Source organism: Globicephala melas, chromosome 5 (assembly GCF_963455315.2).
Source record: "Globicephala melas chromosome 5, mGloMel1.2, whole genome shotgun sequence".
NCBI lineage: Eukaryota > Metazoa > Chordata > Mammalia > Artiodactyla > Delphinidae > Globicephala > Globicephala melas.
In genome coordinates, this window is record NC_083318.1 from 93,354,744 (window position 1) to 93,426,832 (window position 72,089).

General features: G+C 40.6%; 2 protein-coding genes and 1 pseudogene across 4 annotated transcripts; all 3 read right to left on the reverse strand.

Annotated features, from left to right (window-relative positions):
- Window positions 1-355: 355 nt before the first annotated feature.
- Window positions 356-1,786, reverse strand: LOC115864420 (mitochondrial import inner membrane translocase subunit Tim17-B pseudogene; annotated as a pseudogene).
- A 3,076-nt stretch (window positions 1,787-4,862) lies between these two features.
- SDAD1 (SDA1 domain containing 1) lies at window positions 4,863-30,454 on the reverse strand. Of its 3 annotated transcripts, none has more exons than XM_030877904.3 (22): window positions 30,226-30,454; window positions 27,855-27,959; window positions 27,290-27,388; window positions 25,186-25,296; window positions 23,155-23,226; window positions 22,966-23,066; window positions 21,948-22,005; window positions 21,344-21,418; window positions 20,074-20,175; window positions 18,775-18,844; window positions 17,670-17,773; window positions 15,991-16,048; window positions 14,830-14,888; window positions 14,143-14,219; window positions 12,800-12,897; window positions 12,617-12,693; window positions 11,678-11,807; window positions 10,113-10,207; window positions 9,831-10,021; window positions 9,639-9,723; window positions 8,275-8,436; window positions 4,863-6,444 (listed from the first exon to the last, which is right to left on the reverse strand). In XM_030877904.3, the coding sequence occupies exons 1-22, from the start codon at window positions 30,313-30,315 to the stop codon at window positions 6,397-6,399; spliced, it is 2,067 nt and encodes a 688-aa protein (XP_030733764.1). In that variant the 5' UTR covers window positions 30,316-30,454; the 3' UTR covers window positions 4,863-6,396. The 3 variants fall into 3 exon arrangements, 2 of the variants coding, with proteins under 2 accessions (XP_030733764.1, XP_030733765.1); XR_009564037.1 differs by having other exon boundaries at window positions 6,429-6,444; window positions 8,275-8,374; XM_030877905.3 differs by lacking the exon at window positions 30,226-30,454 and having other exon boundaries at window positions 4,864-6,444; window positions 27,290-27,461.
- A 14,572-nt stretch (window positions 30,455-45,026) lies between these two features.
- CXCL9 (C-X-C motif chemokine ligand 9) lies at window positions 45,027-49,144 on the reverse strand. The gene is given in 5 exon segments (XM_030877907.2): window positions 45,027-45,131; window positions 46,367-46,451; window positions 47,720-47,846; window positions 48,954-49,035; window positions 49,037-49,144. Coding segments are annotated over 5 exon segments (507 nt in total).
- Window positions 49,145-72,089: the final 22,945 nt, after the last annotated feature.

Genomic DNA, 72,089 nt, shown 5'->3' on the forward strand with positions numbered 1-72,089 from the left:
AAAATCAGACTCTTGTGAGTCTGACTTGGATGGCATCCTAGATGCCCGTGTTTTTCCATAGCACACTTGTGTCATTAAGAACCTTGGTGTTGCAGCATTTCTTGAGTTCTCCACTCAAAAGGGGACTTCTGGGCTTCCCTGGTGGCACAGTGGTTGAGAGTCCGCCTGCCGATGGAGGGGACACGGGTTCGTGCCCCGGTCCGGGAAGATCCCAGATGCCGCGGAGCGGCTGGGCCCGTGAGCCATGGCCGCTGAGCCTGCGCGTCCGGAGCCTGTGCTCCACAACGGGAGAGGCCACAACAGTGAGAGGCCCGCATACCGCAAAAAAAAAAGAAAAAAAAGAGGACTTCTGAGGTGTTGGTAATATTGTTTCTTTATCTGGTTGCTGATAACCAGGGATGTATTATTCAACTTGTGAAAATTCATTGAGCTTAAGTACACTTAACGATACTTGCACTTTTCTTCATGTATATATTATACATCAATAAAGAACTGAAAATTTTAGAAAAATGTTCCACTGTTTTTTTTCTGGAATTTTCTTACCAGCTACTGACTCCCCTTCTGCAAGTTTTGATGCTGGTCCTTGCTTGATCTAAGCAAATGTCAACTTAAGATTTTCAGACCAAGTTCATGAATGTGCATGAATGTACAATTATGTCAAGACTGTCATTTGGCTGCAAAAAATTTTAAGACACATCCCAATTTCATGAATTAAAAATGTGAAAAATGTTTGTCTTAAAATCACGTTACACTGATACTTTGCTTTTGAAAATAATGGCATAGTATTTTTCACATTGCTGTAGTGTTCATACCTTATTATTTTTTTTTTGGCATTTCAAAACTGGCTTTATTTAATTTATTTATTTTTTAAACTGGCTTTAAATACTCATCAGGGTGCCATGCAAAGGGTCTGGGGTGAGAGCTTGTTACATATGAATGGGGGCTGGGGTGCCTGAGAGAGAAGGGACCCATCCATCAGGGCAGCTAGGTGCTCCACCCCAAACCTGGGATAAGGCAACAGAGTAGAGGCCCTCTCTGGAGGGTCCCAGGACCAACTGGGAGCCAGCCCTCCCTTTGAGGTAGATCATCAGGGAAGGAACGGAGGAGGAGCTCCCACGGTGGTGGTGACAGGAGGTCACTTCCTCAGTGGTATTGCTGATAGCTGGGGTAGCCTGGGGCCGGGGTACCCTCCTTAGGGGGCAGCTGGCTGGGGTCCTCCAGGAATGGGGGTGCAGTGCGGAACTGCTGCAAGTGAGGAGGATGCCAACATCCTCGATGAGGGCCAACAGAATGCCTCCCATTATTGCCGAGCCCACCATGGCCAATGGGCCACTGCAGGCAGCCAGCACAGCCCCGGTCAATGCTCCACTGGTGATGGAGTTCCAGGGATCTTCCTTGCCCCGCAGCCGCACCAGACCGCAGTCGATGGGGGAGAACAGGCTCCCCCGCACCGCGAAGCTACCTCCATTCTGAGGGGCTCGGATCCTCACAGCGTTGACACCGCCTCTCATTCAGTGCCGAATTCCGACAGGGGCATTGCGGAAGCCCTTAATGGCCTGGAAGACTCCACCGCCGATTACACCCATAGTGAAGGCTCCACCGCAGTCATCACAGCGTTGACACCGCCTCTCATTCAGTGCCGAATTCCGACAGGGGCATTGCGGAAGCCCTTAATGGCCTGGAAGACTCCACCGCCGATTACACCCATAGTGAAGGCTCCACCGCAGTCATCCACAGCTCACTATGGGCAAGGCTCCCAAGCGTACTCCTCCATGGCGCCCTATATCTTATTTTTAAAATAACTCTATCCAAGTGCTTAATGGCTGGATATTCCATCCGAAGTTGCTTAACTAGTCCCATATTTTGATATATTTTCTTGCACCCATTTTTGCCGCTATAAATCATGTTGCAATGGATATTTCCCCACACTTAGCTTGTGGTAGACATTGCTGGTTGCCTACCCCAAATCTACTGAATACCTCCCTCTCTTCATTGTGAACAGAAGCCCAGTTCTGTTGGGGTTGTTACAGTCCATTTAAGCTGAGGGGGTGAACAATCCTGTTTCCTGCTTTCACGGCTTCCACTGTTGGTAGCGTAGCCATATAACCCAATTCTGGCTAATGAGACTTAAGGGAAGGCTGTTGCAGGGATCCTGGAAAAGCTTTTTGCTTTCCTAGTAAAAGGGATACATGTGACAATGCCCCTTCTGGTTGCCTTAAACTTAGAAGAAATGTCTATGAAGGTAAGGTATTATCAGCTCCATTGTACAGACAAGGAGACCTGGGCACAGAAATGTTGAGTAACTTGCCTGTGGTCATACAGCTGTCAGTCGGCATTCAAATCTTAGTGTGTGGCTCCAACACACTAAGAATGACAAAGCAGAAAAGGAGCCCCAAGGTCTCGAAGGCATCACTGAGCAGCTGAACCCAGGCCAGCAACTGTTTACCTCCAGACTTATGTGAGACTCCAATGTGGTTAGACTATTTTTATTTATTGGCTGCATCAGGGCTTAGTTGCAGCACCTGGGATCTTCTTTGAGTCATGCGGGATCTTTCATTGCAGCGAGTGGGCTCTTTGTTGTGGCGCGCGGGCTTCTTTCTAGTTGTGGCCTGCAGGTTTTTCTCTCTCTCTAGTTGTGGCGTGCGGGTTCCAGGGCATGTGGACTCTGTAGTTTGCGGCACGAGGGCTCTCTAGTCGAGGTGCGCGAGCTCAGGAATTGTGGCGCAAGGGCTTAGCTGCCCTGCGGCACGTGGGAACCTAGTTCCCCGACCAGGGATCGAACCTCTGCATTGGAAGGCGGATTCTTTACCACTGGACCGCCAGGGAAGCCCCAGACTATTTTTAGATATACTCTGTTAACTTGCAGCAGAAACAGACCCAAACACATCTTTTGAGCTGCCATATTTTGGACCATTTTCTTTGATTAGACTCTCAAAAGTGGGTTTGAGTCAAATATTATGACTATTTTTAAAGGCTCTTGGTACACAGCACTAATTATTTTCCCTAAGAATTGTACTAACTCAGCACTCTCTTAGCACTGGGTATTGCTGACTAGAGTCAGAGGGTGTCAAACTAAGGATGACTAGCACCATCAATAAACCAGTGGAAGAAGGTGAGACTATAACTCCTCTGGAGTATTTTCAAATCAATCCTTGCCTTGCTTTTAAGGTGCATTCCTCTTGTGGTTTAAAAAAAAAAATTTCATGAGTCTTAAGGTACATTATTCCCCAGCCTCAAATAAGTTATTTTGTTTCTTACACAATAACACAAATCAAAACACAGGTACTGTAAAAGACTGAGAAAACAAACTAGAAAGAAAAAAACCCTCACATATGATCTCAATACCAAAGAAAATCACTTTACTATTTGGTGGCTTTCTTCTTGGGCTTTTATTATTCCCCATTTTCTTCCAAGTGTAATTGGGTTACACTGTAAGTATTTTTATATTTTGTTCTTTTATAATAAGCATTTCCTATTGTAAATATTTTAATGGTTGCATAATATTCCATCATATGGATAAATCATAGTTTATTCAACCATTTCTGGATTAACAAAACAACAAAAACAGAATCTGCAGAAGGAAGTAAAGTTACCACCTCAGGTATGTGCTATATACAAATATATGGTATTTAAATAGTACAGAATTAGCTATGCTCTCAGTTTTTTTTTTTTTTTTTTTTGGCGGTACGCGGGCCTCTCACTGTTGTGGCCTCTCCTGTTGCAGAGCACAGGCTCCGGACGCGCAGGCTCAGCGGCCATGGCTCACGGGCCCAGTCGCTCCCCGGCATATGGGATCCTCCCGGACCGGGGCATGAACCCGTGTCCCCTGCGTTGGCAGGCGGACTCTCAACCACTGTGCCACCAGGGAAGCCCTAGATATCTAATCTTTGATGAGAAATTTACTGAATGCTTTCTTTGTGGCAAATACCATGCTAAGTGCTTATAAATGTTAGCTGTCAAAATTCTCAAAACAATCAATGAGGTAGGTGCTATTTTATTTATTTATATTTTTGGCTGCGTTGGGTCTTCGTTGTGTCTTCGTTGCTGTGCGCAGGCTTTCTCTAGTTGTGGCGAGCAGGGGCTAGTCTTCGTTGTGGTGCACGGGCTTCTCATTGTGGTGGCTTCTCTTGTTGCAGAGCATGGGCTTTAGGTGCGGGCTTCAGTAGTTTCGGCACACGGGCTCAGTAGTTGTGGCTCGCGGGCTCCAGAGCTCAGGCTCAGTAGTTGTGGTGCACGGGCTTAGTTGCTCCGTGGCATGTGGGATCTTCCCGGACCAGGGCTCGAACCTGTGTCTCCTGCATTGGCAGGCGGATTCTTAACCACTGCGCCACCAGGGAAGCCCTAGGTGGTATTTTATTTACAGAGAGAAGACAGACAGGAGTTATATCAGGTATTCAAATATTTGTTGAGCACCTACATACTGGGCACTGAACTAGCATCAAACAGCATAGAAGTCTGCCTTCTGTGGAGCTTATTTTCTAGAAGAACTTGGTAAGATCACATATATATCAGTATTCTAGATTTACACATTACTTTATATGTATTATGAGTTTGGACAATGTGAATTCATCCCTGAAATGGACCCATTCTCAGTGTTGACAAAAATTTGAGACTAAAAAGCTGAAGTTCAAACCCTGGTGACTTCTTCAATGTATGTCACCCTGAAGGTTACTCTGCCTTTGCTGGCAGCATCCTTGTGAGGATCTGACCTCCAAATTTAGAGTAAACAGAAAATATTCTCAAGAGAAGACTTATAAAATAATAAAAGGAACCTACTACAGGATTAAGGAAGTAGAAGTTAAGGCTATAGCTTTTAAAGCCAGATACCTAGCTTCCATATAAACCTCAATTAAGAGTAGTAGAAGAACAGAAGTCAGAACACAGAACGGACTGGGCTCTTGGCAGCTAAGCGGGGTGGGAAAGTCTAGGGGAAGGATGGAAGTTCCGGGCATCATCACAATCTACACAGCAAAGCTACAGACCCTAGGTAGCTGGCCATTTTGAATTTTATTTACTTCTCTCTGGAGCTAGACACATAAGGAGACACCCAGTTCAAAAATGCAAAGAGAGAAGAGAGGAGTTTCAGGTCTGAAACGTTCAGACGTGCATCGGACACTTCCTGTGAATCGCTGAAGCTGCTGGGGGTTGACTGAGGGCTCCTCTCACTAGGCCAGTGCAATTTAATCAGTAAACCGCAAGGTCTTCATAACTAATCCCCAATGGTATGGGGCGTCTTAGGAAAAGTCACAAAGTTTCATTCAAATAAAACTGAAGTTAAACTGAGAAAGTGAACAGAAGACGCTGGAAAAGGAGTAAGAAAAGTGGTCTTAGAAGCTGCTGAGTGGGCAGAAAATTGCCTTTTCCTCTAGCTTGAAGCAATTTCCCCAACTACCACACTACCTAAGAAATCTGAGACAAAGGGCACCAAACTATTTCCAAACGCAACAACTTGCAAACAGCTGACCACGGCTCTCGTGCGGTGACCCCTGAAATCTACTCAAGCACACCTAGTGAAGGGAGACAACACACACCACTCAGCACAGAGTACCTATTTGACATTAGAAACCTTTTATTGAGTGAGACATGGCAAACGGTGGGATGAAAATATTACAGGGTGAAGGAAGGCTGAGGAAACCAATCTAATTTCTTTTTCCTCTATGGAAGAATGAGCAGCCCAAATGATGAACTGAGGCCACTCCAAGATTACTATTTATACGTAAGGCAATGTAAAAAGCAAGGTTTTAACCAAAAAGCCAGTATCTGGCATTAAAAAAAAAATTACATCTTTTGGATGGATGGACTAAAAAAGCTATATTGTCTACCCAAAACCTGTACAGCAGGGACCTGTTTTCAGCAGGTAAGCCTATTTACAAGTAAGATCCTCTTACTCTTGTAACATTGTCCTGTTTTAAGAGAATGTATAACTCCCATCCCCTGCAGAGTTAGTCCATAAGGCCTCTGTGACCCCATAGAAGCATGAACCTATCTCTACTAGAGAACTATTTATACAACACTGTAAATACACAGATACATACTTGCCCCTTGCCCCATCCTACAAACAGGCTATAAATACCTTGAGTGAGGAGTTGTGGCTCATTCAATTTTATATCTTCAGTGACAATTAATAGGCACTCTCTCTCTATATATATATATGTATTTTTTTTTTTGCATGAACACTAAATGAAAATGATTTTACAACACCATTACTGTTTACATTTCAAACATTCCCACCCCTACCCATCTCTAAAATAAGAACACCAGAAGCTACCAAGTTTACTGTGGTTTTCACAATATAGTGCTTTTGGACTTTTTAATGTAAACATTCTAAATGTACTAGTTTTCAGAGTAATGACACGAATTTAGCATTCTCCCTGGAATGGAAAACTTGCTTGGAAGTTACTTCATTCTTTTTCTCTTTTTCAAGAGAGCATCTCGTAACGCCAGCTGGAAGATTAAAAAAAAAAATGTAAATGTGATCTACCGAGAAAGACCACAGGACCAATGTTCACAGCAAACCTATGAACGTCCTTATAAAGTCTTACAGTTCCCAAAAGAAAACAACAGAATATTAAATAAAAGATTATTAAGAATAAACCCAAATTATAAAAAGAAGATAACCAAGGTCAATGTATACATCTTAAGTGTGTGATGGATCTGATTCCATTAATCCCCAAGCAACCACCACTCTCTGAGTCCTAGAAACTTTAAAGCATTTTTTGGGGTGGAAGCTGCCTGGCTCTAATCAAGCTTTTTGAATTTTATGACTTTAAGTTACTGACTCCTTGCCTTTAGCTCAGATCTGGGTCTTGGTATGTCTTTGTAGATATGCAGAGTAACTGGGACGCTTATGGTAGAAAAAAAAAATCAACCAGTGCATTTTAACCTAATTTGCGTGGCTAAGAAGGTATTTCTCAGATTCAGCTATCTATGTCTTATTTTCTCATTTGTAAAGTCGGTTTAATCACAGTACCTGTTCATATTGTTCACGTGAACTACAGCACATATCCAGTGAACTAACTTCCTCTTACAAAATTCTTCAATCTTTGAGAGAAGTATTTTATACTGAAAGAGGTACTGACAGGAACGAAGCAAGGCTTCTCTATCATGCCAAAAAAAAAGCATGCTAAAAATTAGAGGAAGTAGGGGCTGGGGGAACACCCCTAGATAACATGTAGCAAGGTCACAAAAACCTCAAAACGAAGCAAGGCCTGCCAACTGGATGGTCATTATTTCCTCGACCCAAAAATCTTATAAAGGGCAGGGGAAGGATAAACTAATGAATTTAATCAATTCAACCACGCATTTAAATTGAATTGGCAAAATTCAGACTATTTAATGGCACCTTTCCTTTCACCTAAACTTTCAACAAATTCTAATCAAAATTACTGCCACTTTATTACTTACATGACATTGTTGAAGAGCTTAGAACTAGAATGATTAAATAAACAGAGTTAGTCATACTGACTTGGTTCCCACACCTATGGAGCCCTGCCCTGGAGAGCTGGCTGTCACATTCAGGCCTGGCAGGCTCATCCTTGGCTTGCAATTTAGGAACGCTGGTTCAGAATGTGGCACTACTTTTCCCTTGACCTGACTTCCTAGAGATTCTTCCTAGTACATTTAGATATACGCTCTGGTACACTGGCAGTAGAGGAGGATATAAAAACATAAATTTGTTTTACTACAATGAATTATGAAATAAGCAAGCCAACAGAGCAACACAGGACTACCCATCAAAGACTGAAAATGGATAAAACACAATTCCAAAGGTCTGTAAATATAATGGCTTTGCAGAAGGGTACACAGAGAAAGGATCATGCCAACAACAGAACTGTTAGTTTGTACTGCTTTCCTGAAACTGTTACTGAGATATTACCACATATAATTATTGCTTTTTGGAAAAAAGTACCATATAATAAACACTCAAAAATTATTATTCAGTTAATTTCGATATATTTCACAGATGCAATGTCAAGAGAATTTTAGCATAGGAATGGACCTCAGAGCTCATCTAGTTTAAACTCCTTTATTTACAGAGAAGGAAAATCGCCTCCCTTTGGTCCCTTTGGTCACACAGCTGAATCTCAACAAAGTCAGGTCTAGGATTTACAAGCCCTGACCGCTTTCCACCTCTCCATGCTCTCCAATAATGCACCCCATTAATCCTAAGACACACATAATACAAGGTTTTAGAAGGCACAACTCCACTCAAATGTAGAGAAGTCTTAGAACAACAATATCACTCTACCCAGTCAAGCTTCAAGTTGAGCTCACCTGCTTTTCTCGGAAGGAACGCTTATTTTTTGACCGGACGTTATGACTATACCGCATCATCATGAAGTTCTTCTGCTTTTTCTTCTCCTTATTCGTGGAACTGGAAAATGGATTCATTTTGGTTTTTCTCCTCACAAATTCTTTTCGGTCTGTTTTTCCAGCCTATCAGCACACACACACAAAAATACCACTGCAGGAGTTATCTCATCAACACACACGTCTCCTCTGTGCCAGCTCCGCTGGATGCCAAGGACACTAAGGTGGAGGGAACACACAGTCACTGCTCCCCAGAGACTCAGTTCAGTCCAGGGGAAGAAATGACCATGATGTGTTGTAATTGGGCAAGGGGAGCTCAGTGGAAGAAAAGGTTTCTTAGAGGCCAGAGGAGCCTAGGAGAGAGGGAGACCCTGTGAGCTGTTTTTTGCAGGATGAAGGCCTTCCTGGTGAGGAAAGGAGGGAAGGAGGGAAGAGTAGAGCATTTCAGGTAGGAATAGTATATGCAAAGTTGCAGTGGAGAAAGAACATGGGTTTTCAAACTTATCTAAACAAGTGTCAGTACAAATGGAATAGAGGGTAATGTGGAGCCCATTTGGAATGGCGTCTGAAACAAGTCAAGGTAGAGAAAATGAAGCTGGAAAGGTAGGCAGGCTGCAGTCGCAAACAGCCACAGGACTTGCCTGAGGCAGCTCTAACTGTCTCTGGCTTTTCTTTAATGACTAAACATTCCCCTGCTTTTCTCGTAGCTCTGGTAAATGTACTGAGCCTCCCTGAGACCGTGAACATACAACTGTGCCTTTCTGTGCTCTACAGCTTGTCTTAGACGGTGGTTACACATGTGGCTATCAAGTTGTTAAAACTCATCTAACTGAACACCTCTTATCTGTGACTTTTATTCTATGTTAATTATACTTTTATTTAAAACATTAAAATAAAATACTGCAGGGACTTCCCTGGTGGCGCAGTGGTTAAGAATCCGCCTGCCAACGCAGGGGACACGGGTTCAATCCCTGGTCCGGGAAGATCCCACATGCTGCGGAGCAACTAAGGTGCTGCGCCACACAACTTCTGAACCTGTGCTCTAGAGCCCGCGAGCTACAACTACTGAGCCCACGCACCGCAACTGCTAAAGCCCGCGCACCTAGAGCCCGTGCTCCACAACAAGAGAAGCCACCGCAATGGGAAGCCCACGCATCTCAACGCAGAGTAGGCCCCGCTCGCCGCAACTAGAGAAAGTCTGCGCGCAGCAACGAAGACCCAATGCAGCCAAAAAACCCCTGCAGTTCTGTGCCTATACAAGTTCTGAGTCATATTTCACTTTATCTGCTTTCTGTTTAGACAACTAGGCAATGACATGCCCCACTCACCATTGCAGTTGCTAGTCTTGTCTCCTTGTCAGACTTTGGCTTTTTATGAAGGCGTTCAATGTCCCGAAGAGAAAGTAACTCACCCCTGGGGTGAAGGAAAAAATGTAATATGTAACAAGGATGGAATTCCTTTTCCTAATACTTTCATAATCACGTGAGCTGACTGAAGACCTGGCGTACACACTGTCTTACCTGGGCTCCTCATCACTGTCTATTTCGATGTATTTCCTCTTTTGGGCTTTCCCAGGGGCAGCGTCGAGTTCTTTCCTCATTTGGGCCATTCGGATTTTCTGGAAGTCTTCCTGACTTAACACTCGGCTAGTGCTGACGGCCACGGCTTTGGCTTTCCGCTCCTCCAAGGGCATGCTGTTCAGCTTCTCAGACTTGAAAGGACACAACACAGGCTTAAACGGCTATTAGCTCCAGTGAGGGCGTAGCCCCTCAACACTGAGAAAAGGACATTTTAGGACTCACGATTTCTTTCTGTTCTTCATCGGAAGAATGGTGCACGTCAACCCATTCGCCATCAGAAACTGCCTCGTCACTGAGACTCGTGTTTTCCCACTCATCTGTGTGAAAAAGAGCACCCCATTAGCACCCACTTTATGTTGAGTGTTCATGGTACACTGAGATAAATCAAGCAAAAGAAAACTTAGGTAATGAACCTCAAATAGATGCTCATCAAGAATTGAGCAGTATTACTGTTAAATAAACCACATCAATTTAATTAAGTCAAGGAACGGAGAATAACCACTGATCAATTATCCACCATGAGCCGAAACTTTACAATCTTTCTCTAACCCTCGTGACTCAACAGAAGAGGAATAGAGTCCAGAGTTAAGTAACCTGCCCCAGGCCACATTGCTAGAAATGCAGCCTACACTGAAATTAGGAAAATCATATATGACTCTAGAGCCTACATTCTTTCCACCGAACTAGCCATGTCCATCAGAACTGTACTTGTACATTTACAGTGGCCACATACAAGTTATTTAACTTGTCTAAGCACATTTATACGTTTGAGAAATTAGTTAGAAACAAGTCATTCAGAGAACCAAGGTAGAAACTTTTGGTTGTATAAGAAGCTTGTAGACACCTCAGTAAAGAGGTATCAGAGATCCTAACGGAGCTACCACAGTAAGCTTTCAAAATGAAGGATACCTGCAGTCTCTCAGCAGATGCCCATGTTCTGTAAGACAGTGTCCCAGCTCTTAGGCATGGCCTACACAGCCACTCACGTGAGGCCCCACCTCTATCTCTAGTCTCATCGCCTTGTATCCTACATTCTAATAGTTTCCTAAACCCTTCAGTACTTTGCTCACAGTTTGCCTGGAAAGTCTCCACTATACTACCATTGCTCACTAATCATTCCCAATACGGCTCATGGGTCACGATTTCCTTGAAGCCTTTGTTGAACCTCTGAGGTGGACCTGACCTCTCTCCAGCCCTTATACCCCACTCCAATCATAAATCCTGTTAATGATTTATTAGCTGTTTATGAAAGACCCTCAAGGACAAGAACCGTATCATTCATCTTTGCTTTGACAGTGGCTGGCTCATAGCTAATGCTTACGAAAGTTTTGTTGAAATAATGAAGGGATGAACAGGAAGAAGAAAGGACCCTAGCAACCAATGCAGTAAGTGCTAACCCCGGAAATGAGAATGGAGTTCCTCAAGCATTCTTTGACCAGTTCAACAAGCATTCTCCTTCAACAGGAGGATCGCTATAGACTAATCTTCATTATTTTTTCTAGGCAACAAAAGAAACCCATTATCTTTCCCAAGTGTCAAACAGCATGCCCTTGATAAGGGGCAGCCAATCTGAAGGACATGAAAAGGCATTTCCTACACCAGAATGTAAATTCTCTCAGAGCAGGACCATGCCCATTTGACCTTCAGTGCCCGTAACAGAGCGTGGCACATAGTCATTACCAGGAAGCATCTGCTGGATGAATGTCCAAACAATATAAAGATTTCAAGATCAATACAGATATAGTAGGAGTGATTTTGTCCTGAATAATGGTGAAACAAAAATGAACCTTCATCATCTTCAGCATTTTTTTCTTCTTTTTCAACTTCCAGAACTTCTGCTCCTGGAATGTAATCTTTAGCATCTAGTTCTCCATATTCTTGCACTCTTGCTTCTATGGAGGCCTCTGTAGGCTTACCCTAAAGGAAAGGAAGTAGTTTTTAATGAGGTGCTTAAACTGCAAAACATTATTCATGAAAAGGATTCTCCAGGATTATGAATTGAGAGGGAGAATCACAAAAAATGGAAGCAATCGAATGACAAAAACAGTCCACCAACGTCTTGGGTCAAAGTAAATCCCCCAGACAGAACTTTGCCCACTGTTTTCTTGCTTTCTTCTTCTATTTTTATTTTTTTTTTTTTTTTTTTTGCGATATGCGGGCCTCTCACTGTTGTGGCCTCTCCCATTGCGGAGCACAGGGTCCGGACACGCAGACTCAGGGGCCATGGCTCATGGGCCCAGCTGCTCCGTGGCATGTGGGATCTTCCCGGACCGGGGCACGGATCCGTGTCCCCTGCATCGGCAGGCGGACTCTCAACCACTGCGCCACCAGGGAAGCCCCTTCTTGCTTTCTTCTGATCCACCTCAGGAAACTTCAATTAAGTCTTGAGATCTCTCCTTCTGTTACATACATGCATCTTTCTCTGTCCCAACTTGAAAGAGGTAGTATCTGGTTAGGGAACAGCCTGTTCAATGCTGGCATCAGTTACTGACTTCAAACAGTCTAACAGGTCTATAAGAGTCATTCAACCTCAAACAGCATATACCAACTATAAAACAGTTAAGCAAAAGTATTCAATCAATTTTATTCTGAGCTTAAAGAATAAAACTACATGTATCACCAATACTCCTAATGGAAGCATCAGAAATACTCAAACTCAAATTGTAGGAAATTATCCTCACTTTCTGAGACCAAATCCTTGATCAACATATGTATGCTTCACCTACCCGGAATTTCTTCTGTAACATCTGAGGATTCAGTGTTCGGAAGAGCTGAATCAAAGTTCTAGCAGACATCATCACATCTGGAAAATAATACCTTTAATTAGAAACTTCAGAGCAAAGAGTCTATTGAGGTAAAAACGAACTACTCTGTACTCTTTGATCTACTGAGAATAACACACCACTTACTCTTATCTTTGTGTGTTTTATACTGAGCCAGGTCTTGGAGAAGTTCTTCAGTCATGGCTAGAGGACATCGAGCTGTTATCTCTTTTATAGCATTGATTCTAAAAAAGGGAAAAAAATAAATTAAAACAAACAAAACACCCCCCAGCAGTTTCATGTGGTTCAACCTAAGAATATTTTCTAAAAAGACTAAATCAAAAGGAATGTAAGTTGGGTTTTATAGGTCTTAGGTCTTTAAAACTGCAGCATGGTAGAGTGTGAGGGTGGGGAGCCTCAGAGGGCTTTGATTCCAGACAGTTTACTGCCATTTCCTCTACTAGAAGAATAAGAAACAGTGTCATCTCTGTAAAATACAGGCATACCTCAGAGATATTGCAGGTTTGGTTCCAGACCACTGCAATAAAGTGAGTCACACGTATCTTTTGGTTTCCTAGTACATACAAAAGTTATGTTTAACTATACTGTAGTCTATTAAGTGTACAATAGCATTATGTCTTAAAAAGTACGTAACTTAATTAAAAACTACTTTATTGCTAAAAATGTAACCTTCATCTGAGCCTTCAATGAGGCATAATCTTTTTGCTGGTGGAGAGTTTGAAATATTGTGAGAATTACCAAAATGTTACACAGAGGCATGAAGTGAGCCAATGCTGCTGCAAAAATGTCACCAATAGACTTGCTCCACACAAAGTTGCCACAAACCTTCAATTTGTAAAAAAAAAACGCAGTATCTGTGAAGAGCAATATAGCAAAGGGCAATAAAAGGAAGTGTGCCTGTATATGATAGCAGCATCTATTCGCCAACTCTAGGGGAGATAGTACTAGGTCAAATAAGGAAAAGTTAAAGGTCTTTAGGGCTGTTATCCCAGCAGTATTTTCCAAGGGAGATACAAAGCAGCTGTTCAGCATACTGCTTAGTTCTCAGGACAGATGAGTCGTCCTTAAATTAGTGTCACACTCATTAAGTGCTTTTGAATTAATCAAAAGGGCCACTGAACCGCCCTGGGATTAAAAAATGATTCCATAATGAATCATCTGTTCCAGGGAAGATAGGAATTCAGGGTAGAAGACAGAAGAAAAACATTTAGATTGCCACACAAGCATTCATTTGAAAGAGGGAAAGCTAGTTAAAAAACAAAATGTTGATTAGAAGGGCAAATATCTTTTCTCTGGCTCAAAATTCTGACCAATAAATTAAAAATAGCAAGCCTGCTGAGAAGACTGAAGTGTACTTTAAACTGTTTTTGCAGAGAGCACATAATAGATGAAATTTTACATCCTGGTAATGGAAAGCAAACCCAGTGCGTTACGACCATACCCACTGCCCACAGCCACATTCTACATACCCTACTGTCATGACCTCTCCAGAGTTCTTGTCGGTTACAAAATTGTTGGCCACAGTCATGAGCAATGACTGCATGATCTGAACGGGAGGGAGAGAAAGGATATGAGTGCTGGTAAAACGTCTACACCTACTCAAACGCTTGACGATGAAGGGACCATAAACTATTACAGTGGAAAACAGCCCTCCACCTTCGGTTTGGGAGTTGGAAGGATCAAGACTGAGGAAGACTGAGAAAAACATTCCACTCTGGGTTTCAGCCTTCTTCTTAGCTATCCTCAGATTAAATTTGGCTTGCCTTTAATATTAGTTTTCAACATGGATTAAAAATTGCTTTGACCCACGATCCTCCAACACTATTTGAATCAAAGAAAGAAATGATCAGTTTTGAATCATAATCACTATAAATTCACTGATATTCTTGCCCTCCCCAGCATAAAATTTGGCAATTAAACAAAACCAGAATTCTCAACAACTTGTCCAAAATAAACTTTACTTTCTACAGTAAAATGTTTTTACTTCTATGAGTAAACTTCTATGGATATCTCCTTAAGAGCTAGTGTGTCTTCTACTCAGTTTCAAAAAGGCAGGGAGGACGGTAATCCCTGTGGGAAAAGCCACCATGATATACTTAGTGGCAGGGCTACGTATGCACTAGATCCTGACAGAAGTAAAGTTTAAGAGTTCTCACCTCTGGGGGTACTAAGTGATGAGATGCCTGTGCAGCAAACAGAAGGATCTTCGTTACTTCTAAAAAGGTCAGAGATGGGAAAGGCCACAGTTTATTGCCCTGCCCTCAGGACCACGGCAAACATGGCCAGCACACGCTGGCCGTAATGCTACTGCTGCTTCCTCTGCCCCAACACCCAACCCCGACATCTGCATAGCTCACTGCCTCGCTTCCTCCTGGCCCTGCTTAACTGCTGCCTTATCAAAGTGATTTCCTGACCACATAATCTAGACAGAACTCACCCCAGCACTCCCTACTGTCCTCACCTGCTTCCCTTTTCCTCAAAATACTTCCCGTCACCTGGACATACTACACACAGCACTCTGTGGATCTTCCTCTAGAATATAAGCTCTATGAAGGTGAGGATGTTACTTTGTGTTCACTGGTGTCTAATGCAATGCTCAGACTAGAAATCACTCAATCAATGAATAAGTACAAACACATATATACACACACTCTCCCTTTAAAGGGGCAGCATGGATAAAGAACAAGGCCTCTGGCAAAACAAAGAAGTGAGGTGAAGCCTAATCAGCCACTGTTTGCTGAGTGATCTTGGTCTTTTTTTTCTTTCTTTCTACACCTCTCAGGATTGAAGTGAGGATTAAATGAGATGACTGTATGTAAAGTACTTAGCACAGTGCTTGGCTCATGTTGAATGTTCAATAAATGTTCATTTCTTTCCTACCTTGGTTCAAGTTCAAAGGCAAAAACAACCATCTCTTCCTTCCTGCTTTCATGTTGCTTTTAATTAAGAATATAAATGAGGGCAATGAAAGCAGTAAGTTAAACCCTGGTATCTATAATGAAGTTACAATAAACAGTCAAAATTCTTTTTTAGAATCTTTCACATGAGTATTTATAGTATTACAAAAAGACTTGCTTTGAGAAACCAATTTTGTTTTGGTGTTTCCCCCCCCCCAAATAATTGTTTCTTAAAGTTGATAAGGAGAACAATTACCTCATGGCAGAATCTGGAAAGAAAACATACAGGTTTCTCTCCTTGTCTCTGAAGCAGAACACCCTTCACTCCTAACTCTTGTCTTTAGTATTAATTCCAGAACAAAAGACTCTGGATGGTTAACCCCAAGGCCACCAAAGGAACATGGCAAGTGGAAGCCTTACCTCTTTGGTGGGGCTGCAGAAACCTCTGCACAAAGGGGTAGAAGTTGAAGAGAAAAAGCTGTGGAAAGAAGAATGCACTGACTTTAATATGTATCTAGCTGAGCTGTGGAGTTTCATTTCTCCATGATGCAATTATATCACCAAGCTCAACTAACTGGGAATCATTTTTTTACTTTCTTTTTTTCTCAACAAGCATTCATGCTACAGGATGATTCAATGTGCTGTATTAACCAAAGAAAGGAAGGCCTTGTTGCTATCCTATTATGTCAAGGAAGAAGGAAGTGTACTCAGAATAAACCAGGGGGTGAAAAGGCAGTCAAAAAGCAACTTTCTTTCAAAAAAATTGCAGAACCAATTTTTTAGTCTTCAAAGATAATAGTAACTCAAATCTGAATAGTGCCTAGTGTAATCTGATCACCAAAAAACCCACAGTCTAGTTTTGTTATGGGATACCAGTCCAACCACACTGGAGGAATTACTCTGAGCTCCATATTTTAGACAGAAACCACTAACACTCTGGAGTCTACCTAGATAAAGGAGACAAGGATCCAGTTATTAAAGCAATTGTAATCTTTAACTTCAAGAAGAGAAACTCTGGAGATGGCCTAGTCTTTTTCAAAGTTCATCATGTGAGAATAAATTTTTTTTCTATTTTAGCCACAGAGCAAAACCAGGACCAGAGAAGTAAAAGGGAAGACTTGGGTTCAATACAGAGATGAGTGTTCAACTGTAGCCAGCTGTGAAACTCCAGTATCATTTCCATCAAACTATGCTTGAATTAAGAATCACTTCTGCTTTTCCACTGAGCTCAGATTCAGTTGTGACTTGAAATTGTTGCACAAATGTAACAAGAATTGACCTGGTAATCCTGCTTTAGAACTGCAGCCCATGTAGAAAAAGCAATTTATTCACCAAAATGTTAACTTTTTCTTAAAGAAATGGAATAAGTACATTTGTTCATTTTTAACTTGATATAGGTCTATACTGTTTGATTTTCAATGAAGGAGCCTGTTTTACTTCTTGTTTTTTTTTTTGAAGAAAGCAACACATTCAGTGATGACCAGAACAGCACTAGTTATAAGAGCAAAACTATAGACAACAACCTCAATGGTCATTTCTTCATGGGCTGAATTTCTGGGAATCCCTCCTTTTCTACAATGGCAGTTAGTCTGAGTATGTGTGAGGTTTCCATATGTATACACAATATATATACATTATACCACCAAGGAGCTCTTGCAGTCTAATTTAATATAAAGTGAATGACCAGAGAATTCAGCTTTGCAAACATGATCCTCCTGCTAGAGTGGGCTGGAAGTCAGGAAAGCTATGAAGGGGTAAACTGTGAAATGTAATAACAGTTCATAAAAATATGTGGGCTCTGTTGGCTCAGGAAAATGTATAAGTGAAACATAGATACAATAAAATAAAAAGTAGAAAAAAAGAAAATAGTCTGTCCATAAACTGAATACATGTACAATTCAACATCCAAACTAAGTGACAAGAAAACAAAGTGACAAAAACAGCTATTTTCAGAGTGAAAGATTTTATCCCTTTGTAAACTGTATGGGTTTAAATGGTTTGGGAGGGTAAAATTAAGCCACTGCTCTACCTTACCGTCCTTTTACCAAGAAAAATTCCACTTCTAATATCCATCAAGAGAAACATAATGTAATTCAAACCTCGTGAATTCCCACCAATCTGGAGATGAGGTTCATGAGCATCATCTTCACTTCAAACCTCTCCTTAGAGCTCTCTAGCTGCTTCAGTAGTTTTTCTGCAAAATCTGGAAAGGAGAATATCAGAGAAGTATACTGTGGGCCCATGGTCTATACAACATAATCTAGCAGGTGTAGAGAAAAGCAGTAGTTTGGTCACTGGCTCTGGTATGGCTGTGCCTGAAATCACTCTGCAGAACCAGGACGGTAAACACAGCGGCATGACCGAAGGTGAAGACTCACACACGGGCAAATATACCTTCAGTGGTGCCCAAAGTTAAGTCTTAAGGATTTCCAAGATTTTTAGCATCAACATCTTGAGTTACTGTTGACAGATGCTCCACTTATAGCTCTCTGGGGCCCTGCTTCTCAAAGTGTGGTCGGCAGACCACCAGCAGCTGTCCACCTAATAGCTTGTTAGAAATACTGAACTGCAGGCCCCAACCCCCAGACCTACTGAATCAGACAGAATCTGTACTTTAACAGGATCCCAAGGTGATCAGTATGTGCCTTAAAGTCCGAGAAACACTGACCTAGAGGAAGCGTCAGCAAACTAAAACTAAAATACAGAGAGCGTTTAAAAGCCCCACTGCCCAGCCATACCCCATATCACCTAATCGGTCTCTGGGAATAACAGGACCCAAGTACCAGTATAGTTTTATAAATTCCCCAAGTGATTCCAATGTGCACTCTAGTTTGAGAACTAGTGTTCTGAACAGGGTTTCCCAAACTTTTGGTTTCCACATACCAGTTGAAAAAAAAGGGACTAATAAAAGATTGTCAGTTTTTCATTTGGTCAAGCACAATGTCTTATAGTACAAGTACTATGTTATTAAAGACATGAATTGCGAAGAGAGCTGTTCCTCTATATTTTTCTTGTTTTGCTGTGGATTGGGAATCACTGCTTTGGAATAGAATTCTCTAGGCTACAACCAATAGGTAACAACTAAGCATTTACTGATTGTCTATTAAGTGCCAAGGATTTTATATTCCCTGGTAACCTTGAAGGTAGGAATCTAAATAGGCAGATAAAGCCAACAAGGAACTTGGGAGGTCATAATTATAGTACCTTGGGGATCATGAATCAAGTGAATAGCTGAAAAGTTAAACACCTCCGGTTTTTTTTTCTTCTTTTGTTTCTGAAAGAAAGGGAGAGGAAAACATTTACATTCTGAATTACAGTGAAGAGGCCCTTGGGATTAAATGTGCTAATGTGCTAAAGGCTGTTATCAAGTCCATTACACTATTTATATTTATTTATTTTCCTTATTTTTTTTTTGGCTGCATCGGGTCTTAGTTGCAGTACACTGGATCTTTTGTTTAGGCATGCGGGATCTTTTCCTTACAGCATGCAGTCTTCTCGGGTTTCTCTCTAGTTGTGGCACGTGGGTTTTCTCTCTCTAGTTGTGGTGCATGGGCTCCAGAGCATGTGGGCTCTGTAGTTTGCAGCACACGGGCTCTCTCATTGAGGCATGCGAGCTCAATAGTTGCGGCATGCAGACTTAGTTGCCTCGTGGCATGTGGGATCTTAGTTCCCCAACCAGCAACTGAACCCATGTCTCCTGCATTGGAAGGTGGATTCTTTACCACTGGACCACCAGGGAAGTCCCCATCACACTAATTAAAAAGAAAAAACAAAAAATCTTTGTTCCAAAAACCTTTCTTGCAACTAGAAGAACTAAAGGTGGTTTTTAAGATTAAACCTTGGGGACTTCCCTGGTGGCGCAGTGGTTAAGAATCTGCCTGCCAATGCAGGGGACACGGGTTCGATCCCTGGTCTGGGAAGATCCCACATGCCTCAGAGCAACTAAGCCCGTGTGCCACAACTACTGAGCCCGCACACCACAACTACTGAAGCCTGTGTGCCCAGAGCCCGTGCTCCACAACAAGAGAAGCCACTGCAATGAGAAGCCTGAGCACTGCAACGAAGAGTAGCGCCCGCTCGCCGCAACTAGAGAAAGCCTGTGCACAGCAATTAAGACCCAATGCAGCCAAAAAGTTCTAGCTATTAGCACCTGTGAGACTTAAAGAGATTTGGAAATATGAACATTAAAAAACACACAAGGACCAAATTAATGACTTTCAAATAATTATTACAAAACAAAATGTACTTCATTTGCATACTCTTCTGAGAAGACATCGTGATCAAAACAAATGAATTTAATCAAATTAATTTATTCAAGCCACAGATCTTGCTAGAGCTGAAAACGTTTATTCATCTAAAAAATTAGTGCTTAAAAAGTCATCACACATTTCTAAGTTCTTCAAAATGCTATTTTCTCTATTCCAAATGCTTAAAAGCTTTTCTAAAGAACACATATTCTGCATTCTAACGATTCCTATCTCATTTCCCAGCTACAAGTCTCACCTTGAGGACTTTCATAGCCTTTTCCAACTTTTTCTTGTTTTTGGAGCTTTTCTTCCCTGTGGCATACTGCACTAGCAGGTCTCTTGCTGTTGGTCCTTCATCCTGAAGAATAAACTACTTTGTAAAACTATAAACAAGGAAAATCTGCATAGAAGCAAGGAATAACCCTTTCAATCACTTCTTTGTACTTATATTCTTTGCATGCAGCTATTAAAAATAAACACAACTTTAAAAATTCAATGAAAAACAAATTGGCCCATCTGCAGGAACAGGTACATACAAAGATTTTCACTGCAACACTGACTTCTGTTTTCATTTTGCTTTTAGTTTTTATTGAAGTATTAATATACAGAGAGAATGCAACTTTGTTTTTATTTGAAAAAGGAAACTGGAAACAAATATTTATCAATAGGGAAATGCTTAAACTATAGTACATCCATTTTCTGAAATATTATGTGGAGGTTAAAAGAATGAGATAGATCTATATGTACTAGTAGAAGAATATCTAAATGCACTGGTATATCTATATATGTCATCACAAAGGAAGCAGGTTGCAAAATAATACATATATTATTTATATGTTTTAAAAACAGACCACACACATAAGACAATATGTATACACATCCACACAGAAATGCATGGGAAACGAAATGGTTATCTATGAAGAAGGAACTGGGAAGTGGAAATAAGAAAGGATCAAGATAACTTTTATCTATAGTATCTGAAATTTTGTACAGTAAGAATAATGTATTGTTCATACATTATTTACTAAAGTAATAACAAAAGGTGTTATCCCATATTCTAGTACTCTTGTTACCAAAATGCTAAAATGGGAAGGGAGTTTCTTTTTAATATTAATAAAAAATATTTTTTAATAAAGAAAATTTCATGACATCATAAATCCTGTTTCTTCCTTTTAAAGATGCTGTACTACCCTTCTCCCTTTCTCCACTCTAAACTTCGATGATGTCAACACTCAACCTCAAAAATATATTGGCAGTAATTTTTATTCTAAGTTCATATAGTGAGATATAGGTATAGCTTTAGCACCAAGAACAAGGTTGAATGAATCTAAGTTTTATTAGTTACTTAACCAATCTTTCTGAATGTAAGTGACAAGTTCTAAATAGAATAAAATCTCAGCATGGCAGCACTCAATAAAGGATAAAGGTAGCATCTAAGTCTCTTCCCAACTTTTACAATCTATACTGAAAACAATAATAAAATCTGCTAAACTGTAAAGTTCAGAAGTATCTATGGTTAAACTAACCTCAGATTCTGAGTCACTGTCCTGTTTCTCCTCTTCATCTTTTCCAAGGAAGAACGTCAAAGCAGCAACTAATATCTAAAGACCAATTCAAAGGCAATTACTCATCCCAGCTTACAACAAAGAATAAATACTTTTGTCTATATTTTACACATGCATATGAACTAGGATCTGAAGAAAAAAAAAACAAAGAATGGTAGGATTTGGGCTCATCTGTCTTAGCCCGGCTCTACACAGTTGTTATCCTTCAAGTAGAAAGTCAGGAACTTCTACATGCCCCCACAAGAAAAGTGATATAGCCCCTCTAACAGAAAGTCAAACATGTCCTTAAGTTTCTTTCAGCTGTGCCTGAGTCCAATAAAAGAGCAGTCAAGAATTACAGAGGAAAACAAAATAAACGCTAAGGCTATCGTTTAATACCAAGCATTTTAAAAACTCATAATTTTGCGTGACTCCTCTAAAGCGCAGATAAACCAGGGAAGCAGCCTAAGCACGAGCAGCATGTCCGCACACCACCTCTTCCTTGCATACCCATCTCCTTCACCTTCTAGCTGGAGAAGCGGGCTACTCACAGACAGTGCCTTCACACAGCCATACACGTGCTCACCTTGGTGACCTTAGAGAAACATGCTGTGGTGATCACATTGACAGTTTTGGCATCATTCCTGGGGGAAGACAGTTGAGTGCTTTAAAGTGAATTTTCATTCGACTGTATTTGACAGCACAGACAATGGCACAAAATAAATAAATATTTCTAACATGTTAAAATTCATAGTTTGTAATATTTCAAAAAGTCACGGGTTGCTAAATAGTCAACTACAGGCAAACATTTAATTCAATTTTAGCCCAGTCTTGTGTCAGAAAATTATGCAGCCATTCAGATGTATTTTTTGAAGAATTTTTAACGACATAAAACCTACTCAAGATAACTGGGGGCGGAATAAAAAACCAATAAACAACTACAATACAGCAAAATTCCAACCATGCTTTAAAATTCACATTAAAGAAAAGACAGAAGGAAATAGCATAAAATATGAACTGATTATCTCTAGGGGGTGGGACTATCAATAATTAAAAAAAAAAAACTTTCTAGCTTCTCCAAATCTGCTGCTGCAACGAATATTACTTTTATATTTAAAAAAAAATTAGTGAATAAGAAAAGCAAAAGACATGAGTTGGGACACTGTACCAACAAGCCAAAGTTTATGAAACATGATAATTTAAGTATATAAGGTAAATTGATTTGAAAATCTTCAGAGTAGAAAGAGCCCGAATTTCAGTCAGACAGATCGGGTTTGAATTTCAATTCTGCCTTTTACTAGCTACTAAACTTAACTTATGAACCTATGGGTTTCATTACCTATAAGGTGGGAATAATCCCAAATAAGCTACATTACACTGTTCTGAAGGTTGAATGAGGTAAGGCATAGTGCAAGCGCTCAAGAAATGGTAGTCAATATTGTTATTAGTCATTTGGATTGCCTCCATATTTTAACTTCCAACTTAATCTATGGCAGAGATATATTAAAGGGCTCAAAATCAAGAAAAATATTTGTGTATGTGTTCTGTGGCAATTACAAATGAATAAAAGACTATTTCGAAAGAGACAGGTACATAGATATTACCAGATGTTTCTTCTGTAGAGTTCAATCATCACATCCAAAGATATCTTGGCTGCAGTTGCATTGCTATCTCTTAACATGGTATACATGAAATTCTGCAATACCTGAAGAAAAAGAGGAGAAAGAAGACTTAATAAACTGCACGATACTGTAGTACAATGCTGCAAACATGGAAAACAAAAGAGTACTTACTACATTCACTTTATTGTTCTTGTGTTTTGCATTTATATTCTTGATATCAGTCACAATATGAGTATATAAAGTCTGAGGAAAAGAAACAAAAACATACACACATTAACCAACATTTCTAACCTTGCCTAATTTGGAGAGAAATATAAATGTACTGGAGGATTTAATTTTGCCCACTTTTCATTCTATCACAAAAGAGACCAAAAACAAATAAAACAAACAAAAAGAAGCAGGTAAAGCAAAATGAAAGTTACCCTCAAAAGGTTAAATATGAAGTTATATGATCCAACATTTCCACTCCTAGTTATATATCCAAAAGAAATGAAAATAAATTTCCAACTAATGTTCAAATATTCATAGCTGCATTATTCATAACAGCCAGAAAGTGAAAACAACCCAAATGTCCATTAATTGATGAGTGGATAAACAAAATGTGGTATAAACAGACAATGAAATATTATTTGGCAACAAAAAGTAATGAATACTTACATATGCTACAACATGAATGAACTTTGAAAACATTAAGTGTTTTCACTTAATTTTCACTTTCACTAAGTGAAAGAAGCCAGTCACAAAACAATTACATATTATATGATTCCATTTACACGAACTATCCCAAGTAGGCAAATCTATAGAGACCAGAAGTACATCGGTGGTTGCCTAGGGCTGGGACAGATGGGAAAATGGAAAGTAACTGCTAAAGGGAATGGTGTTTCTTTTGGGGGTGCTATAAGTGTTCTAAAACTGACTGTGGTGATGGTTGCAAAACTCTGTGACTACACTAAAAACCCCTGAATTGTACATTTAAATGGATGCATTGTATGTGAATTACATCTCAATACATTTGCTTTTTTTGTTTTGTTTTGTTTTGTTTTTACAAAGGAAAGTCGGGGCTTCCCTGGTGGCGCAGTGGTTAAGAATCTGCCTGCCAATGCAGGGGACACGGGTTCGAGCCCTGGTCTGGGAAAATCACACATGCCACGGAGCAACTAAGCCCGTGTGCCACAACTACTAAGCCTGCGTTCTAGAGCCCGCGAGCCACAACTACTGAGCCTGTGTGCCACAACTACTGAAGCCCGTGTGCCCTAGAGCCCATGCTCCCCAACAAGAGAAGCCACTGCAATGAGAAGCCCAAGCACCACAACAAAGAGTAGCCCCCGCTCGCCGCAACTAGAGAAAGCCCTGCACAGCAACGAAGACCCAATGCAACCAAAAATAAATAAACTTTAAAAAAATAAATTAAAAAAATAAAAAGGAAAGTCCAAGCCCCTAACTGCATGCAAGACAATATTGGGATTTTTACAAATATCAATGGTACCCAAAATATGTTCCCCTGGATCACTTTTATTCACAAGTTAGTCCAAGAAGTACAATTGCTAAAATCAAATGGTTGCAGTCTCTTAATATTTTGGAAAAAAAAAAAATTTTTTTTAAGTTAATGTATGTAAACTTTAGTTTCTCTTTCTTAAAATTCTTTCATAAATCTTCAACTTCTGGTCTTACTTATACAAGCAAACACGAAGTCACAGGGAAATATTAATAACAAAAAAAGTCAGTTTTGGGGGGAAGAGGTTGGGAGTGGTTACAGCCACGAGTGTCCAGTCCATGCTCTGATTTAGCTGGTCAGTACAGCATAGCGGAAAAGGGCTTGGGTTCTGGAGCCAGGTTCCCTGGGTTTATGTTCCTGCCTCACCACTCAGAAGCTGTGTGACCCTGGGAACATCACTCTCTCTCTCTGTGCCTCAGCCTTTTCATCTATAAAATAACAACAATAACCCCTATCTCATGGCACTTTGTGAGTAAACGAATACGTAAAATGCTCTGAAAATGGTAACCTAGCAAAAAGTAAACAATAAATGTTAGCTATCACCATTATATTGCATGCACACAACCGTCAATTTTTTTCCTATCAAAATTATTCTTAGCTGTATCCAATAGTATGAAGCATCAAGAGACTCCAAATGCTATACGTTTCATGTCACTGCAAGGAAGAATGAGATATGGAGCGGAGCGGGGAGTGATTTTGCTCTTTACCTTTCGAAGGAGCTTATCGTGGCAACGTAGAAGTTCAAAGAAGAGTTCTAGCAAACTTGATGGATTGATGAGATTCTTATTTCTCAGCAAGATCAAAGCTTTGCAAAATGTCTCAGGAAGGAAAAAGAAACATACTATAAGATAATGATAAAGTTAGGATGAGAAAATGGAGCAAGTATATCCCCAAAGCACTTAATGTCTTCTACTAACTAGGCATAATTCTAGGCATGGGAACAGAACAGTCAGTCTCTGCCCTCATGGAGCTTACACTGGGGGTGGAGCAGAAGAGGGGACAGGCAAGCAAGTAAGCATATCAACAGGTATACCTCATATAGGAAGGAAATAAAACAGGGTAATATCATTGATACATAGTGACTGCAGGAGGGCTCCTTTACACAGGAGGTCAAGGAAGGGTCAACATAGAAAAACGCAGTGATCAGTAAATCCACAGAGATAAGAAAGGTGGGTTACAATAACATAACACACTGAATTGGGATAATCAAACTGAATTTGTGACCTTACAAGGCATTCTTTTGAAATACAGTTTGTAGTAAGAACGGCCCAATGGTAGCTGTAGCACCCTTGCTTACCACCAACTTTCACAAGTACACTCTAAAGAGGAATGCTAATTATACAGACTCAATCCCTTGCTTCCTAGCAACGTCCTAATTATTTTTAAAAACCCACTAGTCATCATAAAACACTATAAAGAAATATACACACATTTAATTATTTAATAATGCCTGCAGACCAATCTGGTTGGGTACTGTTAGCACACAAAACTTAAAGAAGACCTAATTACTTGGAAAGACACTAAGTCTCCACACTCAAAATCTCAAATCTGTACGGCCCACAAGGACTTGACCTAAGTCTTGACCTAAGTAAAAGTCTTCTGTAATGGTTCAAGTTTGAAGCCTATTAGGCTGTGCTGCCAGGTCCCATGTCCCAACTGAGAGTTAATCACAGACTCCAACCTTGGCTTGTCTGAGATGGTATTCTGTTTTTTTTTTTTTTTTGGCCTGATCAAATGAAGATAATCCTAGAGAAGTATAAAAATTGAAGAATTACAGAAAGCCTGGGAAAATGCAAGAATAAGAAACAAAGTTGAATCTACAGACTTAGCATTTTTATAAGTTTTGGTAAAGGATATTAGTAGGTTTTGAGATCATAATATTTGTGTAAGTTCTACCAGCTGTAAAGGTGTTTGAAAAGCTGATATATAAAATTTGAAAATGCCTCTGGTTGGGTTCCCTAGAAGCAGAACCCAATTTATTACAGAGGTCTGTCCAGGGTGTTCTCTCTTCTACAAGGGAAGTAAAAGAAGCAGGATAGGGCAGAGAAAAGATGGGCAAGGATGTGTCCTTGGCTGGAGACTAGCTTTAGTCTGATTACAGAGAAGCCTTGAAGCACAAACTGCAACACAAAGTTGGACCTTGGGAAGGGTTGGGCTTTTGAACCTCTGGGTTAGTCAGATACCACCTGTGGGCTGGGAGGGCCACTTCCCAGGTGCTAGGGCTCCCATTTAGCTGAAGACAGTGCTCCAGAGAAAGGGCAGCTGGGGGCCATTAGCAGCCAACATTCCCCGCGGGTGGGGGAAATGGGAGCACTGGCCTGGTAAAGGGGATCCCAGACAGGACCCAATGTCAATCACTAAGGTAACAATGTTTAAATGCTCAAACTGGCCAATTAATAGATAAATGTCTAAACTAAGCTTTATAAAAACTATAGGTTATAATTAGGGTTCTTCATGCATTTGAGATTTGAATGACTAGAAGGAATCACCTAATCAAAAAAGGGAAAAGAGCATCTTGGCAGCGTTAGCATACTGGTAGAACTGAGAGATCAGAGAGAGGAGTGCAGCAGAAAAAGAAATGAGGTCAAAAACACAGGAAGGAAGCAAATCACGTAGGGACTTACACGCTAAGTTAATAAGTTTGAGTTTTATTCTGTGTAAATGAGAAGCCACAGAAGGATTTTAAGGTACGGGTGACACACTGATTTACATTTTAGAAAGATGTTTAGATGACAGGCTGTTCTCCTTTAAACACATATTATACGCACACGGGAACACAGCACAATTTATCAATCCAACTACTGGTCCTACCATTCGGAGATCTGGATCCAAGACAGTGTGGTTGTAAGAGAGAAGATCTTTCAGCTCTTGAGGAAAGTTACTTAAATGTTCTGGATAACAGTGACCAATCTGTAACAAAGCAAAGGCTCTTCTGAAGTTTTTCTTTCTCTCCTATAATTCATATGCACATATTAAGGATGTTCTGCAAAAGGAGAATAAAAGGCTATGTTTCATAGAAGTAGATGGCTCCAAACCATCTATTTTTCTTCTACATGCTAATCTCTCTGACCCCTTTCATATTTCCTCTAGTTTTAGTAAAGTATGTGACATGATTCAGAATCTGCTTTTATGATGAATTTGAAGAAAACAAATAGTTTGAAAGCTTTTTTGCTCCGGTTGGTTCTGTGAAAAGCTCTAGTGAAATCCTCTAACTGAACATAAGGAGGAAATAAAATCTGCAAAAAGGGAAAATTAATTTTCTTTTTTAAATTAAGTTTCCGCTCCCGAATGGAATGAGGTTGGGTGTAAGTGAAAAATATTCTGCAAGCTGTGTGCAACAACTGGTCTTCGTTTTACTCAAAAATTATCTTCTTACCTGTGCCATAAACATCACCAGCTCTGCCAGTTCTTTGCTGGGTTTATTTGGTTGTAATTTGAAAATCTCCACATTGGATTTGTAGTGATTATACTGCTGTAGAAACTGTAGAAAAATAAAATTTAAATTGGTCACCTTCTATTATAAGACTTTCTCAGTAGAGAATTAAAAATTACTTAGAAATCTTTGATAATGGCATTGAGAAAAAGATGTGGCAAAGGTATGTAGAAACACTATGTTTTCCTTATCAGAATTCTTCAAAATGAGTTTTGAAAAATCTGCGCACATTTTGGGTAATCTAAAGACCCTTTCCCTTACCATTAGAAATTTAGGTAGTAAGGTATAAAGAACAGTAAAACAAGAGTCAAAAACTGAGATCTGGCTCTCTACTGCCATTTACTATCTAAATGACCCCCTACTATATTGTCCATGTATATAGAGCACTAATATCTGCAGAAATATGTGAGTCAGAAAATGTAAATTATAATTCAAGTACACAAAGCTCTCCAGTCAAAATTCCCCTTCTTTTAAATAATAATTATGATTTTATCCTGGAGTTCTAGATAAGATGTGTTAAAAGGCAAAAGCAACAGACACACAGAAATAATAATAGCTTCCATTTATTCAGCACTTGCTATGTGCCAAACTCATCATGTACATTATTTCATTTAATTATGTTTAATCCTAACAACAACCCAACAATCTAATGCTGGAACTCACAAGGCCTCAGTTCCACACCCTACAGCTACTCTCATGCCTAGGCCACGGCTTTAAACTATGTGTATATGTGTTAGATAGAGTGATAGGGAGAAAGGAGGAGAGGGGGAAGGGAAGGGGAGGGGGAGAGAGACACTCAGAAGGAGAATGAGTATTTCTTTCTTTCTTTTTTTTTTAATTTGGCTGCTCCAGGTCTTAGTTGCAGCACGTGGGAGCTTCGTTGTGGCCTGTGGGATCTAGTTCCCTGACCAGGGACTGAACCCAGGCCCCCAGCATTGGGAGCGTGGAGTCTTAACCACTGGACCACCACGGAAGTCCCAAGAATGAGTACTTCTTTATATTACCAGCCCTAACTGGTTCAGTGAGCTCCAAATTGAGGTACAATATGTGTGAATTTGCATAAATATTTGTTAAGTGAATGAAACAGTAATCCTCTGTAGGTATTATCTCCTTCTCACAAATTAAAATACACGTAGGCTCAAGTGGTTAACCCTCTCTAGTTACACAATTGGTCAACAGTTGGGCCGGGATACGGAGTTAAGTTTTGAAACCATTGCATTTAAATACAGCGCTGTACAGACTCTCAGCTATTACTTTGGCTAATGGTTTACAGTGCTTTACACATCTCAAAGCCTCACCTATATTACTTAACTTCTTGTATTTGTTCCTTAGTCTTTGTTTCCACTCTCTTGAATCTTTGGAAAGTCTCTCTCTACTGGTGACCTAAACCACTGAGACTGCTATTTGTTAAAATGTATTCACATAAATATTTGTATGTGAAAATTTGGGGGAGGAGGGAAATGAGAAGGGCAATCAAAAGATGAATAATTGTGTTAGCCATCTGCACATACAAGTAACTGAAGCAAATACCTGTTTAATGCCGATCAGAAAAATGGGTGTCTGAAGAAAGCACTTGCCAAAATAATGTAGCAAAATCATCACTTTCATTTTGTCATTTCTCAGCTCAAACACCTTTAATGTTCACAATTTGTATGAGGTCAGTATACAAAGCCCCTCACGGTCTGGACCTAATCTAATTTTCAACTTCATCTTTTCCTGAGGTAAATTCTCACACCCAGGTCATGCCAGCTTCCGATGAGACTGAATCCTGTTTTTTAACTAGATAATACTAAGCTCTTATGTCTGTCCCTTATACTTGAGAATACTCCCTCCTTCCCAACACAGTCCATGGAACAGAGCGCGGGCTCCCGGAAACAGACGTCGGAGGAAAACAATCTAAACAAAAGTTTCATCCACTGTTACAGACTAATTCCATTTAGAGGTTTCAGAAAAGAAAAGGCTTGAGAAACCTGTCTGGAAGTCAGAGGTTGGGGGTGGACCATTTGTCTCTCGACCTCAGTGAGATCGGGAGATAACCCCTAAAGCAAAAATGAGGTCTTTTAAATGGTGTTTCTGTGGCAGCAGGGTCTATGGAGCAGGCAGAAAACCCAGACGGGCAGCAGATTTCAAAAGGTGGGGAACGAACCCTGTGGCATGTCTCTCCCTTAACCCCTTTTCTCCTCTCGAGGAACCCCTGAACTTAAGAGCAGAACACGAGGCGAGCCAGGATCCCTGCTCCACTCCACGCCTCCCTCCAGCCACTGTCTCAACCAGCCGCGTCCCGGCTTCTAGCCTCACCGCGCCGCATTCCTACCTCCTCCACGTAAGCCGGCGGGTCTCGCTTGATCAGATTCTGTAACTGCGGCAGGTTGCTGGGCAGCTTGTTATTGTTTCTGCTAGACATGTTAGCTGCTGACTGGCTCCGCGACGAGCAGTTTTAAGAAAACCCACACCGCTGGCAATTGCCGAGAGTCCCAGCTACGGCTGGGAGTCGTACTTCCGAGTACGACCGGAAACAGCACATGGGTAGTTCGGCCGGCGGCGCCATCTTGGCGCTTAAAGCGAGCTGGACTACGGGAGCCTCAGAGTGTCAAACTTACTCTCACGGCGAAATGCTCTATAGTGGTTTTTACGAGGTTTTTGCTTTTTTCCTCGATCAACCGCTGCTACTGTCTAGCGTTCCTGAAATAGTCTGAAATGCAAAGACTTTTTTCACACACATTAGTTTATTTCATCATCCTGACACTCTTATGAAACACAGATGAGAATTAATAGTTTTTATTAAAAAACTCACAGCCTAGGGCTTCCCTGGTGGCGCAGTGGTTGAGAGTGCGCCTGCCGATGTAGGGGACGTGGGTTCGTGCCCCGGTCCAGGAGGATCCCACGTGCCGCGGAGCTGCTGGGCCTGTGAGCCGTGGCCGCTGGGCCTGCGCGTCCGGAGCCTGTGTTCCGCAACGGGAGAGGCCACAACAGTGAGAGGCCTGCGTACCGCAAAAAAAACAAAAAACAAAAAAACTCACAGCCTAAAGTTAGACGCTAAAAATATCCCTGGGGAGTTGATAGCACTATCCAATTTTGGAGAGGGGGAAAAAGGTCAATGAGGGGCATAAATTAGTTTTCTTGTATATTTTATTGTTTTTTTAGTACGTGGGCCTTTCACTGTTGTGGCCTCTCCCATTGCGGAGCACAAGCTCCGGACGTGGGCTCAGCGGCCACGGCTCACAAGCCTAGCTGCTGTGCGGCTTAGTGAGATCTTGCCAGACCGGGGAATGAACCCATGTCTTCTGCATCAGCAGGTGGACTCTCAACCACTGAGCCACCAGGGAAGCCCTTCTTGTATATTTTAAATAGCTGTTCTTGTGTTGTTTTTAATTGTTTCAACCCAATGTAACCAAGGGAAAAGGGTGTGAACTGAATAAAATGTAGTCATGTTGGTTGTTTTAAAATGCAAATGAATTTGTATTTAAAAGCCAACTATTGTTATAACCTTTGTAAGTGCTGTTCAGCCAGAGTTTTAAATTCAGATCCTGGTCATTTGAAGAGAATACATTTCCACAGTTTCATGGTGTGCAAAAATAAATATGTGGAGAATGAATTAATGAAATAGAGTGTTGTTAATATAAAGAGACGCTTGATCCCTCACTCTGTTTCAAGCCCTTCACTTGTATTTAATCCTGAGAAGAGCCCTCTAAAATAGGTACTATAATTATCCGCACTTTGCAGATGAGGAAACAGGTTCAGACAAGTTGACTGCTTAAGTTCATAGCAGGTGAGGAAGCTGGGATTTCAATCCAGGCAGTCTTGATTGTAAACACATGAGAAAGAAAAATGTAGCCTAACAGTTGTAAGCTGGTAAGCTGGTCTGGCATCTGTAGATGAACCATGGTATTCCCCTGCTTAACAGCAATTTAACACAACACCGACTTCAGTCCAGGTCATCTGTGGCCAGGTCAGAATGAGCCAAAAACAAGGCAACTCTGTAACCACATCTAGGCACAAGCAAATTCAAGCACACTGTGCAAACCACTATTAGTTTTTCTGCCACATTTGGAGAATGACTATTTTATTTATTAATCATTGAATCAGGTACTCATGAAATTATTAAGAAGTAAATGTAAACAATAAATCTTTTTTTTTAAACCCTTTCACAGATTTAAATTAAAAACATTGTTTTTGGTTGGTTGGATTAGTAAGAAAAAAAGCATCCTCAAAACAAAACATACTGAAATTATTTAATATAATTCCTGTCAAAATCGTAAGCTTATGTACTATGAATATTTAAGTCACTAAAATGTGACTTATGAGTAAAACACTCAGGCCATGTCACAAGCTTTTACAGTATTCACAATCTGTCAGGCACTAGGGTAAGCTGTTTTTTTTGTTTGTTTTTTTTTTAAGCGGTACGCGGGCCTCTCACTGTTGGGGCCTCTCCTGCTGCGGAGCACAGGCTCCGGATGCGCAGGCTCAGCGGCCATGGCTCACGGGCCCAGCCGCTCCGAGGCATGTGGGATACCCCCCAGACCGGGGCACAAACCCGTGTCCCTTGCATCGGCAGGCGGACTCCCAACCACTGCGCCACCAGGGAAGCCCCAGTGTTTTTCTGTTTGCGTGTTTTCGGGGTTTTTTTGGCCGTGCCATGCGGCTTGCGGGATCTTAGTTCCCAGACAAAGAATCAAACCCAGCTGGCAGTGAAAGCGCAGAGTCCTAACCACTGGACCAACTAAGTGTTTTGAGCCGTGGGCATTTGCCCTTAGGAAACTCACAGACTAATAAGAGAGAGACATAGAAAATACTCTTTTTTTTTTTTTAAATAATTTTTTTCTTATTTATTTTTGGCTGCATCGCATCTTCGTTGCTGCTCTCAGGCTTTCTCTAGTTGTGGCGAGCGGGGCCTACACTTCATTGCGGTGCACGGGCTTCTCACTGCAGTGGCTTCTCTTGTTGCAGAACACAGGCTCTAGGTGTGCGGGCTTCAGTGGTTGTGGCACGTGGGCTCAGTAGATGTGGCTTGCAGGCTCTAGAGCGCAGGCTCAGTAGTCATGGCACACGGGCTTATTTGCTCCATGGCTGTGGGATCTTCTCGGACTAGGGCTCAAACCTGTGTCCTCTGCATTGGCAGGAGGATTCTTAACCAGTGCGCCACCAGGGAAGCCCAGAAAATACTCTTAAAATGAATAAATGTGTTCTTACGATAGAGGAGTGGAAGCAATAGGACAACATAGCCAGAGGAATCAGAATGTTTCACAGTTATGGTACCATTTGATTGAAATTCTGGAAGATGAGTTTTTTTGGAGAAGGGAAAGAAAGGCTTTCTACATAAAGAAAGCAACCAGTGTAAAGGTGCAAAGACTTGAAAAAGTCTGGTGGAATTAAAGGATGACCAGAAGTCTTGGTGTGACTAATGGTTGGGAGGGGTGTGTGCAGCAAGGAAGGAGCTGAGGAAAATGAGTCGAGTGAGGTTATGCAGTCCTGATCTAAGGAGGGCATATGGGTCTGCTCATTTTACCCCCCAAACACCCTGAAGCAGGGTTTTTTTTTTTTGATAGATGAGAAAACTGAGGCTGAGAGTGGCTAACTAAATATGTATTTTTTAGATGTTAAATAATGGCCATATTATATGCAATGCAATGTACATATGTTTAATGTATGTTAGATCAACACCAAGAAAACTCCATATTCATTTCTGTATTTAGTCTTGAATTGGCAAAGGAACTTTCCATCTTTTTCTGACCCCCAAATGATTTTTAACGTAAAGTGAATTATTCTAGAAAAGAAACTATCCTTTATAACTTTGCAAAAGAGAACCTATTATTATAGAATGGATCATAATATCTGGATTCAGATGAGTTAAAAATTTCATATTTGAAGGAGCCTAGTCTAGAGGACTATTTTAAATTGTTTGCATAAGAAGCACACTCTTTTGACTTATATCTCTACTTGGGGTGCCTTTTTGGTAATAGTCTAGACAGCAGCTTGAGCACCAGTCTTGAGCCATTAAATCTTATTCCAAGTACATTAGTAGGAAGGAGGAAGGTGGGGAAGGGCAAAATGGTACACCTCCCAGCTGAACTAGCCCTACAAAATTTCCAAACAATATAGTACTTCTTTTTTTTTTTTTTTTTTGGCTGAGTCACTCACACACCTTGCAGGATCTCAGTTCCCCAACCAGGGACTGAAACCGGGCCACGGCAGTGAAAGACTGGAATCCTAACCACTAGGCCACCAGGGAACTCCCCCCAAACAATAATGTATAATACTTCTGCATCTATCTCCTTGATCAGAACTTAGTGAGATGGATAGTACTACAGGCAAGTCTTTGCTGGGTACAATAAGGCTCTGACTAAAGGAAGGAGAGGTCATGTGTGTTTTGAGGAATAAGGAAAGGCTTCCTGAGGATGGATGATGTATTTGAGATGTCTTGAAGGATGTGTACAGTTTTGATGAGAGGATACACAGGGAATAAATAAACAAGAACCCAATTGGGACAGGTAGTAATCTCCATAAGAGTTTATTAGTATTATTTATTTAAGAGAACTTTGTGGCATTCCTTAGGAAATCCTTCCTTCTTTATAAAATGAGAGTGTTGAACAAAGCCAATTCTCATGCCAACCTCATAACTTTATTATACTGCCACGTGGATGTACGATTCACATGATGATCAACCGAATCTTTCTTCAAATTGATGCTTAAGTATACACTATTCATTTAACCTTATCCAAAGCAATAATATCTGGGAATGATGGGTTTGATGTGCTGGTTATATTTTCTAAATACACATCAAAATAGGATGGAAAATTCCTGAACCTAGCTAAGACCAGGACCTCTGCTTCCACATGAGGTCCCACCCTTTATTTTTTATGCTAATGTATTTATTTATTTTATAGCTTTATTAAGGTATTAATTTATAAGAAACTGGCCACAAAGTGTACAATTTGATGAGTTTTGATACATGTATGCAACCATGAAATCATCATCACAATCAGGGTAATGAATATATCCATTATCCCCAAGTTTCCTTGTGCTGCACCATCCGTAGACAAACACACATCTGCTTTCTGTCACCACAGATAAGTTTGCACTTGCAGAAATTTTATACAAATGGAATCATACAGTATCTATTCTTTTGTGTCAGACTTCTTTCACTTATAATTATTTAAAAATTCATCCATGTTGTGAGTATCAATAGTTTGCCCCTTTTATTTTTGAGTAGTATTCCATCATATGGATATATTGCAATTTGTTTACCTGTTCACCTGTCGTTGAATATTTGGGTTGTGTCCAGTTTGGGGCTATCAATACTTGCGTTCAAGTCTTTCTATGGATATATGTTTCCTTTTCTCTTGGTAAATGCCTAGGGGTGGAATGGCTAGATCACATGATAGGTTTATATTTAACTTTTTAAGAAATGCCCGTTAGTCTTTTGCTTCCATCATTCCACTGAAACTGTTTTTATCAAGATCACCAATCACCTTGATGTTGCTAAGTCCAGTGGTCAGTTTTCATTCTTTAACTTACCTGCAGCATTGGATACAGTTGGTCTCTCCCTCCTTCTAGAAACAGATTTGGTAATTGGCCTTTAAGTGGTCTCTCTGCTCCTTCCCTTGCCCCTGTTGTGTATTTTCTTGTAGTGGTGGCCAGAGGGACCCTTGAATAGATCCAGTTACTCCTCCAGCTTCCCTTCTCTCTCAGATTTAAAGCTAAAGTCCTTCAGGAGCACAGAAGACCATTTATAAACGGACCCCACGTTACCTCTCTGGGCTCCCCTCCCTTTGTCCACTCTGCCCAGGAAAACGGCCTCTTAGCTTCCCTCAACATGTCAAGCCTCAGGGCCTTCACACCTTCTGTCTCCTCTGTCCTAAGCACCACACATCTTGCTCACTCACTTTCCTGCTCTCTGCTCAAGTGACATCTTATTAGGGAGGCTTTGCCTGACCTCCCATCCTGCCTCCCACCCCACACTTCCTGCTTTATTTCTTCCATTACCCTTGTAAGCCTCTGGCATAATATGTATTCACTAGCTTAATTGTTTGTTGTCTGTCTTTCTGCGCTAGAATATGAGTTTAATAAGTCCCTTTTCTTGTTCACTGCTCTATACTCAACACTTGGAGCAATGCATGGCACATAGTAGGTCATCAGTTAATATTTGTTGAAGGAATGAATTTCTAGTCTTCCAATTCTTCAATTGTGTGATTTATTAAAGAATTTAAAATATCTTAGCTATCCACAGACAAAATTTGTCTCAAAATCAGTGAGTGACTAACACGTGAATTCTAGTTATTGTCTCTCTCATTAGAAACCAATGATGGTGACTGTGTTCAGAAAAGAAAGGCATGTGTCTGTTCTTTGCTAATTAAAATTTTTTTTAATTGTTAGATTAGCCACTGGAGGGAGCTCATGCTTTTCTTTTTAACAAGAAAATTATACCATTTGACAAAATGATTACATACAAACTCAGCAGGAAACTGGTATTGGAAGAAATTTTAGTTTTCATATTTTCATTGGTTCTTTTAATTTTTTTATTGTTCTTTCTTTTCCCTCCTCTTTTTCCAGCTTTATTGTGAGTTTATCCATAATTCCATCTACCCTTTCCTCCTTGTGGACAGTGAGGACTACTGGGTCGGCCTTTGGACAAATCTATCAACCCCAGATTCAACAGGGACTAATTCCATCAACTTTCTTGGATTTTTTCTCTTAAACCACCGTAGCCAAGTTCTTAAAGTCAAAATGTTTCTCAAGAACCAGCTAATGGTTTATATCTTCTGTGTGGTTACACTTAAAACCTGAAAGCATGATTTCAGTTGGCTTTGTGCGAATGATTTTGTGAATAGAGAGGAGATAACCAGCTCCTTTGTAGGTAGACCACTGCACATTGTAGCACCATTTAATCTCATAATGGGTAACAGAAACAAAGACTTGCTTTTATCCTTTCGCCAGGTTTCTTGGGTGTGCCAGCTGAACCTGATGCTGTTCACTGCCTCATTCTGTAAAAATCTACTGTTACTGCTGGATTAATTTAGACTGTGTAAGACTATTAATGTGATTGACTTTGGGTGTTCCTGATTTTCACTGATTAAGAAATTTTCCCTCTTGGGGCCCCAAATCTCCTGATACTACTACATAATTTTTCTATTTCATGGGAAATAGGGTAGGCTGTGGATGGTATTTTTAAAGTTTTTAAGCAAGCTATAAGATTTTGGGGTCCTTTTTCAAAAGACAAGTTACAATAAGGGGAGAGAACACGTAATGTGTGTAAATTCCCTGTTTCTTTCTTTGCTTATAAATCATGCTTGCTTGCTTTTTAAAAAATTTCTATAAATTTTTAGGAAGAAATCTGTTCCTCTGTAACCCAAATGACGTGAAAGTTGTGGAGGGATGTCCTCGAGGATCTACAACCTCAAGGATCTCATTTATTTCAGGAAATAAATAAAAGTGGTAAGACCACCTCTCTCTCCTCCCCTGAAACGTTCTCCTGGTTATATCCTCAGAGACTCAGTTACAAAAGGAATAACATCCCTGCTTTTGGCTATCCCCAACCTGAGGGACCCGCAGGGGTAACTGGACAATTGGAAAATCCCAACTGCGGGCAGAAAGATAGAGCAATGTGAGAACTACCTGGACATTACTTGGCATTGCTCTTGATAGGGAATAAAGAAAGAACGAAACCTTTTTGGAGTCTTCTAATTTCCATCTCATGTTATCAAAATAATCTAAGACTGGAGAAGTGGGCTTCTCATATTTCGGCAGTCCTAAACTCGTTCCCCATGACAGTTTATCTTAAAATACAAGTATATTTAAAGGAGTACAGGGAACATCATTGTAAAAGGTGGTCAAGTTAAGGTATCCAATTAGCAAAAACTGTGGTGTACTGGGCAGAAAGCTGAAAAGGGATCATGTTTGGGGAGCCCTTAGAGAAACCTTAGAGATCATAGTCTCTCATGCTTCAGTTTGCAGATGAAGAAGAGGCCATGAGACTTAAGGCTACACAGCCCATTGGAAATTCCCTGGTGGTCCAGTGGTTAGGACTCCCCGATCCCACTGCATGGGGCATGGGTTCGATCCCTGGTTGGGGGAACTAAGATCCTGTATGCTACAAGGAGCCGCCAAAAAAAAGGAAAAAAAAATTTTTTTTAAAAAGGCTACATGGCTCATGAGTGGCAGGATCAGAAATATCTTCCAGTCTCTTGGTTTTGAAGCTCTTGGTTGTCCTTCCATCTGGAAGGTTTCTCCCAGTGTTAAAAGTCTGTGTTTGGGGTTATAGGAGATAACCATAAAGATAATAGCAGCTAATACTTATTGATTAAAATAATAAGTATATTATATGTAACCTGTGTCATTTGGGCTCTCTGGGAAGCAGGCACTGAGACAGAATCAGATGTGCAAGAGGTTTATTGGTGGGACCCTGTATAAAAATAAAAGTGGGAGGAAGCAGAATTGAGCAGAGACTGACTCAGACTTGGATACAGATCTGTCAAAGTTTTAGTCAATCCAGTGGGGAGCTCCTGATGAAAGACTGCCCATCTGGGCAGAAATGACCAGGCCCTAGTATTTCTTCTATACTCAGTCATTGGCTGGAGGCTGCCCAGTAAGAGCGTGGTCTCAAAATCTGGGGTGAGTCCAAGGTGCTGCTGTTGGGTGTGGTCAGCTAACCACCCTTATTGCAGCTGAGCAGCAAATTCTTTGTTGAAGGGTGATCCAAGCAGCACACCTCCATGGCTGCCACATAACCCAAGCAGCCCAAAGTTCTCTGTTTGTCTGGAGTTACCTTCAATATCCAAATAAAGTGACTTAATTCCCCCAATTATTAGAAATCTAAAATCTTTCCCAATATTTTCAGAGTCCCAGCCAGGCTGGCATTTAAAACTGAATGTGTAAGGCAGGGAGGGATAAACTGGGAGATTGGGATTGACATGTACACACTAGTATATATAAAATAGATAACCAGTAGAAACCTGCTATACAGCACAGGGAACTCTACTCAATACTGTGTAATGGCCTATACAGTATGGAAAAAGAATCTTAAAAAAAAAAAAAGAGTGGATATATGTATATATATATATAACTGATTCACTTTGCTGTACACCTGAAACTAATACAACATTGTAAATCAACTGTACTCTAATAAAATTTTTTAAAAAACAAACTGTGTTACACAGCAGTGTTTTAAAGCTGGTCATCCCTTAGATGTTCATCTTTTTGGTTAATTCTAAATAGTTTTACCAAAACGGAATAGCAATTTTTGTCCCCACTAACAGTGCATGAGAGTTCCTGTTGCTGTGCCCTGTCATAGACAAGCCATATTGTCTGTTTTATCAATTTTAGCCATTTTGGTAGGTATGTAGTCATATACTGTTCCAACTTCCATTTTTATTTAATTAACTATAAATAAAGTAATTATAGTAAGTAAATCAACTATACTCCAATAAAAATTATATATATAAAAAAAGAAAAGCCAGCAAGCTGGTCATCCCACCACAGGAAATTTCTCACTGGTTTCTATACCTTTACTCCAGCCTGCTGTCATTTTTATAGTGGCATTTTACTCCCATCTCCTTCTTCTGCCTCTCTTTTTGCTGTTTCAGAATTCCCAACACCGTCCCTAGCTGCCAGTGGTCATTTCTATTCCCTTACTATTCAGGGAGATTTAGCTTGCATTTGCTTTAACTTCCATTCCATAAAAACCCCCAGCCAGTCTGGCCCTAATCAAAGTCTCCAAACAAGAGACATCTGCCTTGAGGTATGTTCTGCTGCTTTTAATACTGTAGAAGTGATTGCTGGCATTACTCTTTCTAAGTAACAACACTTTTTCCCTCTCTGTTAATAATTTACTTTGTCTTTTCTCCTCTCACACTTATAGATTTTGATGTTAGTTCCTCCTTCTATTGGAAGCTCAGGTTGTCTACTCAGATGGTTAAGGAAAGCTGATGGTAGGTGACTGGGCCCACTTGGTCCTACACTCTACGCAGAAGGCAGAGGCCATGGCCTCATTCCCTGAAGATAGAGGTCCCAGCAACTTTTTTCTTTTCTTTAAGCAAAAAAATTCCTTATGAAAATAGTCAACTTGAAACAGTAAAGTGAAATAGTATATTTAAAGGATGAGATTTTAAAATTTGTATAGCAAACTTTTCTTTTTTCAATAAATTTATTTATTTATGGCTGTGCCAGGTCTTCATTGCTGCGCATGGGCTTTCTCTAGCTGCAGCGAGCGGGGGCTACTCTTCATTGTGGTGCGTGGGCTTCTCATTGCGGTGGCTTCTCTTGTTGCAGAGCGTGGGCTCTAGGTGCGCAGGCCACAGTAGTTGTGGCACGTGGGCTCAGTAGTTGTGGCTCACGGGCTCAGTAGTTGTGGCTCGCGGACTCTAGAGCGAAGGTTCAGTAGTGGTGGCGCACGGGCTTAGTTGCTCTGTGGCATGTGGGATCTTCCCAGACCAGGGCTCGAACCCATGTCCCCTGCATTGGCAGGTGGATTGTAAAGCACTGTGACACCAGGGAAGTCCATTATATAGCAAACTTTTAAAGAAAGCAAATAGTTATGTATTATAGAACTTGACACCTTTCCCTGTAATCTTTTACCAATTTGCCCCAGTCCACACTCTCATTCACACATTTAGGTTTGATTACTCATTTGTGATTTATTTACTTCCTTAAAATGTAGGATTGGGCTTCCCTGGTGGCGCAGTGGTTGAGAGTCCGCCTGCCGATGCAGGGGACATGGGTTCGTGCCCCGGTCCGGGAAGATCCCACATGCCGCCTAGTGGCTGGGCCCGTGAGCCATGGCCGCTGAGCCTGCGCGTCCGGAGCCTGTGCTCCGCAGCGGGAGAGGCTGCAACAGTGAGAGGCCCACGTACCACACACACACGCACACACACACACACACAAAATGTAGGATCAAAAACTCTCCTGGGAACTTTAAATTAACTTGCCTCAAAATGCCTCAGGTGACTGACTGCCTAGAAGCTAATTAACTCCTTATATGTAAGAAAGGTTGCTTGTTTTCCCTTCTCACCAAATTTCATCCTCTCTATACCAGCCAGAAAACAGAGTGACCGTATTCTAAATCACCTATGATTGCAGTTTCTCTCTTTATCTTCCTTTCTAATAAGAAAGCAACTTTGCATCTTCCTAGGAGGGATAAAGAAACCTCAAATAGCTTTCTCCTAATTAACTGACCAAGAGATCACTGGCATTTCAATTTAAACGTATAGCTTACAGATTTAATATTTTCACTGATTACCCATTGCTCTAATATATAAAATTTGTTCTGATACAAACTGCTTTCTGGTATAGCAAAATAATTTAAATTTTAAATCAGAGAACAATTCTTAAGAGTTAAGGTCACTTTACAACAGGGCAGTCACAGGGAGAGGAATTCAGTGTGACTGGGAGCATTCTGGGATGGAAAAGCAAGACTTGAATCATATATAGGCGGGAATCAGTTAGATGGGGGTGGGAGGTGAGTGGAGCAGGTGAATAAAAGAGCGTGAGCAAAGCTGAAGGCGGAAGTGAGCATGGTAAGTTTAGATGTCATGACAAGAGTAGTTCAGATTGATTTGGAAAAGACATGAAAGAAAATTTAGGGTAAAGCACATGTCAATCAACTGAAGAAATACCTATTAAGTGCTTCCAAAGTACCAGGCAGTGTTCTAGACACTATAGATGCAGTGGTGAAGAGAATAAACTTTTCTGTAGTCAAGAAAATTATGTTTGTGGTGGGGTAGGGGACAGGAAATAGCTATATAAATATTTTTAAAAGGTAATTTCAGATTGTGATGAAGTTAGATTGATTTTTTTTTTTTTTTTTGCGTACGCGGGCCTCTCACTGTTGTGGCCTCTCCCGTTGCGGAGCACAGGCTCCGGACGCACAGGCTCAGGGGCCATGGCTCACGGGCCCAGCCGCTCCGCGGCACGTGGGATCCTCCCAGACCGGGGCACGAACCCGTGTCCCCTGCATCGGCAGGTGGACTCTCAACCACTGTGCCACCAGGGAAGTCCAGTTAGATTGATTTATCGGATAAAGGAGAATGAAACAGACCATAGCTACCAGATTTTTAAAAATCGTGTGCCTTCTAGGTAAAATTGGAACAGGCATCCCCTGTATGGATGTTTTATTCTTTTGTTAGTTTGTTTGCATTATTATTATATTCCACATGAATTTCTTAGTAGGAATCTTTTTCTTTTTTAAAAATATTTATTTGGCTGCGTCAGGTCTTAGTTGCGGCATGCATGTGGGATCTAGTTCCCTGACCAGGGATTGACCCCGGGCCCCCAGCATTGGGAGCATGGAGTCTTAACCACTGGACCACCAGGGAAGTCCCCTTAGGAATCTTTTAAAGCCACTTGCCCATTTTGTCAAGATTGGCTTAGTTAGCAGTCTGTCTTATTATCCCATGATCCTGGTTCTAGTTTAGAGTTAGCCATAGAGGACTGTGCCCACATAAGTGGCAACCCATTGTTGCAAAGTGAAGAAAGTGACTGAATGAGGGCGCATGTCAATCCCTCCCAGGTAAGGAAGTCTCACTTTCTCCACAGGAAATCTGTATGTGACACAGGCTCACCTGACAAATGCATTGAGTGAAGCTGCCAGTATCAATTGCTGACTTCAGATTTATAGTAAATCTTCACTTCTTTCTTATTTTTCAGACAAAATATGTTATAAATACTCTAATTTTATCTACCCCATAGGGTGTACACATCCCACTTTGGAAAGCACTACAACAGACAGGGTCTGGGGAGAGGATGGTTATTTCACTAAGGGTGATAAGGGAAGGAGACTGTGAAGTGACATTGAAGCTGAAATTCAAATGAAGAGGCAGGAACAGCTGTGCAAAGAAGAGTGCTTCGGGCACAGGTGTATCAGTTAGGGAAGCAGAGTCGCTCTGAATATTAAGGGATTAGAGGATTTACTATAGGAATCAGATGTTACACAGATGAGGGAGGATCTTGGGAAATGAAAGTCTGGGAGGATAGTCAAGGGACTGGAGAAAGATTCACTGACCAAACCTTCAGAAGCACTGGTACAGTTATACACATAAGAGTTTGTGAGAAAAATCCAAGAAGCTAAGACTGGCTGGCTGCCAAACTGGGACTGCTAGGGACCTATGGGAAGCTATTGCTTCTATGTAACTGCTGCCTCTCTAGGTCCACTTCCAGGCATCTGGTGGAGGACCTGGGACCATTGTTGGTCACAGGGCCACCAGTCATGAAGACAAAGTGAACTCAGAGGAGAGCAAGTGCAAGCTGGGATCCACCGTGTCTGTCACTATATCTAATCAAGAGTAATGGCCGGGCTTCCCTGGTGGCGCAGTGGTTGAGCGTCCGCCTGCCGATGCAGGGGACACAGGTTCGTGCCCCAGTCTGGGAAGATCCCACATGCCGCGGAGCGGCTGGGCCCGTGAGCCATGGCCGCTGAGCCTGTGCGTCTGGAGCCTGTGCTCCGCAACGGGAGAGGCCACAACAGTGAGAGGCCCGCGTACCACCAAAAAAAAAAAAAAAAAGAGACAGTGATGGTCTGGACTATGGGTATAAAAATATAGATACAGAGAACTGGTCAGGCAGGCTTTTGATCTCATTTCTCCAACCTATTTTCTCAGTCCTGGAAACATTTCTCTGTGTGTATGAGATGTGAAACACCCTCTGTTGCGAAGAAAGTGCAGCAGAGGTAAATGGTCGGGGGAGGCTGGGACCGACCCTGAGGACTTGCTGTGCACCAAGATCTATGCTGGGCCTGTTCCTCACAGCAATCCTGGAGGAGGAACTTGGTGTACAGGGAGGTTAAAAAGTGTGCTTGAACCAAGGTCACACAGCTAATAAGTGGTGGGATTGATCTTAACTCAGATATCTCAGAAGCCAGAATCTTAGCTCTCTCCACAGCATACTGCTGTGTCTCAGGTTAAGGTCCTTGTGGGCTTTGTCATGTTCACCATCAGCAGCTGCTACCTGCTCAAATATCACACATATCTGGCCTCTCAAGTGTATCTCAAACGTACAAGGCTGGTATTCTCTGTCCACTCCCAACCTTCTTAGAGACTCCATACTGCATAATACCTCCAGCCCAAGTTTTCTGGACTCTGGAATAACTTATCCTATGTTTGGGTCTCCATAACTACTTGAGGCTTTATAATATTTAAACATATATATTTTTAGGTTATGGAAAAGAGTCAGGACATTTTTGGTCTCCTGGGTATATTCTTATTGGAATAGCATTGGCCTTGAGGATTAGGAAATAAATTGCATACCGCATAAACTCTTGTAAGTCAATGTTGTTATAAGGTATTGTCAGATTTTATGCTGAAGTCTTTTTATGTCTCCAAAGAGCACTTTAAAGAGCTTCCATGTCTTTATCTCAATTACACTTTATTTGAGATGAAACCAAATGAATAAGGACACATGAGAATTACTGTTACACGTGCAATAGTTGAGGTACATGTCTGAGACATTAAAAAATCAAGACTTGTTTTCTGATCAGTGGTGCATTTATTGATAGCATTGTCTTTTAACAAAGAAAATATTTCAGACTACAGGGTATATATGTCAATACTGCTTTGCACTTAATTATTTGCTTAGAGAGTGTACATGTATATGTAAATGGTACAGTTATACACAGCACGGATATCTCAGATGCATTGTATGAGAGGCCCACAGGCAGATTCAAATACAGATGCTGACGGCCATGGCAGCTTGGTGAGGTCCAGCTCGATTCCAAACTGCTCCGCTTACCAGCATGCTCCCAGGCTGGGGCCTGCTGATGTGTGCCTCAGGATATTCTCTGGAGTCCTGGGAAGCCTACAGCTGTTCTCGCAGGCAGCTGTTGTGTGTGGGATGCGGTTGTGAGGACATTGGTCCAGATGTGGGCGTTACGGAGATTGTGGGCTTAAGCATGATGAAATTCAGCTGGTCAGAGGTGGAAGAACAAAGACAAACTCTAGCCTCTAACAATTCTTCACAGCTGGATTTTAAAAGCAACTTTCTACCTTTAATGACAATTTCAAAATAATGCTTTAAATTTTCTAGTTCAAATCAACAAGCTTATGTATGAAGATGCCATCCCTTTTTGGAATTATTTCAGTATAGTTAAAAAGAAACTTTTTAACACAAAATACTTGCTGGTAAAATGGTAACTCATGTAGTCTTCTTTTGAGGAGGATGTAGAGATTTTTTAACTTTTGGAACTTTCTTGTTTTTTTTATATTTTCTCCCTTTTTTTTGCTTTTTTTTTTGGTTGACCTGTGAGGAGACAGAAAAAAAAGGGTAATGTTTCTCTATCTTACCCTTTTTCCTTCCTTATATTATATTTGGACTCTCCAGACTGTGGTCTTTCTTTATCCTCAGAACCAGTTTAAAGTTGCTTCAGTCTCAGAGGGGCTCTTTTTGATTCTATTTCACTCACTTTGATGAGGAGGCAGTAGCCTTCTGACTGGTTCTCTTCTGTCCATTTTCTGGGCTCATTACTACCCCCACTGCAATCTTGCTTATGACCCACCTGTCCCAACTATAGTTTTCTGAGGTTGGTACTATTATCATCCAATGTTTACAGATGAGGAGACTGAGGCTCGGAGCGGGTGACTTGCCCAAAGTTGCACAGCTAGTATGTGGCAGAACTGCTAGTCTGTCAGAGTCCAGAACCAAGTGCCCAACTACATATTCTGTGGCCCTCTTCAAACTTAACCCTTTAGCACACCATGCAGGATTCTTCCCCCTTTCCTGGTCTACTTTTCTATCTCAATCCCTTCACTCCCTCCGCACAAACTCCAGCTACATTACCCGAGGTTCCTGGAGCACAGTGAGCTCTCTCATGATTCTAGTCGTTTTTTTCATGCTGTCCTTACCCTCCTGGTGAACTACTTATCCTTCAAGACCCAAGTCAAATGTCACCTGATATAAAAAGTCTTCCTTAACCCTTTCTTCCTGTCCCCTCACCTCTGGCAAAGTTAATTACTCCTTCTTCTATTATCTTCAAGATTCTTGTACATATATTTATTTTATATTTTTCACATTGTACTATAATTAATTGTTAGCAAATTTGCTACAGAAGGAAGGGACTTTATCTTATTACCTTTTTTTTTTGTTTTTGGTTGTGCCATGCGATAGTTCTCCAACCAGGGATTGAACCCGGGCCCTGGCAGTGAAAGTGCCAAGTCCTAACCACTGGACCACCATGGAATTCCCTACCTTATATCCTTTCTATCCTCACTGTCTACCACTCAATACGCATTTATTGTATTGGATAAGAAAGACAAGCTGCCTACCCTCATGGAACACACATTCTAGTGGGAGAGATAGACAAGTGATACTGTAAGCAGGACTACCATTACACCTCAAGGTGATGACATCATTCTACGAAAAAAATAGGAGCACAATAACATGAATGAAGAACGTATCCTTAAAGGAACTACATGATTCTTTGTTTTCCAAAGTTAATTTCTAAAAGAAAGAAAATTTTGTTCCTTTTTTTCACCAACCTGTTTCTCCCACTCTTTAATCAATTCTTTCACATCTGTTGAATTTGGGTTTAGACAGGTTTGAGCCCCATTCTTCATTGTAGCACTACCAAAGAAATAGCAACAAGATTTTTCTTTTTACTTTTAATAGTTTAAATGCTTCATCTTATCCACAGAATTCAATTCCCCAATTAAAAATGTGCTTGTGTCATCACTATAAGCATCTGAGACTTCCAGTCTTTTTCCTGCCTTTTCATTTTTTAAGTGACTGAGGGGACTTAGATACATTTCTAGGATAGCACATAACTCTAAGTTAAAAAAATCCAACAGGTATATGCAATAGGAGAAAGTTAAATCTAAAGATAATGTTGGTTCTGTTATGATGGAAAACACTATTTAGGTTTAAGTGAAAATATAAAATAGACAAGTTGCCAATATATCTACTTTCTTTTCCCCCAAAACAATGAAAATGAGCATGAATTTTGCTAAATTTTCTAGTGAAACAACTTAAAACATAAATAAAATGTTTTCTTAAGACAAGATTAACAGACTGGTTGAATTTTTAAAATTACATCAGACTCTCCAGGAACAATTTAAAGACTATTTTCTTTAATTTCTGTCTAATCTAAGAATAAGAGTAGTCATTCTATACATCATCCTTGATTTAGGTTTCAAAAAACTTACAATAGGCATATCCTTTAATCTAGCAATTCTAATCTCTAGAAAGGTATTACTAATAGGAAAGAATTAAAGACACAATACTGCTACAATAGCAGTTTGTTTTCAATAGCAAAAAAATTGGAAATAACCTACATTTAGGTGTTGGTCATATAGATTATGGTACGTCCACATGATAGAATAAAATTTGGCCATTAAAATTGACATTATTAGGAGAAAATGATGTTATTACAGAAGATTTACTGACAGGAAATGTTCATTATATAGTGTTAATGTAAAAGCAGATTACAAAACAGTATGTAGTGTATGATTTTATTTTGGGGTACATATATTGTGTGTATAAATATATATATATAGCGTCTATATATGTACACACAAAGCCAATGAGGGAGATTTGGAAGACTATATGCAGAGAGATTAACACTACCTATCACTGAATGGTAGGATTACAGACGATTTTTAATTTCTTCTTTTGGGTCATTTACATTAAACATTTTCTACAATGAACATGTCATCTTTGGTTCCTAACCTCTACCAGATATTGCTTGTTGTTTTAGAAGAAAAGGAAGAAGTAGACTGCATTTATGGAGGGGCAACTATCTGCATTTTAAGTGTCTGAATGGGCAAGTATTCTGAGGGTAATACTCACACTAAACTTATTGCTGGAGCCTATGTGTTGGATGAGTTTTTACTTACATGATTTCAGTTTTCTCACAAGAAGGGCTTGGGGCAAATTGTTTAAGGTCCTTTAAGGATTTTGAATGGATCGTCCCTGGGCTGGTGTTGATGCAGGAACAGCGTCCATTCCTCATTGTTGGAGTTCCTAAGGGGGAAAGAGAGGTAGAAAACATCGATTTAGAGCAATGTCTCAATTTAGGCGATCCACCCAAATGATACATTTGACTTAGTCATGATTATTACTATCACTTACTGAGTGTCTGTTAATCATTACCACGAGATTTTGAGTAGGTGTTATCTCCGGTTTATAGATAAAGAATCCAAGGTTCAGAGAAGTTAAGTAAAAAACAAAGCCTTTCAGCTTTTAGGGGACAAGTGCAGGGTCTCAGCACAGGTTTCTTTGGGTCCAAAGGCATTACTCTTAACTACCATATTTTACAACCTTAGGAAAAGGGATTTTTATAATATTCAATAAATGTCTATCACAGGTCAGATACACAGATACCTAATTCGTGTGTGCTATGCAGACCATAGTATCTCAAGCAAATCCCAAAGCCATTTTTTATCTGACCTTAGTGAAATGGAGTTGGTACTCGTTTCAACAAAAAGCTCCACTTACAATAACTAATTACCACCACCATCCTGATCTTTCCCACTGCCTTGGTTTTCAGTAGTACTTTAAACTTTTGAAAATTCTTTAAAATACACTGTCTTCATTCCTTAATTTTTTCATTTATTCAACATACATTTACTCAGTACTTCCTATATGCCATACATTGTATAGTAGGTAGAAAAAGCATAACTATAAAATTTCCATTTTACAGCTGAGGAAACTGAAGTCTAGAAAAGTTCATTAATTTGCCCCAAATAACAAAGGAAGTTAGTAAACAGATTAGGGACAACCTCTCTGATTATTGGATACTTAATTTGTCAACCACAGACATACTTATCAAGAAACACTGTCAGGGTGACAAAAATAATTTAGGAGACAAAGTCTTCCATCTCATTATCACCCAGTTCAACAAACATTTATTGAACACTTACTCTGTGCCAGGAATTCACACACGTGGACTGAGAAGACTTGTATTTGACTTGGCAGGTCCAAGATATGAACTTTGGATAACTGACAACAACTGACTCACATCACTTTCTGATGCACACAAAGCAGTTACCTTTACTGGCAAATCAAGAGACTTTCCTAGCAGTTCACATCTCTGACTTTACTAACCCAATATAACTCAGAATCCCTTACCTTGAACTCCAATCAGAGTCAGGAAGATGATACCCAAAAGGAGAGGAACGCCACTTTTCTTCATAGTGGTAGAATGGAGTTGGTCCTGTATTTGTTCTACTGAGTCACTCCTGTATTTGTTCTACTGAGTCACTCCTGTATTTGATTCTAAGCCTGAGAAATTCTTTAGAGAACATGCTCTTGGAAATCATATTTATTTAGGAAATCCGTTTCCCTCCTAAAATCTGATTGGCTGGTTGTCTTAGCTGATCCAGCTAAACTGACCACAAACTTAATTGTGCTGGGGGAAACCCTACTCTCTGATCCAAGGGAATTTCTGCATGATTTATATGTTTCCATTTCACATAAATGGGTAGTTTATCATAAGAGATGTGAAACCATCATCACTGGCAGCCTTTAGCACACTAACAGCTGCTCACCTGGCTGAAGAATAAGTTATATAATAATATAATAACATCATACAAGAAGGGCTGGAGATGTGGTTTCCAGATGGGAAATATTAAAGTCCAGATAAGTAAAACACTCTTCAAATTTTCTTACTATTTGTAGAATATCTTTATGTATAATATATGGCCACATTTATTTTTTCTTATATTGCTTACCCAACAATCTTAAACAATCAAAATACATTAAAAGGCATCTTAATTAATTCAGGGACTAGGTCATTTCCTACTGTGGTAGGCTCTTTTTGTTTTTTATGTCATTGCTGCTACAGATTATTATTTTTTTAAATAGATAGAATAATGGATCAGTTGAAAATAGACAATGGATACTACCTCAAACTTTAAAACTTCTGTGTATCAAAGAAAACAATCAACAGTGAAAAAGCAACCTATGGAATGGGAGCAAAACATATATCTGATAAGGAGTTAATATTATATGGAACTTCTACAACAACAAAATCCAAATAACCTGATTAAAAAATGGGCAGACTCGAATACACATTCCTCTAAAGAAGATATACAAATGGGCAATAAGCACATGAAAAAAGTTCAACGTCACTAATTGTTAGGGAAATGCAAATCAAAACCACAATGGGTTATTGCCGAAGACCAGCTGAACGAAGAAGATCAAACCAATCAAACCAATCAGAGCCAGAAGGGAAGGGGTAAGGACCTGAAATAGCATCGACAAATGGGGTCAGCAGGACCAAGGCTACTGCTGGTTGCAAGGCAAATTTTATTGTGCTACAGCTGCAGATTATATAGACTAGAAAAGGGAAGGTTGCCAGACGGTGGTTTACATTATCTGAAGACTGTCTCGGCTCAAGGTTAACTTCCCTGGGAGAAAACCCATAAACCCAGAATCATCAAAAATAACCTGCAAGTGCAGGGGGGAGACAGCTTTGCTTGTCTCATTTTACATTCTTTCTGATCTCTGGACCCTGGTAATTTATCTCCCATGGAATGGAACAAGGAGGGGAACAAGTAGGGACAGTCCCTTCGAGCAGCGGCAGCATGCCTGGCATGTCCGCAGCCTGCTCTGATGGCTGACTGCTTCCCACAAGTTATCACCTCATACACACCAGGATGCCACTATCAAAAAACAGAAAATAGGGGCTTCCCTGGTGGCGCAGTGGTTGAGAGTCCGCCTGCCGATGCAGGGGACACGGGTTCGTGCCCCGGTCCGGGAAGACCCCACATGCCGCAGAGCGGCTGGGCCCGTGAGCCATGGCCGCTGAGCCTGCGCGTCCAGAGCCTGTGCTCCGTAACGGGAGAGGCCACAACAATGAGAGGCCCACGTACCGCGAAAAAAAAAAAAACCCAGAAAATAACAAGTGTTGGCGAGGATGTGGAAAAGTTGGAACCCTTGTGCACTGTTGGTGGGAATGTAAAATGATGCAGCCATTATGGAAAACAATATAGAGGTTCCTTAAAAAATTAGAGGGTTCTCAAAAATTAAAAATAGAATTACCATATGATCCAACAATCCCACTTCTGGGAATATGTTCAAAAGAATTCAAAGCAGGATCTCAAAGAGATATTTGCACACCCATGTTCATGGCAGCATTATTCACAATAGCTAAGAAATGAAGCAACCCAAATGTCCATTGACAGATGAATGGATAAAGAAAACGTTGTATATACATGCAATGTAATATTATGCAGCCTTAAAAAAGAAGGAAATCTTGTCACATGCTACAACATGGATGAAGCTTGAGAATATTATGCTCAGAGAAATAAACCAGTCACAAAAGAACAAATAGTCACAGGAAGTATCTAAAGTCAAATCTTAGAAACAGAAAGTAGAAAGGTGGGTGTCAAGGGCTGGGGGAAAGGGTGAGATGAAATTAATCTTTAGTGGGTTTAGGGTTTCAGTGTTGCAAGATGAAAAAGTTCTAGAGATGTGTTATACGATAATGTGAATATACTTAACACTACTGAACTGCATATTTAGAAATGGTTCAGAGGGTAAATTTGATGCTACATGTGTTTTACCACAGTAAAATATAATAAGAGTAAGGGATCAGTTGCATGTAATGAAAATCCAAATTAATAGTGGCTAACTAGATAAACGTGTGTTTCCCCGAACAGAGGCAGGTGACTAGGGCTTATACGGTGGTTCTGAGATCTCCATGAGGTCTCCCAGTCTCCTTCTATCTTGTTGCTTTATCACCATCTCTACATTGCTGCCCTCATGCATGTGGCCAACGGGGGCTTGCCACCATGTCCACTTTCAAAGTACAGCTTGGTGGGAAGGCAGAAAAAGGGCATGCCTCTCATTTCTTCACTTATCACTTGTCCATACCCTGGACAAGAATTTATTCACATGGCCACAGCTAGCTGCAGGGAAAGTTAAGAAATGTGATCTTTATTCTGGTTGATCCACTAAAATTTGAGGGTTCCAATACTGTAGAACAGTGTTTCTCAAACTTTTTTTTCATAATTGCTTCTCCTGAGATAAATTAGATCAAATTTAAATTAACATAAATCTTAATTTAATTTCTTCTTAAAGAGAAAAATTAATTAAGAAATAAAATTTTGTTGGGTAGGGTTGAACTTTGGTGGACCATAAGTCATTGTAATATCTAAGATTTTTTAGCCCCCGAAGGAACCAATTTTCTGTCCCCTTGAGGGCAATCCTTCCTCCCCCGCATTGAGAATGCGGGGGATGTAGAGTAGGAGGGGAACAGATACTAGCATTTTCTGTTACACAATGCACATTTTTGGACTGGTTTCTAGATGGATTATTATGCTTAAATACAATATTAAGAATTCTTTTTGAAGAAAACTTGTGGTGATCTTTGACACAGCTTATTCATTTGTTTATGTTTAATTTTTGATAATGACCATGGGTAGGGTGGAGCTGGGTTCAGGTCCCAGCCTTACTACTTAACATCTGTGTGCCAAATACTTAACTTCTATGAGCCTCAGTTCCCTCAGCTGAGAAAACGATTACTAACCTCACAGGTTGGTGAAATTAATGGCAACAAGCAATTTCAACTGCAAAACACCATAGAGCTAGTGACCATTTTTTCTAGCAAAGAGAGTTAGATGGAACCTTCTTAGGATAAAGAACAAGGCCTAGGGCTTCCCTAGTGGCGCAGTGGTTGAGAGTCCGCCTGCCGATGTAGGGGACACGGGTTCATGCCCCGGTCCGGGAAGATCCCACATGCCGCGGAGCGGCTAGGCCCGTGAGCCATGGCCGCTGAGCCTGCGCGTCCGGAGCCTGTGCTCCGCAATGGGAGAGGCCACAACACTGAGAGGCCCGCGTACCGCAAAAAGAAAAAAATAAATAAAAAGAACAAGGCCTAGAATGGTCTGCCCTTGCCCACCTTTCAAGTCTCTTCTTGCATAACTCTCTGCTCCACCAACTCTGCTTTTCCTCCTTCAGTTCCTCAGAGGGGCAATGCTTCTTCCCATCACACTCCTTTTGCTCGTCTATTCCCTGCCTGGAATGCTGTGCCTAATCTGCCTCCCTATCCTACTGCTTAGTAATTTACCCACCTTAGATTTCCAGGTTAGCATTTCCCCTGGGGAGACTTCCCTGATCCCCAGACTTGGTCAGGTCCCCCACCATGTGATTTCATGGCACTATGCGCCTCTCCTCATTCAAAGGACATGCAAGGCAATGTTACGTTATCTGCTATCTTACGGTGAACATTTCCTTCCACCACTAGAACAGGGAAGGCTTGTGAGGGTCCACGCCGGCACGCAGTGCTGAGCGCAGTGCCTGGCACTCAGTAGGCGCATAGTTAACACGTGCGCATCAGTAGGCCTACAGTTAACACGTGCGCATCAGTAGGCCTACAGTTAACACGTGCGCAGGGAACCAGTGAGGGAACCGAGGCCCCCGGCCTGGCTCCGCCCTGCGCGCTTCTGGGCTCATCAGGTGTAAGCACACGGCGCATGCCCAGCCAGTCAGTTTACAAAACCTTCGGTGGGGAAGCTGCTGTCGCAGCCGGAGCATCTTGCTCCGCTGGTGGCCCTGCTGGTGTTTCCGCTACCTGCGCCGCTCCCACCATGAAGCACGTCGAGAAGAAAGGTAGTGTCTGTGCGCCTCGGGATCTCTCCCTTCTGCCTCCTGCGTGTCCCCTCGACCCTCACCTCCCAACCCGAGGGGGTGGCGTTTCCCCGAAGGACGCCGGGAGCGGAGTCCGGTTTGCAGCTTCCACGGGAGGCTTGGGCTGAGGCTGGCGGGACTGTTGGCCTCGGAGGGGCCGGGTCATTGGGGCGGAGGCCGCCGGGCCAGGTCTAGGAGGGTCGTTCGACCTTGGGTCGCGGTGACTGGGACGGAAGTCTACCGAACGAGAGGAGGAGGTGCTGGGGTCATTTAGGAGTCACTCGAGGTACAGTCTTTTTTTTTATCCGGAGGTGGCGAACTTCCTCCGGTTGCCGGCAGGACAGAGGCCGGCCGAGTGGTCGGGCTGTGCCGCATTAGGCGGCGCGGAGCAGGTTTGGCCCTTGGGCCTGAAGGCTGGGGCCGACGCCCTCAGATGAGGCGCGTTCCTCGCTTGTTTCCCAGGCCTCCTATTGGAAATTGTCTAGACAAGGCTGAGAGAAAACACGTTTACGACTGAAGGGGCGTTTATGACTAGATGGGGCATTTAGGGGAAACAGAAACCTGGGGAGAGGACACTGCGGGCAGTTCTCACAGCCTTGGGAAGGAAGCCAGGGATTAGAAGCCCCAGGGAAACTAACAGATAATTGCGTTTCCCTTTGGATGGAGTTTTAACCTCATCTGCCTCCTGTCCCGGAGGCATTAAATGCTGATGTCACCCTCCCGGGCAGAGCAGGGTTCTGTTTTCACATGCGCTCGCCTGCCTCCCCCTCTTTCGTCTGTTTGGTTATGGGGCCAGTGCTGTCTCTTTGATTATATACACAGCGTGACCCTGCTGCCGTGAAAATCTGAGTCTTCCCTTTTACTTTGAAAGGGGAAGTAAGTTTCTCTCATAGTGAAACCCCCAGGCCTGTTTGAATTTCTTGCCTTGTGGACTTCCCCTCCTCTCAGCAGCTATTGCAAGAATTAAAGGATGCTGACTTGAAAAGACTTTATTTCTTGAAAGCCTCAGAAGCCCCTACTTAGCCTTCTGATTTTTCTTCTTTGCTCTTTTCTCCCCATGCAGGGAGTCATTCCTTCCTTCCAAAGTATTACAGTACGGGAAGTTGCCTAGAAGCACATCATAGCTGGAGGGGTGTGAGGGGTAGAGTGGGGTTCATGTCCTGTCTGTGTCTCAGGTAACGAAGAGAAAGGAGCAAGTTCTTCCTTTACTGATCTTAATATCTGGCCTCCTGGTTTATGATTTTTTATCTAAAGTTTATGGAGTGGATTAACTATGTGAAGAACCTGTCCTGAGAGGGAATGTCAGTACATCATTTAAAGGACAGCTGCAGCTGAATGCTGGCAGTAACACATTTTTGCTCTATGACTTTTGGCAAGTCAGCTTATAGTCTGATAAAATGTAACCATAGTTATTAAGAAGCTGCTGCCTAACTTGAAAGAAAATATTTTTGTTTAACATATCCATGTTAAAGCGATTTACATGCAGATTGCTTATCTAAGTAACTTTAAGTAACTTTACAAGAAAAAAAAATCCATGTTCTTGAAACCCTCCATTTACTGTTTATCATTATTTCATTCATCAGGCTTTTATTATGATCGTGCTAGGACACAAATATGAACAATCATCAGTCTCTGCCCTCAAAGAGCTCACAGCTGAGTGAAAGAGAGCAGCATGTCAATTAGCAATTACCGTGGAAGAAGTGGTATGATAAAGGATTGTACACAATGACTGGAGGTGCAGGGAAGGTCCCAACTTTGGCTCATGGCCTCAAACACAGTTTGAGTTAGGTCCGGAAGGAGATTTGGTTGGAATTAGTTACTAGGGGAAGGTGGGCGGCAGGGAAGCATTCTGAGCAGGAGGCATGAAAAAGTGTGCTAAGTTTTAGAAACTGCAAAAACTGCAAGAACTTTGGTAAGGGCGAAGGGTAGCGTGATAATGGGGGAGTGGTGAGAAATGAGGCTAGAAATGTAGCAGGATCCAGAGGATGAAGGGCCTTGTAAATCCCTGTGTGGTGAGGATACATTGAAGGATTTCACCCAAGGGAGTGACATGAGAACATTCACAAACGCATACACATGCATATACACCTATATCTAATCTGACTCTTGTCAATAAACAATATCATTTATCTTATTTTATATTAACATTTCCTGGTATCTATGTAGTTTATACATTTTAAAAATGGTTCTTGGTATTTGTAGTCTGTTTTTTCTCAGTGCTGGGCATTGTAGTTGTTTCCCTTGGTTCAGTAGTGCAACAAGTACCCTTATTTTTTCAGAGATTTTATTTTCTTGGGATATTTTTCTTCTTTGGAAGTTTAGAGACAGAGGTTAAAAACATTTTTATCTCTTTTGTAACATTTTAACAGTTCGCTTGTCAGAAAGATTGGACTAATTTTGTAATGCCTTTTTTAGTATATAGATGTACCAGTTTCCCAATTCTCTTGTCATTTGTATTTACTTTCATTCATTTAACATGTGAAACTGGACGCCTGAGATCAGTGCTTATTTCAGTTTTTTTACTTATTGACAGTTTGTGTTGGCTTAATATCTCCATCTTCAACCTTTTCAGGATGACTTGTCAAGTGGAGTCAGGGTGTTGACTTTATAAATACATGTCATTTCTTTACAGATTTTGAATAGGAAGATTTAATCCATTTTCAGTTAAAATACCTGCTTTTTCTGTTTTGTTGCCTTCATTTCTTGCATGTTTCTTACACAATTTTTTGAAGTATAACACGTTATATGTGCTGAATAGTGTCGCCCCAAATTCGTATGTTGAAGTTCTGCCAGTACCTCAGAATGTGACTTTACTTAGAGATAGGATTTTTAAAGAAGTAGTTAAGTTAAAATGAGGTCATTAGGATGGTCCCTAATCCATTGTGACTGGTGTCCTTATAAGAAGAGATTAGGACACAGAGATGTACAGAGAAGACCATGTGAAGACACAGGGAGGAGATGGCCATCAGCAAGCAAAGGAGAGAGGTTTCAGGAGAAACCAACCCTGCTGACTCCTTGATCTTGGGCTTCCAGTCTCCAGAATTATGAGAAAGTAAATTTCTGTTGCTTGAGCCACTCAGTCTGTGGTATTTGGTACACAGCTCTAGCTAAATAATACAACCTGTATATAGGGAAAAAAATGTATATGTATAGAAGAGTGCACCAGTGTGGCTCAGTGAATTTTAACCAAGTGTCAGTGGCATGACAGTACCCTTCACTTCTTCCCCAAAGGTAACTTGTATCCTTGGTGAGTTTTGTCATTTTGAACTATATAAATGGCATTACACAGTGTGTTCTATTTAGTATCTCATTCCTTTCTCTAAATATTATATTTGTGAGATTCATCCATGTCATGTGTGCAGGAGTGGTTTGTTCAATTGCTTTTATAATATTCTGTTGTATGACTCACCGTAAGGTATATATCCAGTTGATGGACATTTTGATTGTATCACTAGGAGTAGAATTGCTGGTTCATAGAGTGTGTATGTATTCAGTTTGAGAAGTTGTACCATTTATCCTTCTACCAGCAGTGAATGAGAGTTTCATTGACCCTACATTCTCGCATATATTTCATATCAGGCTCATTGTTTTCTTTTTATCTTAGTTTTTTGCTTTTAATGGTTCAGAAGTTTTCCATTTTTATAAAATACTGACGTCTGTTTATTTCTATAAAATATAGATATTCCGTAGTTGATTGTTTCAAACTATGAATTATTGCCTGATATAAAGTGTGGACTTAAGTTACTTGATCTGCAAATTAATATCTAACTCTCCCACTGAAGTTTGTTAAATAGTGGTTTTTCTCTGTTACAATAAGATAGTGACTGGGGCTAGAGTCATCTGAAGGCTTTACTGGACTGGATGCCCAAAATGGCATCACAAGCCTTCTCCACATAACCTCTTTCTTCAGCAGTATAGCCCAGGCTATTAAACGGCCCCTGAAGACGTCTCCATGTGGCTTGCCTCTCCAGCAATATAGCTTAGGTGGTGGAAGCTTCACCTCCTTCTCCCTCCATCCTTTCTTCCTCCTCTTTCTTCTTCACTATGTAGTTACCTTTACCAGTGTTCTCTACTTTTTCATACTGTTTCAATTTATTGTCTAGTGTCCTTTCATTTTAGTCTGAAGGACTCCCTTTAGCATTTCTTGTAGGTCAAGTCTAATGGTAATGAAATCCCTTAGCTTCTTTTATCTGGAAATGTCTTTATTTCTCCTTCGTTCCTTTTCTTTTTTAATTTTTAAAATTTATGTATTTGGGGCTGCATTGGGTCTTCACTGCTGCGCACGGGCTTTCTCTAGGTGCAGCGAGGGGGGGCTATTCTTCGTTGTGGTGCGCAGGCTTCTCATTGCGGTGGCTTCTCTTGTTGCGGAGCATAGTCTCTAGGCACGTGGGCTTCAGTAGTTGTGGCATGCGGGCTCAGTAGTTGCAGTGAGTGGGCTCAGTAGTTGTGGCATGCAGGCTCTGGAGTGTAGGCTCAGTAGTTGTGGCGCACCGGCTTAGCTGCTCCGCGGCATGTGGGATCGTCCCAGACCAGGGATCGAACCCGTGTCCTGTGCATTGGCAGAAGGATTCTTAACCACTGCATCACCAGGGAAGTCCCTCTCCTTCATTCTTGTTGGATAGTTTTTCCAGATGTAGAATTCTTGGTTGACAGAATGTTTTTTTTCTTTCAGCATTTAAAATATGTTGTCTCACTGCCTTCTGGTCTCTATGGTTTCTGATGAGAAATTGACTGTTATTCTTATTAAGAGCCTTTGTATATGATGAGTCACTTCTCTCTCAGTGCTTTCAAGGTTCTCTCTTTGTCTCTGAATCTTGACTATTTGATTATTATCTTTTTGAGTTTATCCTGCTTGAAGTTCACCGACCTTCTTGGATGTGTAGATCCATGTGCTCCATCAGATCTGGGAAGTTTTTGGTCATTATTTCTGTAAATATTCTTTCTATCCCTTTCTCTCTTTCTTTTCTCCTTCTGGGACTTGCATTAGGAGCATATTACTTTATCTGGTGGTATCGCATAGGTCCCTTAGGCTCTGTGCTTTTTTTTTTTGCGGTACGCGGGCCTCTCACAGTTGTGGCCTCTCCCGTTGCGGAGCACAGGCTCCGGACGTGCAGGCTCAGCGGCCGTGGCTCACGGGCCCAGCCACTCAGTGGCATGTGGGATCTTTCCGGACCAGGGCACGAACCCGCATCCCCTGCATCGGCAGGCGGACTCTCAACCACTGTGCCACCGGGGAAGCCCTGTGCTTTTTTCTTAATTTTTTTTTTCTGCTCCTCAGACTCCATAATTTCAATTGCCCTATTTTCAGATTTGTTGATTTTTTCTTCTGCTGGCTCAAAACTTTTAATAAATCCCTCTAGTGAATTTTCCGGTTCAGTTTTTTACTTTTCAGCTCCAGAATTTATATTTGTCCCTTTTTGTAATTTCTATCTCTTTATTGATAGTCTCATTTTCTTCACACATCATTTTTCCCAGTTTCCTTTTATTCTTTGTGCATGGTTTCCTTTAGCTCTTTGAGCATATTTAAGATGGTTGATTTAACATCTTCATCTAGTAAGACCAGTGAATATCTGGGTTTCCTCAGGAATGGTTTACTGTCAAGTTTATTCTTTCTTTTTGAATGGACTGTATTTTCCCACTTCTTTGTATGCTTTATGATTTGCTTGTTGTTGAAAACTAGACATTCTGAATATTATAATATAGGGACTCCAGAAATCTAATTCTCCCACTCCTCAGGAATTGTTGATTTTGCTTGTTGATGGCTGGAACCATCCGTTTGTTACCTTCTGAATATTTTTGCAAAGTGGGTATTCCTCATTATGTGTGGTCACTGAAATTTCTTTCATTACCTCGTAGTCAGCCAGTGACCTGACATATCTCTATAAATACAGGACAAGAGAAGTAGAATGACACACAGAGCCTGCTCATTTTATTCAAAGTAAATTTTATTCAAAGTAAATTTCAGGGAGTTATCTTTGAGACCTGAATCAAAGTTGAATTCCAGATATTACTTTTGGATTTCTTTTCTCAGAATAAGGTTAGATTTCATCCTTTGCAATATATACTTAATTTATACTGGAAATAAGTAAATATTTGTTCATTTCTTTTACATGTCAGTGTCCACAACCTAATAACTATCCCCTTCTGATCCCACCAGTTGTTGGTACCTGAAGTCAGAATCTAGATGGTCTAATTTTGTAAACGTTCTTGGTTTACACCTTGCAGAGTCAAGAGGATCTGCAAGTCTTGAAATAGAGGAAATAGCAGATGCAACAGAAGTTAGCTTTTGGGAACTAAGAGCCCCTTTTGTATTGTACTATAGTACCACAAAAATCAAACTTGATTTTAAAATAAAACATATATACTTCCCTTGAAACAAAAAATGCCTATTATGTTCATAGCAAGCAAATGTTAACATATAGCGTTTATACTAAGGCTTACTCTAAAAACTTTTTCATTCTGTCTTCTGAGAATTCCTATCAGCTAAGAGGATTGTATGAAGTTTATTTTTTTTGTAGTTTTTATTACAAAAATAATAATTGTTACTGTTTTGGTTTTCAAATTACAAAGTTGGGGGCTTCCTTGGTGGCGCAGTGGTTAAGAATCCACCTGCCAATGCAGGGCACACGGGTTCAAGCCCTGATCTGGGAATATCTCACATGCCACGGAGCAACTAAGCCTGTGTGCCACAACTACTGAGCCTGCGCTCTAGAGCCCATGAGCCACAACTACTGAAGCTCGTGTGCCACAACTACTGAAGCTCGTGTGCCACAACTGCTGAAGCCTGCATGCCTAGAGCCCATGCTCTGCAACAACAGAAGCCACCGTTATGAGAAGCCCGTGCACCACAATGAAGAGTAGCCGCCGCTCGCCGCAGCTAGAGAAAGCCTGCACACAGCAATAAAGACCCAATGCAGCCAAAAATCAATAAATAAAATAAATGAATTTTTAAAAATTACAAAGTTGGATATTTCAAACTATATTTGCTTCTCACTGCAAGATTCAAATGTACTTCTTCTGGTAGGAATGATGGTAGTGCTCCCAGTTGAAAACTGTGCTCTAACATTTCAACTCATATTATAGTGTCTGCCATTGTGAATATATTCTATCTTACTTTTCTTCTTCGGTATTTGTGGTATTTGTTAGTTAGGCTTTGCGGTTACTCGTGTAATTTGTGAAAATTCATTTGTTACTTTATGAATTTTTATTTTGAGTGATTAGCTAGATGTATACATGTTAGTACTCATACTTCTGTTTCCCCCAAAATGTGTAATTCCAATTTAATTGGGTTTTGTTTTTATGTTCCAAGACACATATGAGATACTTCAGTATCTAATGATCTGTGACTTGGGATTTTAATGTTACTAGTATTTTCTATCTCAATCCATTCTTTCCCTCCAAGCTAAATAATTGTTTTACTTAGTCCCAGAGGTATGTTGAGTTATTTACAGAGATCTTTGTGTGTATATGGATGGTGTCTTGTCTACAGTGCTAATTCTATGATTCTTGCTTCCTGGCCAAGGTGGACTTCTACACGCTCCCCAATAACAATCTCACTTATAGTTCAATTACTTTACTAGACAACTACTTCAGAATCTGTTTTCTTCGTCACATCTTCCCTGAACACACTACAGTCCTAGGTCATCTCTCCTTTTCCTGAGTAACTCTTACACTTATTTTAGATTTTATAATGTTGACTCTTTTATCCTACTTCTGTTAGTATTCCTTCTGAGTAATGATGAGCATCAATAAGGATGAGACAACGTGGATCCACATGCATTTCACTTATTTATCCTGACTAGTCATCAGGAGATATAATTGCTCTGCAAGACCTAAATTCATTAGCATATATACTTAATAAAATTTCTTATAACTATAATCAAATTTTTAAAAATGAATTGTTAAAGTAATTAAACAGGGAGGCCATTAGATTGAGATGGATCTAATGCCTCGGTAGCCTACACAAGCAAACCAAAACCACAGTCAATGCACTTGAATCTGAGAAAATGAAACTTAAGGACAGCGGATCACAATCAACCAACTAGGCTTTCCCAAGTAAGACAACTGTTTAAGTTATAGCCAATGAGATAATTTCCTTGCTTTGTTTCTGCATCTTCTCTATAAAAACCTTTCCCCTAGTTCCTGTCAATGGAGTGTTTCTAACCACCTTTGGTTTGGCACTGTCTGATTGGAATTAATGTTTGCTCAAGTAAACTTTTGAAAAATATCAATGTGTGTGCCTCAGTTTACCTTTTAACGGGACTATGCTTGTTCATTGTACAGAAGCTTCTCAAACGCCTCCCAAGTACCACTATTAAGGTGGAGCTAGGTAGACCATACATTGTTCTGCCTCTGCTTATGGTTGACTTCATTACTATGTGGGCTTTTCTTAATAAAACACCATTAATAAGACGAGAAGTCCTATTACCTACACAATTTAGAGCAGCACATTCATGATTTAGTCTTAATTTTATCCCTATTCCATTTAGTCAAAATGTGACTTTGATCTCTGTTCATCTCACATGATTGCAAGAATATAAGCATTCTTTAATTTTATCTTGAAAAAAGTTAATTTGTATCTCTGTAGGGTTTTAGTGATATTTATATATTCCTTTGAATTTAATACATTGTATTTCTACTAACTATATCTAAGATGTTTATCACTTCCAACATAATAGATTTCTTTATTGATCAGCATTACTTAAAATACCAGTTATCTAAATATTAGTGCTTCCTACCTTTGGTTGCTGGTGACATTTTCTTTATATATGTGCTTTGTTTCCACTAGATTATAATAATTTTAAGGTGAGGTACCATGTTGTCTTTGTTTGCCTCATTGGATCTTGAAGGTAGTAGGTGCACAGTTAAGTATTCACTAAGTTGAATTTGATTGAATTGAGAATACTCCAAGAATCTTTCCCTTTCATCTCATATAATAATTTGAAGGAGGTCTTTAATTTCTTTTTTAAATAATTTATTCCAGACTTAGATTCCTCTTTTTCTTTTTAATAAATTTATTTATTTTTATTTATTTATTTTTGGCTGCATTGGGTCTTTGTTGCTGCACACAGGCTTTCTCTAGTTGCAGTGAGCGGGGGTTATTCTTTGTTGTGGTGCGTGGGCTCATTGTGGTGGCTTCTCCTGTTGCACAGCATGGACTCTAGGTGCGTGGGCTTCAGTAGTTGTGGCATGTGGGCTCAGTAGTTGTGGCTCGTGGGCTCTAGAGTGCAGGCTCAGTAATTGCGGCGCACAGGCTTAGTTGCTCCACGGCTGTGGGATCTTCCCAGACCAGGGCTCGAACCTGTGTTGCCTGCATTGGCAGGCAGATTCTTAACCACTGTGCCACCAGGGAAGTCCCAGGTCTTTAATTTCTAACAACAGAGCAAGTTTGTGCCCTCAGTGGTTCTAGAAGTAAAAAAAAAAAAGAAAAAAAAGGGTGGTATTATGGTTAATAAAATAGTTCAGATAGTCTTGAAATTCTAGGAATACCTTGGAAATAATGACTATTAATATCTCCTTTAGGGCCCAGCTCTTGAAGTCAGCTCAGGTTTCTTAAATAAATCCCCAAGCTAGCCCAAGATTTCCAGTGTCATTTGCATGTAAGTTAACCCAGACATGATATGCGTGTATTGATGTCCCTATGGCCTGAAGTGAATGCTCTGCCAACTGATATGGTCTGTTCAAGGTCTGTGATGAATTAGGACAGACTCACGGTTTTTAGCCATTTGGAGGTTACAGAGCTCTATGAGAATCTGGTAAAGGCTACAGATATGTGCACGTTTGTACAATTTGCTTATAATTTTAGGGAACTGTTGAGCCCTGAAAATCACACAGACCAAGGTAAAAGTGTTCTGTTCTGGGAATGATGGCGCTGCAAAGACTTTTTAACTCTCCTTAAGGTCAGATTGATGTTAAACTTTTTTCAGTTTCTCCTTCTTTTTTTCTCTTCTTTTCCCATTCTAAAGTTAACTGAGGGAATTTCTCTCTTGCATCTGAGCCTAGGAAATGAGATGGCCATGTTATGCTGGCTCCAGTTAGATTTGAGTGTCCTGGCAAAATGTTGCATAATATGTAAACAACATGCTTGTCTGTATCACAAGGAAAATAAGACAAGTTATTTTTTATTTTGAAAGAAGTATCTCTCAGAATGAAACCCTGAGAGGCATGGATTTCCCCTCCTCTTAATAGCTATTGCTGCTATTAAAGCATTAGACTTAGTTTTAAAGCACTTTTAGTTTTGAAAGTTATATAAACTCCTGCTTAAAACCTTAATTCCATTCCCAGTAGGGACCTCTCATCATCTAGTAAACAGTTTGCCAGTACACATATTGTATATTTTAATGGGAGAAGGTCATCATTCCTTCTGTTCCTATCTGATGATTCAACAAAACTAGTAAGCTTCTCTTTATTTCCAAGTTTACTTTCTCCTAAGGTTTAAGAACTATCTCATGTCTTTGGAAGGTTGTCCTGTCCTTGGAGGGAACACTGATTTCCACAGGATTCTAGCTATGGCAAATGTCAGTAACTCATTTATTCATTTGGTTAACAAGTATTTATTGAGCATGACTGTGTGTCCAGTACTCTTGTAAATAACAAGGATACAGTGGTAAGTTAGACAGGTATAGTCCCTACTCTTATACGACTTTGTGGGGATAGAGAATAAACAGATAATTAAATATATACAGTTGACCCTTGAACAACATAGGTTTGAACTGCATGAGCCCACTTATAAGCAGATTTTTTTTCAGTGAGTACTACAGTACTATGCTGATCCGTGGTTGGTTGAAACCAGAGATGTGGAACTGCGGGTACAGAGGAACCTCGGAACTGGAGGGCCAACTAGAAAATTATACTTGGATTTTTGTCTGCCTGGGGGGAGGTCGGCATGCCTAACTCCTACAATGTTCAAGGGTCAGCTGTATTTACATGTAGTGATAAAGGCTATAAAGGAGGATAACGAGATAGCGAGTGATAGAAATGGTGCTATTTTCAATAGATTGGTGAGGAAAGCCTCTGAGAAGGTGATATGTGAGCAGAGATAAGGAATAAAAAACGAGCTTTGGAAGTGATGGGAATATGTTTGCTGTACTTGAGAAGCAGTAGGAGGCCAGTATGGAGGGAGTAGAAAGGCGGGGGTGGAGGGTGGTAGGAATGAGGTGGGAGATTTATGTGGAGCCTTACAGACTATGATGGATTTTGGATTTCATGTGAAGTGTGGTGGAATTCTATTGGAAGGATAAAACCAGGGGAGAAACATAATCTTATTTATGTTTTATAAATATTGCAATTACTGTTGTATAGTGAATAAACTGTAGCAGGCAAGAGGGTAAGTAGGGAGACTGACGACATACACATTATTATCTGGTGACCTGAAATACATTCACTAATAGTTCAACGATTTTCAACACAAGGTATTAAGTTTTAGCCAGCATGGAGAAGTTCTGGTATCTATATGACTATTTTCAATTCAGATCTTTCTTCAGAGATGATTAGTTTTATGAAGGTCACTGAGAACATAAATCCTAGCCCTTTAAGATTGACACTTAAAATTCAGTGTCTTTGAGAATTGCTTAAATTTTTTCTTCTAATTAAAAACAGTAAAAGTATTCTGTATAGAAAACTTAGAAAATAGAATCAAAAAGAAATAAAATCATATATAATCGTATCACATAGAAATAGTATTTAAATTAACTTTTGACAGTTATTTCTCTTAGCAACATTTCTGGAAGATTTCTATTTCTACTTCTCTTTTATTTTGAGAAAACAGAGGCCCACACAAGCCTTAATGACTTATTAAGTATTGTATTCTTACTGCTCTATTGAGGTTCTCAGCCAGTCTCTGAATGGAGGAAGAACAGTATTAGTCAGTTATCAACGTCTAGATATGGGACAGCAAATTAACTATGTATGGTCTGACAAAGAAAATTGAGAGATAAAATTACAATCCTTTTTCTCTTCCCCATTTCCCCTTCTTTGTAAGAGGCCAGTGTTCCTAAATCAGGTTGCAACATAGTGATCACCGTGGGCCATTTATTTCCCCAGAAAAAGAGGTTCTCCCCCTGAGATTTACAACATGACCGTAATACAGTAGATATGTCCATTTTGTTCACTGTTACATCAAATTTTATTTGTGTACATCAAATATGGAGAGCTTTTTGCTCAGAAAAGACATTCTTCTTCACCTCTTATCTAACTTCCTTAGGAATAGAGACTTTTATTTTTTTAAATATCTGCCTAGACTTCTCTTTCTGAACTAGATTTCTGCATGAGCCTTGTTTCCTGGTAATTAAAAAAAATCTCATTAAAATTTTTTTTCTATTTGTGGAAGAGACAAGTACACTTTCCCTTTCAAGTTTATATCCCTCGTGGCAATTAAGAATGTCAATACCTTGTTCTGGACAAGGCAGTGTAGACTATAGTATGTAAGAGCCAGTATGCCACTTCCATCCTTCTCTTCCTGACATGGCAACCCTTGATTGAGATAGAGGGAGACTATATTCCTGAGTTAGCATAGAGGCCCTGCCAACCTGCATGGAACTTTGAGCAAGAAATAAACTTTCATTGTGTTAGGTCTTGAATATTTTGAGAACTTTGTTACTACAGCGTAGTCTAGCAATATTGTACATTTTGGGGGGTATGTTTTATAATATGTGTATAGCTTATAAATAGTAATGATGGTGATGGCATACTAAGAATAGAAAGGCTCTCATGATCTAATTCCTGTCTGTCTCTCCAACATCATTTCCCACAATATCCATACCTCTAACTTTAAGCTTACATTCTTCCGGATTGAATATGCTGTTTCACACCTGTGTCTTTGTACATGCTCTTTCCTCTACTAGAATTCACTTTTATCCTTCTACCTATCAGATATATATGCGTCTTTCAAATTCCAGATTGCCATCGCTTTCCCAGGAAAGGCTTCCCTGATTTTCTCTGCTTTCTTTGTACATTTGGAAGTTTTTCAGTCCATGGAATTTTTTCAGTTCAAATTTACTTACCTTTGTCTTTGTCATTAATAGTAAATTATAAACTCACAGTGTAGTAATTTCTTTTAACCTGGTATATAATGGGGATAAATAAATGTTTGTTAAATGAATGCCCTGCTTTTGAACAGAGCAATTTAAATCTCTATTGGTTAATGCCTCCTGAAAATTAGTTCACAGTCAGTTGAGAATAAGAGAGGGACCTTTTGTATAGATTCATGGGGTCAGAAAGAAAAAGAAAATGAGAGGTCAGGAAGGAGAAATTCTGCCACTTCAGTTTTGCTGTAATCCAGCTAAGGTTTTCGTAGTAATGGTCATATGCTGTATTCCTTTGTTATATGCCAGAATGTGTTAGTATTCTCGCTTTCTCTCTCTTTTCTGACATTGCATTAGATTTTTATTTATTTTTTCAGTTTCTCCTATTGAGGTATAATTGACATATTAGCTTCAGATTTAGAACCTAATGATTCAGTATTTGTGTATATTGTGAAATGATCACCACAGTACGTCTAGTTAACATCTGTCACATAGTTACAGTTTTTTTCCTTGTGATGAGAACTTTTAAGATTTACTCTCTGAGCAACTTTCCAATGTGCAGTACAGCATTATTAACTATAGTCACCATGCTGCACATCACATCCCCAGGGACAGCTCTCTTATTCTTTCATTTTTGCTGGGTGAAGTTGTTTGACATACATGAAGACATCTCACAGTTGGTAACATTCTGGAGTTTTTTGTTTCTTTGCTAGTTTGTTTTGCCTTTTTAATGTAAAATAGAGCATGTGTTTAAAAATTTAAAATGTGTAGGTACAGATTAAAGAACAAATTCTTATGTACCCACTACCTAGGTAAAAAATAGAACTTTACCTTAGTCCAGAAGCCCCTTATGTGCTCTTCCCTGATTACATTTCCTTCTCACCTCCTGAAATGATCACCATCCTGAACTTTATCATTCCTTTGTTTTTTGTTTTTATCAGATATGTCTTTACTGCTAAATAACATTTGACCCTTGAACAAAGTAGGGATTGGGGTACTGACCTCTCCCCCTAAGTCTAAAATCCATGTATAACTTTACAGTCAGCTCTCCATATCTGTGGTTCCACATCTATGGATTCAGCCAACTGCAGATCGTATTGAAAAAAATCCCCATGTAAGTGGACCCACATAATTCAAACTTGTGTGTTCAAGGGTCTTTGTACAATGTTAACTTTGCCTATTTTAAAACTTTATAGTAAATGGAATCATGCTGCATGCACTTTTCTGTGACATGCTTCTTTTGTGCAAAATTATTTTTTAAAATTTTTTAAAATTATTATTATTTTTTATACATTTATTTATTTATTTTTAGCTGTGTTGGGTCTTCGTTTCTGTGCGATGGCTTTCTCCAGTTGCGGCAAGCGGGGGCCACTCTTCATCGCGGTGCGCAGGCCTCTCACTATTGCGGTCTCTCTTGTGGAGCACAGGCTCCAGGTGCGCAGGCTCAGTAGTTGTGGCTCATGGGTCCAGTTGCTCTGAGGCATGTGGGATCTTCCCAGACCAGGGCTTGAACCCGTGTCGCCTGCACTGGCAGGCAGATTCTCAACCACTGCGCCACCAGGGAAGCCCCACAAAATTATTTTTGAAATTCATTCATGTTGATGTATATAGTTGTACTTCATTTTTTTCCATGCTGTATAATATTCCATTGAATTAAAATACCCTAATTTACTTACCATTCTATTTATGAACATTTGGATTTATATCCAGAGTTTTACTACTATAAACAATGTTGCTATAACATTCTCTCATAAATATCCTATACAAGAATTTATCTGCAGTGTCTACATAGTAGTATAATTGCTAGGGCATAGAGTGTGCACATGTTAAATTGTATAAGATAATACCAGAGGGGTTTTCAAGATAGTTATAGCTATTTTCTCTTTCATCAGAAGTAGAGATATCTCATTTTCTAGATACCTTCCTGACACTTGCTATTACCCAACTTAAAAAATTTTTCTAGTCTGGTGGTATGAAATGGTATATCATAATGATTCCAAAGTACATGTTCCTCTGCGGGTGGCCGGGGGGAAGCTTTGGAGCCACCGAGGAGAGCGCAGCAACAGGGGTGCGGAGGGCAAAGCGGAGAGATTCCCACACAGAGGATCGGTGCTGACCAGCACTCACCAGCCCGAGAGGCTCGTCTGCTCACCCGCCAAGGCGGGCAGGGGCTGGGAGCTGAGGTTCGGGCTTCGGTCGGAGCACAGGGAGAGGACTGGGGTTGGCGGCGGGAACACAGCCTGCAGGGTGCTAGTGCACCACGCCTAACCGGTAGGGAGTCCGGGAAAAAGTCTGGAGCTGCGGAAGAGGCAAGAGACTTTTTCTTCCCTCTTTGTTTCCGGATGCGGGAGGAGAGGGGATTAAGAGCGCTGCTTAAAGGAACTCCAGAGACGGGCGCGAGGAGCGGCTAAAAGCGCGGACCCCAGAGACGGGCATGAGATGCTAAGGCTGCTGCCACCGCCACCAAGAAGCCTGTGTGCGAGCACAGCTCACTCTCCACACCTCCCCTCCCGGGAGCCTGTGTAGCCCGCCACTGCCAGGGTCCCGTGATCCAGGGACAACTTCCCCGGGAGGATGCATGGCGCACCTCACGCTGGTGCACCATCATGCCAGCCTCTGCCGCTGCAGGCTCGCCCTGAACTCTGTACCCCTCCCTCCCCCCAGCATGAGTGAGCCAGAGCCCCCAAATCAGCTGCTCCTTTAACCCTGTCCTGTCTGAGGGAAGGACAGACGCCCTCAGGTGACCTACATGCAGACGCCCTCAGGTGACCTACATGCAGAGGGAAGGACAGACGCCCTCAGAGACCTACCAAATCAAAAGCTGAACCCCAGGAGCTGTGCGAACAAAGAAGAGAAATGGAAATCTATCCCAGCAGCCTCAGGAGCAGCGGATTAAATCTCCACAATCAACTTGATGTACCCTGCATCTGTGGAATACCTGAATAGACAGTGAATCATCCCAAATTGAGGAGGTGGACTTTGGGAGCAACAATATATATATATATTTCCCCCCTTTTTCTCTTTTTGTGAGTGTGTATGTGTATGCTTCTGTATGTGATTTTGTCTGCATAGTTTTGCTTTTACCATTTGTCCTAGGGTTCTGTCTGTCCGTATTTTTGTTTTGTTTTTTTGTTTTAGTATAGTTTTCAGTGCTTGTTATCATTGGTGGATTTGTGTTTTGGTTTGGTTGTTCTTTCTTTTTAATTACTTAATAATTATATTTTGTTTTTTACTTCCATACCTTTTTATTTTATATTATTTTCTCTTTTTCTTTCTTTCTTTCTTTTTTCCTCCCTTTTATTCTGTGCCGTGTGGATGACAGGCTCTTGTTGCTCCAGCCAGGTGTCAGGCCTGTGCCTCTTAGGTGGGAGACCCAAGTTCAGGGCATTGGTCCACGAGAGACTTCCCAGCTCCACGTAATATCAAACAGAGAAAATCTCTCAGAGATCTCCATGACAAGGCCAAGACCCTGCTCCACTCTATGACCAGCAAGCTACAGTGCTGGACACCATATGCCAAACAACTAGCAAGACAGAAACACAACCCCACCCATTAGCGGAGAGGCTGCCTAAAATCATAGTAAGGTCACAGACACCCCAAAAACCACCACCAGATGTGGAACTTCCCACCAGAAAGACAAGATCCAGCCTCATCTACCAGAACACAGGCACTAATCCCCTCCACCAGGAAGCCTACACAACCCACTGAACCAACCTTAGCCACTGGGGACAGACACCAAAAACAACGGGAACTACGAACCTGCAGCTTGTGAAAAGAAGACCCCAAACACAGTAAGTTAAGCAAAATGAGAAGACAGAGAAACAGCAGATGAAGGAGCAAGGTAAAAACCCACCAGACCTAACGAATGAAGAGGAAATAGGCAGTCTACCTGAAAAAGAATTCAGAATAATGATAGTAAAGATGATCCAAAATCTTGGAAATAGAATGTTGAAAATACAAGAAACGTTTAACAAGGACCTCGAAGAACTAAAGAGCAAACAAACAATGAAGAATAACACAATAAATGCAATTAAAAATTCTCTAGAAGGGATCAATAGCAGAATAACTGAGGCAGAAGAACGGATAAATGACCTGGAAGATAAAATAGTGGAAATAACTACTGCACTGCAGAATAAAGAAAAAAGAATGAAAAGAACTGAGGACAGTCTCAGAGACCTCTGGGACAACATTAAACGCACCAACATTCGAATTATAGGGGTCCCAGAAGAAGAGAAAAAGAAACTGACTGAGAAAATATTTGAAATGATTATAGTTGAAAAATTCCCTAATATGGGAAAGGAAAAAGTTAATCAAGTCCAGGAAGCACAGAGAGTCCCATACAGGATAAATCCAAGGAGAAACACGCCAAGACACATATTAATCAAACTATCAAAAATTAAATGCAAAGAAAAAATATTAAAAGTAGCAAGGGAAAAACAACAAATAACACATAAGGGAATCCCCATAAGGTTAACAGCTGATCTTTCAGCAGAAACTCTGCAAGCCAGAAGGGAGTGGCAGGACATATTTAAAGTGATCAAAGGGAAAAACTTAAAACCAAGGTTACTCTATCCAGCAAGGATCTCATTCAGATTTGACGGAGAAATTAAAATCTTTACAGACAAGCAAAAGCTAAGAGAATTCAGCACAACCAAACCAGTTTTACAACAAATTCTAAAGGAACTTTTCTAGGCAGGAGACAGAAGAGAAGGAAAAGACCTACAATAACAAACTCAAAACAATTAAGAAAATGGTAATAGGAACATACATATTGATAGTTACCTTAAATGTAAGTGGATTAAATGCTCCAACAAAAAGACATAGACTGGCTGAATGGATACAAAAATAAGACCCATCTATATGCTGTCTACAAGAGATCCACTTCAGACCTAGGGACACATACAGACTGAAAGTGAGGGGATGGTAAAAGATATTCCATGCAAATAGAAATCAAAAGAAAACTGGAGTAGCAATACTCGTATTAGATAAAATAGACTTTAAAATAAGGAGTGTTACAAGAGACAAGGAAGGACACTACATAATGATCAAGGAATCAATCCAAGAAGATGATATAACAATTATAAATATATATGCACACAACATAGGAGCACCTCAATACATAAGGCAAATGCTAACAGCTATAAAAGAGGAAATTGAGAGTATCACAATAATAATGGGGGACTTTAACACCTCACACCAATGGACAGATCATCCAAAATGAAAATAAATAAGGAAACATAAGCTTTAAATGACACAATAGACCACATAGATTTAATTGATATTTATAGGACATTCCATCACAAAACAGAAGATTACACTTTCTTCCCAAGTGTGCGTAGAACATTCTCCAGGATAGATCACATCTTGGGTCACAAATCAAGCCTCAGTAAATTTAAGAAAATTGAAATTATATGAAGCATCTTTTCTGACCACAACACTCTGAGATTAGAAATGACTTACAGGGAAAAAAATGTAAAAAACAGAAACAGGTGGAGGCTAAACAATACGTTACTAAATAACCAAGAGATCCCTGAAGAAATCAAAAAGGAAATCAAAAAATACCTAGAGACAAATGACAATGAAAACACGAGGATCCAAAACCTATGGGATG

What these genes read in the sequence shown, in the direction of transcription:
- SDAD1 (XM_030877904.3), bottom strand. Translation starts at nt 30,315, where the DNA reads ATGTCTAGCAGAAACAATAACAAGCTGCCCAGCAACCTGCCGCAGTTA. An exon ending in CGCCGGCTTACGTGGAGGAG is followed by an intron (nt 27,960 to 30,225) that starts GTAGGAATGCGG and finishes ATTTTTCTACAG; the next exon opens with TTTCTACAGCAGTATAATCA. An exon ending in TGGATCCAGATCTCCGAATG is followed by an intron (nt 25,297 to 27,289) that starts GTAGGACCAGTA and finishes TTCCTTCCTGAG; the next exon opens with ACATTTTGCAAAGCTTTGAT.